General features: G+C 39.6%; 4 protein-coding genes and 1 long non-coding RNA gene across 6 annotated transcripts; 1 reads left to right on the plus strand and 4 right to left on the minus strand.

Moving 5' to 3' along the window:
• Positions 1-815: 815 nt before the first annotated feature.
• On the minus strand, positions 816-5,726 carry LOC129349937 (uncharacterized). Its single transcript, XR_008603102.1, has 2 exons — positions 4,944-5,726; positions 816-3,679 (listed from the first exon to the last, which is right to left on the minus strand). It is a non-coding gene; the product is annotated as an uncharacterized LOC129349937 (long non-coding RNA).
• Positions 5,727-9,538: 3,812 nt separating this feature from the next.
• LOC111587266 (leptin receptor gene-related protein) lies at positions 9,539-14,634 on the minus strand. Its single transcript, XM_023297181.3, has 4 exons — positions 14,503-14,634; positions 14,066-14,141; positions 12,112-12,298; positions 9,539-11,106 (listed from the first exon to the last, which is right to left on the minus strand). Exons 1-4 carry the CDS (start codon positions 14,516-14,518, stop codon positions 10,990-10,992), a joined length of 396 nt encoding a protein of 131 aa, XP_023152949.1. The 5' UTR covers positions 14,519-14,634; the 3' UTR covers positions 9,539-10,989.
• Positions 14,635-16,903: 2,269 nt separating this feature from the next.
• Positions 16,904-25,280, minus strand: LOC111587026 (phosphoglucomutase-1-like). The gene is made up of 11 exons (XM_023296850.3): positions 24,575-25,280; positions 22,732-22,894; positions 22,287-22,433; positions 21,923-22,048; positions 20,474-20,664; positions 20,197-20,351; positions 19,853-19,968; positions 19,586-19,721; positions 18,145-18,328; positions 17,853-17,981; positions 16,904-17,149 (listed from the first exon to the last, which is right to left on the minus strand). Exons 1-11 carry the CDS (start codon positions 24,830-24,832, stop codon positions 17,060-17,062), a joined length of 1,695 nt encoding a protein of 564 aa, XP_023152618.2. The 5' UTR covers positions 24,833-25,280; the 3' UTR covers positions 16,904-17,059.
• Positions 25,281-25,428: 148 nt separating this feature from the next.
• LOC111587044 (angiopoietin-related protein 3-like) lies at positions 25,429-30,691 on the minus strand. Its single transcript, XM_035942656.2, has 7 exons — positions 30,097-30,691; positions 29,606-29,716; positions 28,864-28,984; positions 28,389-28,502; positions 27,627-27,722; positions 27,143-27,415; positions 25,429-27,032 (listed from the first exon to the last, which is right to left on the minus strand). The coding sequence occupies exons 1-7, from the start codon at positions 30,601-30,603 to the stop codon at positions 26,812-26,814; spliced, it is 1,443 nt and encodes a 480-aa protein (XP_035798549.2). The 5' UTR covers positions 30,604-30,691; the 3' UTR covers positions 25,429-26,811.
• A 6,384-nt stretch (positions 30,692-37,075) lies between these two features.
• LOC111587015 (KN motif and ankyrin repeat domain-containing protein 4-like) lies at positions 37,076-51,609 on the plus strand. 2 transcript variants are annotated; one of them, XM_035942310.2, is made up of 10 exons: positions 37,076-37,328; positions 42,776-42,854; positions 42,968-44,410; positions 46,323-46,398; positions 47,025-47,357; positions 47,498-47,582; positions 48,230-48,449; positions 48,530-48,672; positions 49,871-50,071; positions 51,145-51,609. In XM_035942310.2, the coding sequence occupies exons 2-10, from the start codon at positions 42,839-42,841 to the stop codon at positions 51,235-51,237; spliced, it is 2,610 nt and encodes an 869-aa protein (XP_035798203.2). In that variant the 5' UTR covers positions 37,076-37,328; positions 42,776-42,838; the 3' UTR covers positions 51,238-51,609. The 2 variants fall into 2 exon arrangements, with proteins under 2 accessions (XP_035798203.2, XP_023152609.2); XM_023296841.3 differs by having other exon boundaries at positions 37,077-37,328; positions 42,944-44,410.
• The last annotated feature ends 263 nt before the right edge of the window (positions 51,610-51,872 follow it).

Raw genomic sequence — 51,872 nt, forward strand, 5'->3', positions numbered from 1 at the left:
AAGAGACAATAAAATGATGAAAAAGAGCAAAAACAGATAAAAGTCTTAAGGTGTTTTCTAGTCTGAAATGAAAACATCAAGTTGTTTCTTCAAACATTTCCTCTTTTTATGTTCTTGGTTTGATTGTGGACAGATTTACTAAGAACTCATTTAAGAAAACTGCTTTCCAGATAAAGTCTACTAGTAGTTGAAGGCATTGATCAAACTAATGTTACCTTCTGATCTCCACAAACTTTATTGTTCAGTGAAAAGAATCAAAGTTTGTTAAGGATTTCTAAAAAACCCACAGGTGAAGGTCTGAGAAGAACTCAGATGGATGGTCTAAATGTGAAATCAAGACTCATGGTCACAAGTTTTAAGGCTTCTGTTAACCAGAAAGTTCAAACTAACAGAGAAGTAGTGAGAAACTTTTAAAACTTCAGTCCTCAGAGTGTCTGAAGGTTCAAACTAACAGGGAAGTACTGAGAAACTTTTAAAATTTCAGTCCTCAGACTGTCTGAAGGTTCAAACTAACAGAGAACTACTCAGGAACTTAGAGGATTTCAGTCCTTGGGCTGTCTGAAGGTTCAAACTAACAAGAACTACTGTGGGACTTAGAAAATGTCAGTCCTCAGACTGTCTGAAGGTTTAAACTAACAGAGAACTACTGTGGGACTTAGAAAATTTCAGCCCTCAGACTGTGTGAAAGCTCAGGTCCTGAGGACTCGGGAGGTGTGGAGGCTTTGGAAAGTCTTGGAACTGAGGGTTCCACCCTCCAGCACAAAGGCTGAAGTCCAACCTCCTGAGAAAAACGGTCGAGTCGAGACTTGAGTTAAAAAAAAAACTCGAAAATGACAAAAAATAGATGATAAATGCGCAAAAAAAAGAAGAATTAGTATCTGAGCGAATAGCTCAGGGAGTAAGAAGACAGACTACCAACTGGAAGGTCGCAGGTTCAAGACCCACCACCGGCAATTTTCTTTCTTTGTCTTTGTCAGGATTTCAATAAAAATTTAAGAAGGGTCTGGTCTTGAACCAGCGACCTGCAGCTCCATAGGCAAATCCTTAACTCACTGAGCTACAGATCAGATAAAAAGAAATAAATTCGTCGTCCCTTTGGCATCGTAGTTCCTGAAGTGACCACATGGGCAGAGCCAAGGCGGAGTCTGGGTGGAGCCAGGGCGGAGAGTAGGCGGGGAGGTGGGTGGCGACCTCCCCCCTCTACTCCCCCACCTCCTCCCACCACCCACCACACCTTCCTCCGCCCGACGAGTTTTTCGAGTCTCCACGAGTTCCTCGAGTCTCGACAGGTTTTCCCGAGTTTCTGGAGTTTCCACCAGGTCGGAGGCAGAACAAGTTCTCATGAAGAGGTGTTGAAGTCGGCCAGGACGGACTGACTTTTTACAGCGACTAGAAGGAAGACCACTAGAAGAGCAGGTCTTTAACCACCATCCATAAAATCCATGGAGTCGCTCCAGAGAAATGAAGGGAGGTCAACTTTTATCAACCTTCATCCACATGCTCAACTTCATATCTTTACTTGGACATTTTTAGCATCACAAACCTTTAGTATCATACTTTATTATCATTTATTAGGACTTTAATGGAATCCACCAGCAGATTTACTTTTTGTTGACAAACTTTATTCTTGTCGTCGTGGGACTGCAGTATTTAAAACGGTTCCTTCTATTTGACCTCATGTTTATTAGTTTTAGTGGAGAAAGTTATTTTAATTGTCAATTAATCTCTTAAAAACCAAATAATAAATTGGGTTAGTCAAGAGCTTTAAATTTCTTACTTTGTCATATTTTAAGTATGACAAAAAAATATAAAAATAAAGCGTCTTGAGACAATTTGACCTGTAACTGGCGTTATATAAATAAAATAGAATTTAAATTGTATGTATCTTGTAATGTTGGAGTAATTCAGCCATATATGTTGGAAAACACATTTTCTTTGTCCATTAATCTGTCGTTTTCTCCAGTAATTCATTTCTTGTTTTGGTTTATAAAATGTCAAACCCAAATATATTCAGTTTACTGTCATAAAAACCAAAAAGATTTACATTCATGATGCAGGAATCAGGCAGTTTTTCACTTTTTATCTTAGTTTAGTCAGAAAGATAGTCAATGTGTGAATTGTTGCAGCTTGTGAGCCGTAGAAGGTTTTAATCTTTGGGGCCGAGTGTCAGAAAACATTTAGAAACCAACATCAACAAAACACAACAAAGATTTGAACATCATTAAAGGGAAATCCAACTTTTGCATGACAATGTCTAATTAAAGGACATTAATTTCCAATGTAAATGTGTGATATTCATCCTCTGGAGCTTTCTCTTCACATCGTCTTCCACCTGGACTGGTTTGGTCGGGAGCATGTGCAACAAACATTTGAAAAACTGCACTTTAACATCAATGAATGACACTGAAGTTTAATCTCTACATAAATGAGACTGAGTCTGGATGTGCTGCTCTGTCATTAACTCCTAAGTTTAGGGAAAGTTCAAACAAAAGAGGACAGTTCAGATAAGACTTGAGAATGAGCTTATTTTGAACAAACATCTCAGACTTTCTGAGCTTCAGCACCTACAGCAAGATATTTTAACAACAAGCAACTCAAGAGATCCAGAAGTTGGAGAGAGTTAGCTTTAGCTGAGCCAAAGAACATGTGGGACGCTAACCTAGCAAACATTTCAGACTTTTCTCTGTGAATTCTGAGAAATAATTTACTATTTAATGACAGAGCTACACATCTTAACTCAGTCTCATTAAAACAGACTCTAATTCAGTGTCATCCATCCATATTAAAGTGCAGTTACCCAAAATGTTTGTTGCATGAGCTCCAACAAAACCTGTCCAGGTAGAAGGCCACTTTGACAAACAGGAAGTGGACGATTCCAAGCAGATTTATAGAAGGGGAAACCGGACTGTACTAAGTGTGGTCGAGTATAGAGGGGTGTTTTATGGGTTTTTAAGGCTGATAATGATTATTAGTGAGACATTTGGAGTAGATATTCATTTGCAGTAAATGAAAGTATTTAAAATCTTGAGTTAAACTTAGAAGAACACAAACTCTAACAGAAAACTTTGTTGATACGTTTTTGTTTTGTTTACAGATGTTAAGTTAAAGGAGTTTTATTCATTACGTATAACCAATCAAATCACTCCAGAAGACAGAGCGACCACAGGTAGATAAAGGTTCAGAGCCAAAGTACCACCATTTTTAAATGTATTTATTACTGTAAATCAGTAAAAAATAAAATACTGATAATTAGTAAATCAGTCAGCCCACAATTACTACAATTCTACAATGTATGTCTCTTTCCTTTGACTTGTTATTTGTACAATATATGATGTATATGATGGCGTTTTTTCATACCAAAGGCTATACTATGATGTTTTCTAAGAGACATACGATGCTACTACCGCTGCACTCCTCCTCTGTTGTTTTCTGGATTGTACTCAGCTGCATGCATTCGTCCACCCGGCCTCCGTTGACTCGTCCTGCCTGCCGTCTCTGGAGCTGAAGCTGGATTGGAACAGACCAAAGTACAGTCCAATCACGATGCCAGCTGCCTCTCAAAAGGCTCCTTCATCTGGCAGGTGGCGGCACTTCTTCTGAGGGGAAGCTGAGCTGGCCTTGCAGAACTTTGGAGATGTGTTCCAGTGGTTGGTGGATGTGTGGGGAGATAGAGAGGCACCTTTGAATTGTTCAGAAAGGAAAACAGGGAACCCATTGGTAGTTTTAGTTTAGGGTGCTACTGCGGTGTGTTTTGGGGTTTTAAGAGGTGAACAGGAAGAGGTTTTTTTCATACTGATTATCTTTTACTTTGTTCCTGGTTGGAATGCCCATCAATGTCAACATGAAGTTCACTTTTAGTTCTGTTTATTTATTTTTATTTTACTAACACCCATTTGTTTTTAACCCCCTCACATGTTGTGTTGTTGTAAACTTACTCTTTCAAATAAATACTCGTCTAACCCTCTGGAAACCAGCGTTTGGACTGTTTTTGTGTTGCTCCTCACCTACTGACAGCTGTGGACTAAAGGCTATACTGTGATGTTTTTAGAGCGACATGCTATACTATGATGTTTGTTGGGCGACACGCTATACTATAGGCTTTTTTAATTGACATATTACTGTGACTTCTTTTTGTTTTATTTTATTTTTTTTTTTTTAAGCAACATATAAGAATTTGAACAGTTTTAAAAGTTACTATACTTTTACTTGTGCAATGAAATTATTATTCTATGGCATTTTTTAGATGACATATTATACTCTGGTGTTTTCTTGAATTACATACTATTTTGACAATATACTGCACTATGACATTTTTTGAACCACATATCATACATGACAATTTTAGGCAACATCCTATCATTTTGCGCTTTTTTTTTTTTTTTTTTTTTTTTTGTCTGCATTTGTTCTCATTGTTTAACTCCACAAAAGGGGAGTCAACATTATATGAGATTGATGCATATTTTAGTCTTGCAGCCAAATATTTTAATATTTAGTGCATGTGTGTGACCATCACCGGCCCTCCCTGAAAGCTAAGCAGATATTCTTTATTAGAATTCCCTATTATGAGCCAGGGAGGGGAGTGCTACACCTCAGTGATGTGTGGGGGAAACAAAGACTGGACAGGACGAACAGGATGAACAGGATGAACAGGGATAGAAAATAACAGGCATTGCTATTGCAATTATTTTGCGCTTTTTGAACCACATAATAATCTGTTTTGTTTTTTTTTTCTTGCCAACATGCTGTACTATCAACTACAGGCCATACTATGTTATTCTTGAGTAAAGCATACTATACTTTGACATTTTCTGAACTACATCCTATACTATGGCGTTATACCCAGATTGCTTTGGTTACATGTTGATTTATAATCTAGATTTTTTTCTGTTTTGTTTTTTGATGGGATTACCACAGACCTGACCGTGAACACCGTTGACACCCACCTCGGGGAGACGCTGCCTAAGATCTCAAGGATGCTTGGTCGTGGTCTTTCTGGCACGTACTCTTCCAAGATGAGCCGGGAAGTTAAACACTGATGGAATGACACCAGGTCTAAGCCGACAAACTTCCAATTCCTCCTCAACCCATAGTCTCTGGGAAACCTACATGGAGTAAGAAAAGTAGACAGAGAAATAATTAAGTCTGTACACAACATATTAAAAAGAAATCATGCTAATAAATTAAGTACAAAGAACCGAATTCGCCAATATACTGGAGACCAGAGCTATTTAATTTGATAAGTATAACCTTGTTTAGTAACATTTCAATTATTTGAGAGCAGTCCTAAAGAACTGCCTGTATTCCCAATCATAAAATGGGTTTGGAGGAAGAACATAGATGGTAATCTGGATATACATGAGTTAGGCTTTGTAACTACTATTGGTAGTATTGGTGGTAGTAATAGCAATGTGACTACTACTAGTAGTAGTGGTGGTGGTGGTACACTACCGCTGCTGATACTGGCACTGCTACTACAAATTGTAATATTATTACAAATGCTGATACTACTTCTATGACTCTAATAGCTATTTTATACTACTACTGCTTGTACTTTTAGTATTACTACTACTGCTTGTACAACTATACTACAGCTACTATTAATCGTCTGGTATTTGGTTGTCAAGCTGCTAGCTCGCATTAGCGTTTTGCTAGTGGCTAACTAGTTAGCTCTCATAGACTGGAAGCTCTCAACAAGATTTCATCATGAAAAAAGAGCCAAAAACTATTCTTACCTATGAAAAGTCATTCCAAGTTTCCTTGTCTCAATCGTACGACGTAGTGTGTAATTGTATGCAGCACAGTGAGACGGCATACTTGTTGTTTCCGTTTTCACGCCGTCTACAACAGAAAGCACTGAAACTTTGCCCCCACTAGCTTAGCCTCGCTGTAGCACGTAGCTCAAAGGGGCGTGTCCTATCTACTCATTCATATCTATGAGAACGGTGGCTACACATAAGGACGCCTGACGTTGATTAGCTGCGTCAATACCATAATATACAGTCTATGGTAAATACATATGTGAATCGCATCATTCGCTGCAGCAGCCAGTCACCGGTCACTCACTGACTCACATTGAAAAATAGCACAGAATGAATTGTTACGTGTTTATTTTATTTACAATTTAGGTTGGATTTTTTTTTGTGTGCGCAGCGCAGATTTTCTGTGCGAGGAGACCGTGTCAGCAGTGCGCAATTGCGCACGCGCGCATCTTAGAGGGAACAGTGGTCAGGAGTACTGAGTCATCAGTGACTGGACGCTCCAGTTACGGGTGTCTTTATAGTACAATCACTGAGACACATTTGCTCCTCTCGGATGATCTCTAACTGGCTGCACACGTGCTGAATTAGGTGAGCCATGCAAAAGGGGTGAACGCTAACGCAATCACTTGTTTTACATTTTTAATTGACATCACAGAAATCTGTTTTCACTTTGACACAACATACTCTTGTTTTTTTTCTAAATTCTTGACAAAAACATCAAATTAAATTGACCATGATTCAATGTTGAAAAGAAATAAAAGAAGAAAACTTCTCACGGGGGTCAATACTTATTAGAGGGGCTCTAAATATGGAATTAAAATTAAGGCCTACAAAACTCAGAATGACTGGTCAGTTAGTGGTGCCCAGAGTTCTGACCAGACAAAGTGAAATGGCCGTCAGTCATTATGCTGCCCACTAATGAAATCAGCTCCCTTTGGAACCCAAATAAAGCCACTTTTCAGGGTAAACTAGAGACAGTTATTTTTTTCCACTGCTTTTAAGCAATCACTGTTATTATGAAGGCTGGTCTAAACTTCCTGTACTTTTATTAAACTTGTCTGCCCTATTATTCACTTAATTTGAATTCATTTCTTCTCTGTTTCATTGCATACATTACCTTGTGTATGCTTTTTTTCCCCTCATGTCTTTTCTTTATTAGTTGGGGGAGCCTGGGGTACAACTCAATCTTTTCTTACTATCTAATTACTAACTATGAGTTCATACAACCTTGACTCTGTTGTGGAGAAAAGAATTAGGTCCATATTCATTCCATTATATTTTGAGCAGCTGGAGCTGGAATATTGTGTTTTCCTTTCCACAAATAAAAGCTTCTGCACCACATGTGATGCAGAGAAGCCACAAATCGGTGCATAAAAATTCATCAGAGCATATTCTATGAAACCAGTGCTCATGATTTGAGTTTACATAGCTGTCAATGATGTTGATAATTCAAGAAGTGTTTAGTAAAGATTCTGATAAATAATAATAAAAAAATTCTATTTATCTATCTAGTCTAAAAACAAAAACAAAGCAGTAGTGACAGGTTTAAGAGGGATAAAATACACAGGAACAGAGAAAGCAAAGAAAACAGAAGAGTAAACAAAACAACACACACACAAACACGACAAATTAAAACAAAGATAGAATAGTCATAAGGATTGTAATTATGATCAAGAAATCTGTTATAACAGGCATGCTAGAGTATGTAGTAGCAAATCTAATTTAATAAATAAATTAATATTGTTATTATCACTTATAATAATAATAATACCTAATAAAAACAAATTATGTAATAATTAGGGATGAAAAAACAAAATAAGTAAATACATAAATGAATGATTTGTAAGTGATAATTCTGAATGTTAGTTGTATCCTTCTAACCTGTTAGACTTGTCTTTGTGTTCCCCTATGCTGCATTGTGATGTGTTATACTGCTGCTTTATTCATTTCTTTTTCAGTTTGCTTACCTGTATTGTGCTGCTTTGGCTGCACTTGACTGCATGTTGCCCATTATTCTGCAATTTACCACGGCTGCAGTGCACTGTATCTACAGTAGAACACATCCGCAGCATATGCTGTGTTGCACTGTGTTATGTTGCTGTAAGCTATGTTGTATTGTGCTGTGTTCAAGGCCAGACTCAGGAGTGTTTTAGAATAATTTTGATGCCTTGGTTGTTGCCAAGCAACAGCTGTCCTGGAACAGAGATGAATGGGTGTCCCTGGGCCCTTTTTTTTCTTCATCTTCATCTTCCCTTTCATCGTTATTTTCTCCTCAACGTCTCTCTTTCACAGATTGAAATCCAGCCCGACTCCATCACTTTCAAGCACTTTCTCTCCCTGCTGCAGATACTTGTAGACCATCAAGGTGTCATCTTGTGGGTTTGAAGACACGATTCAAAATCACTGATGTAATCTTGGGGTTAGTGGGTTCTTCTTTTAAATTCAGTCTTAACAAAACGAAAGCGAAGGTCAATCAATCCCCAGCTTTTCTTCATGAAATATGTAGGCAACAGACAGCTTGTCATGATCCAGAGCCTCTTTCCACTTCTGCTGATATCGTTTGGCATATACAAGCCCATGAGCCAAATTCCGTTTGGAAATCCAATGCAAACTACCTCAGTGGGCTAAAATGCACCCCTCTGGCACCGTTGTTCTTGGCTGTGTTCATCGTGTACATGTCCCTCAACACCAGAATCAGAATGTCAAGCCTAACAGCACAAAAGCTCCCAGTCACTCTCCACCTCTTACCCATCTTGGCGATTCTTTTACAGCAGCATGTCTCGTCTTTGTGCAGATATTTCAACCTCCAGAAACAAACTTTTGGGTGGCAGTCTTCTTTTGATCTTTGATGTGCCCACTCATTTCTTAAACTCGACACAACCAAGCATTTTCAGGCATTATACATTGTGCATGCAGAACTTTGTGGATGTTTTTCCACACAGCTACACTAATATTAACCTGCCTGTGGGATATTATTCCACATATGTGTCCTTCCCCCCTGTGAAATGCAATCACTGCAGGCTGGTAGCATATTTGTTTTTCATACAAATAATAATTCATATGTAGAGTGTGGGTTCTTTTTGTTTGTGGAGGGAACACATGAGGCTTAAACTGATGAGGCAGCTTCAGTGCATTCCAGACACACATGAACAGAGAATGAAATTAAACCCGCTGAAGTTGTCTACAGCTGTGCGTTTTGATTTCTGTCGCATCTCATTTAACCCTGAATAAATAATGTGTTGGCTGTTATCATTCGTTATGCGGTTTGCTCACAACTGCAATACTGTCAAGCTGTATTCAGCATTGATGTTTGTGTGTTTATAAATGGTGAACCAGACAGAAAAGCTGCTTTTTCAGTGTAAATTATGGGCTTGTAGGCAAAACGCAGAGGGGTTTTACATACTGCTTGTTAAATATTGCAAACATGCAAAAATTATTTAGCAGCTGTTCGCACCTGAACTTCTGTCAGTCAGGTGTTGAGTTCGCTCGCAAAGTCTCGCCAGGCAGAAGTATATCTAACCCCAAAACACCCTCACCCACACACCAATTCTCCTTTTTTCCCCCCAGTCTGCGTCTCGTGGGAGGCCATTACTTAATTTTGCTACCGTCACTACTTCTGCTGTACCATATAAATAATGTGCAGGTGTCTGATGGAATGCATCGTCTATCTGCACTGGCAAGAGACAAGCTTTACACAAGTCAAATCAAGCTTTCCATCCATTTTGCACATATTGTTTTCATCACACCACCAGCTACAAACAGCACACAGAGCCATGTGATTCACTACACAGAGAGTTTTAATCAATGTTAGAAAACAGAATGCAGTCAGGAGCTTCTGAAGTAACCTCAGAGAGCTCTTAAGCACTCCTTAGTGTTTTCAAAGTGTCGGTATGGGAGTCAATAGAAATAACAAACTTTCTTCCTGGAGATGATATTGAACATGTCAGTTACATACACACATTGAAATTATTTCACTCGGTAAAACAGTTGTGTATCAGACATTAAGGAGAAATCAGAAATTATACAAGACACAAATAGAATTTTCTGTGATAGTCTCACTTCAGAATCTCAATAGTTTGTTACTGACAATGGCGAAATAGAATATGAGGATGTAGTTGTAATTTATAGGTACTGAGGCCCCCTCAACGGCCCCTGATAATGAAAGACAAAACCACTCAAAACCCAAACACAGTGATTTCTCTGTAGATTAAAAGATACATTGTTAAACGCAGGCATTTATCAATGAGAAGGCCTCCATTAGGACAAAGTGCTCTTGATTTACAAACATACATGTACAGTATTTACCAGTCAACATGTAAAAATAGAATTTATGATATTAGATCTTATGCTGAACTTTCTTTGTTGTGGACAGGAATATAAAATGAGCTACTGTCTCTGGACTGTTCACACAAAACAGCGCTTTGTTAAATGCCTCGGCTGGCTTTTGAGGATCATGTTACTGCATAGCACAAATCCAAAACTCACACTTCAGTGGGGATTATGCTCCATTTTTGCAGTCTAAAATGATCTTTGGTGAAAAATGTAAACAAATTGCATTGAAATAGAAAGTAAGGCTTTAAAGTCTTAAGGCAAAATGAAAAAAAAACCCAAACCAAAAAACGACACACATCATACAAACATGATAATCTTTACCTGATTAGGAGTCCTGTAACTAACTGTCAAATAGCATTGATTAAGGTAACTTGCCCTGTCTTAACACTATAAACAGCAAACAGTGCTCATAGTAAGCAAGGTATAAATCAGTATAGCCACTTACTCCTTGAACACTGAGGACAGATAATGCGGTAAGCTTTGCAGTGCACATTACAACAGAGTTACTACTTAGGATCCCTTTATGATATTGATTAACTGAGGCATAATGAAATAGCAGACAGCTGCAGTGAGCAGGGTGAAATCAGGGTTTAAACAAAGGCACGACAAGCTAAAATACACGGGTAAAGATGGATAGTGATGGTGCATAAGAGAGGTTGAGGCTACAGCGTCTCCCTGGTCCCAGACATAAGGCACATTAATAGAGTACATTGTATTGTCTCCAACCACCCCTAATATAAAAATCAGCCTGGTAACATGCTGGTCTGGTTTGACATTTTGCGGCCTACACATCATCCCCCACTGAGGGCAGGACTCATGTGCCCCTCAGTCTGCAGTCCGTTCGCTCAACTATCCACCTACCCACCCACCCATCTGTCCATCTCTCTCCAAAGGCACTCTACCACTGCTCCCAGCTGAAGTCATCCCCACCTCCAAACACAACAAAAAAGCCAAGAATGGTGAGGAAAATGACAGCGTTTCCGGTCATCACCAGCCCACAGGCACCCCACTGGATCTGCAGGAGAAAAATTTTATTCAATAAAGTGGTCAAAAGATTTTAAAAGTCATGTTTTTTTTCACAATAAAAGAGATAAATATATGAACTACTATGATGCAGACAGCATTGATACATCTACACAAGCACATGATTCCTACACAGTTTTCATTTCAAAATGCCACAATTTTCCACACTTCTTGTGGATTTTGCAAAACATATTTCACAACTGAGTACAAATAACATGTAACTATGTGGTGTTGAAATCCGACTGTTAACATGTATGTTACATTCTGGCTATGTAGGCTTTTATGGTACCAAATAACTGTCAGAAGATTGTAGCTGTAGGCACTGTAGTTCATACAAGTCCACAAACCCCCAAATCAGACTACTTATATGCATTGTTTTATTCAAGCTGCAATGCTGAGGCAATGAGCATCAAGGAAGGGCAAAACCTCTGCCCAAAGAGGACTGCTGATACCTAAACTCGTTCTATTTTCTCTTACTATATTAAATAATATTTTAATATTGTGAATCCCATATTTTTAGTCTCTTTTATAAATAACGACTAAAAATGAGTTGAGAAAAGTGAAATGATTCATATTTTATAGTGTCTGTGCAACTGTGTCAACAAACAATGATAATGATGCAGAGTCATAAAGGTTTCCTTATGCAGAAAATATAGTCTGTTTGCTTTTCTGATAACTACACGACTGCACAACTCATCAACTTTATATATAACAATTATTATATATAATAATTGTCTTATATGTGATGCTATGTGTATCAGCATTTCAAAGTTTCTTTCAAACTAATCAGATGTCCAGATTTGGTACATTTTGTAGCTCTTCTTGTACGATCAATTCATTTTAGAGACTAAGAATTTTATATTCCAAAAATGCGCAGTACTTTTAAAACTCTCTTTTTCATACTTATTCACAGAATAGTAAATTACTAAATTCTAACTCCATTTTTAGTGAATGAAAAATAACCTATAATATGTCAGCATTGGTAAAGAAAACTCACCGTGTTAACGCGGGCTAGGACAATAGGAAGCCCAAAAGCTGACACTACGATGCCAGTTGTTAAGAAGTAGGCCAGCTCTCTGCACGCATTGCTGGAGGACTCAGTGTCGTCACTGAGGCGTCTGGATATGAAGGTCGGGATGGGGCTTAATACGTAGAAAATCAGGACAAACAGCGGCCAGTATACCCTAGAAAATCAGGTGTAGGTGTCTCACAATCCAACAGACACAGCAAAACTTGGAGCTTGGCATTTAACAACAGGTCCAAATGGAGCCATTCAACAATCAATTAAACAAAATGATCAATAATTGTATCCTTCCTCAACAGAATTAAACACTTTTAAAAGGCAGCATTTTAATGAAAATGATAATAAGAAGACAAAAAGCTGCTTAACTTAAATGACCATTTATTTTACACTGTTGTTGTTGGTATCTTCTCTTTTTGTTTTGTTTAAGTAGATTCACAATCTGTCTGCAATAAACCTATTCTAAATAAATGTCCTCAAGTATATGTAATGTTCATGCCATGTCTGTAATTTTATTCAATTTGATCAGACTGAAACTTTCAGCAGTTGTTTATGCTTGTCCATTGATCAATGTAAACAATGTGGTTAAGGTATGAACATTGTGGTTAGACTGCCAAATGCCCAGTCTTATTGTTTAATAGCAACACCTTGTATATTTTGGAGCACATTTCATCACACATCGAGGGGTTTAAACTGCCGTGCCAGTGCTTTTACAAACTGATGTCTTTCTCTTCGTGTGACAGTCACGTTTTTAATCGTTTCTCGTGCATTTACTCATTGTGCACCTGCAAGTGGGAATAACATGCAGAACAATATAAAGCCTGACTCATTTTCATCACCTGAGCAATTTAGGTTTTAATTTAGTCTTTATTTTACCTCCAGCTGTTCTTGTTTTAGTTGAAACACTTTTTTTCCTACAAGTTTCTTATTTGTGTCTCTAGATTTATTGTTTTCCTCACTGACTTTGAAGATGTGCATGCATCTCAAATCCAATTGCAATATCTGTGAGAAAAATTGTAATTAGATATATATCATTAAGTCTTAAGTTAAGAATAAAGACAGTGTCTAAGGTGCAGCAGGGCTCTAATGAGTTGCACTAGTGCTGCTCGATGATGGAAAAAAAACTTGCGATATTTTGTTTTTCTGCAAATAAACTGCAATGTGAGAAACTTCAGCACTTGAATAACCCTGTGAATTAATGACTTGGGTGATTTTGTAGGGAAGTGCATCAGCAGCAATAACGTTCTTTTTTAAAAGTTTCCAAAAAAAGCATCTTTCTCATATGGTGCACCTCTGGCAAAGGCATTTAAAATACTGTTTGCTTTAAATGGCCTTCAAATCTGGCTTTGTATTTATTATACCGCACTCTGTGGTGCAGATTTAAACTATTTAGTTGTACTGCCTCCCGTCGTGCAACACATTGTCAAGAGCGCCTGTTTTTGGTCACTGAAATCCTTTCTGTAGCCGAAATATTTACATACAGCGGTTTCTTTTTGCAACCAAACCCTCCTTTGCAGAGTTTCTCTCTCGTTTTAGCACAATGTGTGTGGGTTAATTTGCACATGCTCACATTGCAAGGTCGATGACAAAGCGCTATGTAGTCCAGCCCAAAGTTGCAATATTGATTTGCATTAAGGTTAATTACAGAGTTCAGACAGTCTGGAGTTTGACTAATGCAAGTGACAATTTAAAGGCCTCTCCTGCACTTATTTTTACAATTCTGTTTCAGTCTTCCGATTAAAAGTCCCCCAATTTTATGACAGGGCTTTATCAAATTGCTTAAGGAGGCATTCAAGGGCAATTTTAAACAACTCCACCTCACTGTAAAATACCTTAACTAATCCTTGAAACCTCTTTTCAAAATAAGGTCAAGTCTGTATCATAAAATACCATAAAACATGTATTACATAAGTTTGAACAGAGAACCTACCCGTACTGTTCCAGTGCACATCCCAGCAGAAGAAATGTCAGTCCAATGGCACCACTAAAGGACAAACCAACCAGTGCTGTGGGGGAAAAGACACATTATATTAATTACATAACACTGGCAGAGACGTTTAAGACCAAAGCTATAAAAGGAAACAGAACTGAAACACGCTAGAGTCGCTATAAAGTTGTTTATATGCCAAATTAACTGTCAAGAAACGAAAAATAGCGAAGAATTTTAACTTTAAACAGACAAATAACTTCACAATTGACATTGGTGGCTTGTCACGAATCTAGGCCATGTAATGACAACTTTCGAAATGCTTCATCAAAGCCTTTCGAAGATGTTGAAAAGTGGGTTAAAGTTCCTGACGCACAACGACTCCGTGACTAAACCAAAACTAAACTCTTAACCGAAACACTAAAGCTGAAATAAAATACCTTTAATGCCGGCCATTGCGGTAAACGGGAGAAAAAACTTTGGGTTTTGTTCTGTTCTTTGTGTATTGTTTACGTGCTCAGGCTCTCCTCCTTCTTGTAGACGAACTTCCTGCTTCCTCCATCGGCTTTTCCTTCTTTTTCATCACGTGACTCTTAAAGCTGCAGTAGCTCCTTTTCTGCCTGGATCCAACATCACCAACAGCAGTGTAATAAAACCCTGACTGTACCAGTGGTGGAAAGGAACTGAGTACATTTACTCAAGTATTGGATATAAGTGTAATTTTGCGGTATTTTGTGCTACTTTAATGTTCCACTCAGCTACTTCTCAGAGGGAAAACACTGTGTTTTCTACTCCAATGCATGTATTTGAAAGCTTTATTTACCTTCTAAGTTGTGAAATCTATGTAAATGATTATTATCAAATGCTTTACAATTAAAGTTGTCATATTATTATAATTATTAATAAACGTCTCATATTGTGCCCTATTCACAGCAAATTAGTGCACATCTTGCATGTTCACACAGTGTTTTTAATTTTTTCCTACTCAAAATACTGCAAAGATGATTAGTTTCACTATGACTGTATAAGCCTTTGTTTTAGGGCTCTTTCTTGCACTGCTGCATCGTTGCACTTTTTAAAATTTATTCTAAGCCACTTTATATTGTGTTGTATACAGTGTGTCAATACTGTATTTATTCATTTTTCATTTCTCATCCTTGTACATATTATTAATATTATTACTATTTTATCATTATTATTATTATGTCTATTTGCTAAATATGCTTGCTGTAACAATGTGAATTTCCCCTGGCATGAGGAGCAATAAAGGATTATCTTATCTTATCTTCTAAATAGGCTGCTTTGTTCTGAAAGCAAGGGGGAGAATGGGAAGAATTGAGGACTGGGAGAAGTGAAAGTCTACATATCTTAGTAGCTTTTACATTACACTGCCAACTTTACACCACAAAACACAATAAAAGTGGATTTTCACCATAAGTGACCATGAAGATGAAGATTTTACACGATGGATAAAATAACAAGCTTTTGAAACACTACACATTATCAAAGATTCAAAAATAAATGATGGTTTAGAATCTTTTTGGTTTCTTACAAAAAGCGGTGTGTAGTTCACTCACATTACAGATGTTGACTTGTTAACGATGAGGTTTCTCTGTTAAAGACTATGGACATTTGTGTCAACAAAGTCTGTTTTTCACAAAGTGTTGTTTAATCATCTATTAACTTCCTCACTCATTTGCTGTCTCAGACGTTACATCTTTTTATACTCTTAAAAACTAACTGCAGGTGTGGGAAAACTATGCTGACTGAGCAATGTCTGTGATTATTTTTGTCGTAAAGTCCTGCAATCTGTGAAAACTTTAGCGGAACTAAAACCCACATAAAGATGACCTGAGATGAACCAGAGCTGTGTGCTAGTTGGGCTTCGGTTTCAGTGTAATATGGAGATGAAACCAGGAGAGAGGTGTTGGACTTCAAAGGGCATGAGTGATCACAGAGCTGGACCAGATGTTTGTGGACTCATGCTGTTGTTGTCCAGGTGGAAATCACGCAGAGCTGGATAAGCTCTTTTCAAAATGTTTCCTTTTACAGCTTAAATGTTTTCTGCTTTGCTCTTGTCTGATGCAGAAGATGTATTAAACACAGCGCACTCAAAAAAACGAGGTTCCTTATCATGATGAAACTAAAAGGTGATCTTATTTTCTGGTGAACAATATTCTAATGCTGCCTTGTTGTTGCTCTTTGTAATTTTCAGGGCTGCTGATTTGGGAGGGAGTATTTGTGTCTGTGCGCACGCTGAAACGAGCTGGCATGTTGTTACTCATCTTCAGCACCCACACACTCAACTTCAATTTCAGGGTATTATTCGCTGATGAGTTTTAATTTCCCTAAATTAAGGAGTATGGCTGATCTAAATAATAATTTGAGGCTTAATGGCAGGAAACACCCTGTTCTTTTCTTTGAAAATGAGCAATGGGTGCATCAGGAAATACTATATCATGTGAGAAACTGTATGTTATTTTCTAATTTTCTTCAAATCCAGCTGTCAGTAGCCTTCAGACATACTTACTACAGATCTATAGTGCAGACATCCTGGGCGGGCCGTTTCTTAAAACAATATTAGAGCTGGTGCTGTTTTGAAAGAGTTTCACAGAGGATATGAAACTTCTGTTTTCCAACCACATGCAGCGTTTAATCTGGCGTTATGTCATGATGAGTTGTTTTGATCACTGGGAGCGCTGATGATGGTGAAGTCCCACTGCTTTATGCTGCAGTGACTCATTGGTGCAACATACAATTACAGATAATACAAGGAAAAATTGACGTTAACTAAAACATATGGTCTGTTTGCTGCCGCATGATGTAAAAAGACACATGAACCAAAAATATAAAGCTGTTTAATGTGTTACATATTGGTTTAAATGCACACTGTGGCGTATTAAATCTACACATGGAATCAAGGCGGTGTTTATACAAAAATCAAGGCAGAAAAACAAGAAAAAACTTAAGCAGAGATGCAGTAAAGTATAGGAGGAATCATGTAATGAGTGATGGGCCACTTCGGCCTGTTCTGTGATGAAGCTGAGAAATCTTTAGCGCTATAGTTGCAAGGGGTGCCAGCATCACCTGTCCCAAACAAAGATGATAAGGTTAGGAATTCAAGCACCTGGCTGCCATATGCTACAATGATAGCCTCATGAATATTCAAAGGACATGGTATGCCAGGTTATGTCTGCTCTTTGTCTTCTTTCTCTCAACCAAGCAGCAATACCAACACTTAGTAAATCATTAGATATGTTTACTGTAGAGCTTTTTTTTGGTCATTGATTCAAAGATTATGTTCCACTATGTGTCATATCCTGCATGTATCTTCTAAACAGATACCTGTTCACTTCCTCCCAGCTAGAATTTTTTTAATGTTTTAAAAATGTAGAAAGAAAGCTCTGCAAAGTTCAAAGTTTCGAAGGGTTCCCGTAATGTTCTCCTTAAAGTCGGAGTAAAGTTCTCAAAAGACGCTCTAAAAGATGTTCTTGAGAATATTGTCAACAGCAACATCCCCAAAACATTCTCAGAATATTATTGGTAAAATGTGCCTTTGTTCATATATCAAATTCTAAGAACATTTTATTAAAGAAAAAAACAACATTCAGTCTTTTGAGACATACATAGATAACATCTTGAAATGAAAACATTTTTGAATGTTAGTTGGAGAACCTAACATAATCTGACAACAACCTCCAAACAAAAATATAAGACATGTTTCGTGGAAAACAAATTCTATTTATAATTCAAAGATTAGTTTCGAAATTGTCATTATTCGATACTCTACCTGTGTGTCCTCAAAAATCTGCTCCTTCTCATAGCTGTCAATGTAAATTCGAACCGTTGCCCCGTCACTTCCTGTCCCACTGAGTCTGTAGATGATCCGAGAGCCATCCGAGAAGATTATCCGCAGCCCCTGCAGTGAAAAAACAGACTATATAAATCTTTCAGGGTTTGCCGGCTCAGCTGTGAGGCTTTGATGCTGAGAAAGTTCAAATATTCAGTGACCACTGGATATGTTCTGTATCTGGACACAAAACAGCCTCATCATTATAGAACTGCAGCACAGAAAGTGTCACCTGGTTCCTGGAGATGGTGCTGTCTACTGGGTCTGTGTACTCAAAGTTGTCGGCTTTTTCCACTTGGTAGATTTTGTCTTCTACAGCAAACCTCTGCTTCACGAAGGACTTGTCGGAGATCATAATCTCCAAATCCTCCATCATCTCACAGGCTGCATCTATGTCTACATTCTCATAGTCATATCTGGGCAAAGTAAATAAACTGTTAATAACAGAATGAATACTTTATTGATTTTATATATTATATGGTGTTGTATATGATGTAGAAGTTCTGAATGGTTGATATTTTTTGTAGTTATTAACACTTGTTCACTTGAGAGTTGCTTGTTCAAGGGTTATATTGCACATGTTGCTCTACAAAAGGAAATAAAACCAGTCCAAAACTTTAAAGAAGATACAATTTCTTAGTAACCCCTTTTAGAGATCAGTAGCAGTACCCAGCATTTCTTTATTAACTCAGTGTTTATAACATTTTTTTTTATAACACTAAAAGCAAGTAATTGGAAAAAATTTGCAGGTAAATTATATGGGTGCCATTTTTTAAAATAAAAACTTCAATATGATGAACAGTTCTAGGTATTGTCATTTTAACTGTGGTGTAAAATGTGTAATGACGTATGTGTTCCACTAAGTGTCAGGCATGTCCTGCATGTATCTTAATGTATTTTCTAAACAGGTACCTGTATGACTTTCACCCAGCTAGATTTTTCTTTTGTTCGAAAACGTTCTCAGAAAGTTCTTCGTAGTTCTAGTACTGTTTTCAGATGGAAATCTTCTTTTCATGTTCTTTAAGGTCAAACAAGGTTCTCTAAAGATGTTCAGAAAAAGTGTCTAAAGCATTTTTCAAACGTTGCATTGAGAATTTCATTCCTTGGTTAACATGGAACATTATGGGCATGTTTTATTGTTCTCAACAGCAACATCTCCAAACATCTTCAGAATACTGCAGGAAAAATGTTCCAAATTTGTCAGTATATGAAATATATATCAAACAGGAACATTTTCTGAAAATACATTCTTTCTTCTGAGGCCTCGATAACTCTTTGAAAATATTTTTGAATGTTGTTTTAAGAACCTCTGTCTTTTGTTATCATGTGACACCATCTGACAACATCCTTTAAACATCTTCTGGATGTCAGAATGTTCTTGCTTAGTTCAATTTTAATCTCATTATTTCAAATGATAACTACCGTTTAAACGTTCTTTGAATACTGAATTAAAATGTTGTCTTTCAGACGTTATTAGAATTTGCAGGTAACATCAGCCAATGTTGTGGGCATCTATATCAACTAACTAATGTACACTATTTCTATTTCTCCTAATAAATAATTCAGCGACTTTTTCTCAGTAGTTCTTTGGCTGTTTTGATAGTTGAGTCCAACTCTGAGAATGAATTATCTCCAAAACAACACTGCTGTTTCCTTGTGTGTTCACGTCTCACCTGGTGAAGTAGTTTCTTCCATATTTCAGCCAGTGGTCCTTCAGAATATCCTCCACACTCTGCTTTCTGGTGGCGAGGATGGACAGCCATGCCAGCACAGCCCAAAGTCCATCCTTCTCACGAATGTGGTCTCCACCTGAGAAAGGACATAAAATTACCAAGCAAAGAGAGCATAAAAGAACTGCATGAGCATTATAATCTTTCATTGCATTTCATTTAAGATGAAGCATTATTTTGCTCTAATAACTTGCTGAAGAGATAAAGTACCTGTACCAAAGCTCTCCTCGCCACACAAAGACAACATGCCTGCATCCATTAGGTTCCCAAAGAACTTCCATCCAGTAGGAGTTTCATAAAGCTCTATTTTTGTTGCTTTGGCTACTCTGCAGGAAATATGATGAAAGAGTTTTCTAAGAAATCACACAGAACTTTTAAAACAGCACAAATAAAACCAACATAACATAACTGAGTGTTGGGAGTGTATATCTCCACAGTGAATCCACAAAAACTTAATGGTTAAATATTTTTTGCTTGTTTAACTCCGTCTGAACACAGAAAACTACTTTTTGCACATTTGCTTTTGATTTATGAAAGCCAGGCCCAAGTTTTACCTGTCTAAAGCTGCGCTTGTGGGCATGCTGCGAGCGAAACCTCTCACCCCTGTGTGCTGAAAGTACGGGATGCAGAAGATGTTGTCAGCAATCACAGCCACAGAGTCAGATGGGGTGACGAAGAACCCACGTTTACCAAGGATCATGTTACGGTCCTAGAAAGCAAGACAGACGAAGGTCAGAGATCAAGAATCCTGGCTCCTTTCAATCTGCATTTTTATTTGAGTTAGTTTTACAAACTCTTAGAATTTAGAAAACAGTAAATCAGTGCACACACCCCATCACCATCAAATGCTGCACCAAAATCATACTGTCCGTCTTTCATGCTGTCAACCAGATCTGTAGCGTACATGGGGTTTGGATCTGGGTGTTGACCCCCGAAGTCCTCCAGAGGGACACAGTTAATGGCAGAGTTGACCGGACAGCCGAGCTCTTCGCACATTATCCTCCTCACATATGGTCCTGCCACTGGATAGCAGACAGACAAGACAGGCATAAGAATAGGCAAAGATGAGCATGAAGACATTAGATAGGTCAGATCTGGTGTTGTACTAAGTAGCAATGTTGGCATTCAGAAACAACAACAAAAAATAACTTCAGCTCAGCATCATGGTGGTTCAACTATGAGTTTCTGTTTCAGTATCTGGGGACACTCACAATAGATTCAACCCAATTCTAAAAACCTAATCCTACCTCTCCAATTCTTTTGTTTTTGTTTCTTTTTCATATTCATAAACTCTAATTTCTATCACTGATCTGAACATAGAAGATGTGAGAAATGGGGAAAGATCGTGGCTCTGGTTAGCATCATGACTGATCAGTGGAATCAGCACAACATCGTCGTCATATGTGACTCAGAGGTTAAACAAATTCTTGTGTACTGACCGGAGATTTGACGTTATACAAATAACAGAGGAACATGAACATCACAAACATGTTGTTTTTCGCTGAATACTTGATGGATCCTGGACTCTAACAAGAATCTGTTTACACTGGTCTACACTGATCAGCATTATGACCACTGACAGGTGAAGTGAATAACATTGATCATACTGGTACTATGTGGTGTTCTGCTGGAAAACCTTGGATTTTGGCATCCATGTTGATGAGACCTAGACACCCAAATAAATGTTGTCCCAGAACAAGCACACTCCCTCATGCAAATGTCAATCCTAAATGTCAGTGGCCTACCCCTGCAGGAAAAAGCACCCCATCACATTGGAAAAACATCAAATAATCAGGAACATCTTGGGGAACATGACAATCACCCAAGTTGTTGATTTGACCTCAAATTTCCAAGACTCCATCCTGATCAAGCATTGACAGGATGCAGTGGAACCAGAGAACCCAAAGGATCCACTGCCAACATCCTAGTGCCAGACCCCAGAGGACACCCTGAAAGGTCCTCTGGTCCAGGCCCAATCATTCAGAGCATTTTGACCACAGAAGGAGGACCAACACAATGTCAGGCTGGTGGTCATAATATTATGCCTGATCGGTGTATGTGCTGCTGGTATTGTGTTGAAAATATATTTGTGATTTTATTAGACATTGAGAGCACAACTGAACATGCTGAAAAAAGATGATTGGATGCTGACATGAACCAAACTCCAATTTCACATGCAGCATAGTTGTATTATTTACTCTTATTTAAAACCAACGCAACCTCAAAAACCTTTAGTTTCGTTCACAGTGCAGAGACGTGCTCTTGCTGAGCTACTCTCACCTCCGTGCATGGCATCTATTCTGATCTTGATGTGGTTCTTCCCAGACAGAAGCTCCTTCAGAGCAGCAAAGTCAAAGATGTTCCTCAACAAGTTTGCATAGGACTCCACAGAATCCACAATTTCCACTGAAAACAAGCACAAATGAGAGAAAATGTAATACTTATCAATCTTGTTATTTTAAGTCCTCTTAAGTTGACTAACACATTAACAAATACTTAAAAAGCAGGGGTTAAATTGTTTATTTTTTGCTTTGAAAGATGCTTAGTCACTCTCATACACATCCACACAATTGCCCCCATTTTTCTGCATTTCCTTCTTCCTTTAATTTGAAGTGACTGGTGACAGACTGGTGCTGCACTTCACCTGTGAAGGGTTTGAACTTGTTTTCCAGATCAAACATCTGTTTTCCCAGGGTTGTCAGATCCACTCGCAGTCCAGGGCAGATGGCAAATTCCTCGATGGTTCTGCTGATCTGAAAGATCTTGCTTGTGACAGCTTCCTTGGCTGGGCCTTGATGCAGGAGGAAAAGTTATTCACATGTAGCTTATGGTAAAACTACAAACAGTATACTGAAGACCATACTCTGCTTGATCTCTTATTAATAAAAGTGTGCTGATCATTTTGTTGTGGCTGAACTCTTCTCCAGATTTAAGTCCGCACAAGAGTCTCCAACTATTTCTGTGTCCAAACCCCACAGTGTGTCTGAATGAGGCCTTGTGCAGTCTTGTTAAATGTCTGACTTCTCCCATAACACTATTTTGCACTTGGCCCCAGCCTCTGCATGCTTCCTCCTATCAGGTTACCATACCTCCATTTGCAGTATTAAACTTGATGCCAAAGTCTCCATCAGGTCCACCGGGGTTGTGGCTGGCTGTGGGGACGATGCCACCGATGGCTTTGTATTTCCTGATCAGGCAGGAGATGGCCGGCGTGGACAGGATCCCATGGTGTCCGATGATCATGCGACCCACCTGAGGAAATGTCACGCAGGTGTGTTTGAGTTGGCCGAGATGAGAATGTATCTTAATATATCCGAGTGAGGGGAGGGGTGGGAATGCCACTGAATATCAGGCTTGCTTCTTCCTGAAAGTGAGTGGGACTAGAATTTCATTTAATGAACGACAGTGACGGCACATCAGGAGCAAGTTCCGTCATGTGTAGGTGTTTTTTTTTAATTCCTCTGAGCATATCTTTCAACCCAGAAAGCATCAGAAGCTCAGAGTTTATGTAATTTGAACCTGGGAACCATAGAGAGCTCATTACTGGTGCCAGCAAGAGGCTTGAAAACAGAGTACGCTTAATGTGTTTCTATTTGAAGACAGCAGAGCCAGGAGCTACGGCTATTCTGCTGTCTCAGTTTTTTTTTTTTTTTACCGTTGACAAGCAGCTCCCACCTTCATTTCTTCATGTTGCGTTGTTCTGCTGCTGAATTGCATTATATGTTATTCCTCTTAGCATTTGAATTGCTTGTTAACCCTTAGATGCATAAGTGGGTCAAAAATGATCTGGTGAGGTCGTTTCCTTGCAATATCTTTGTAATGAAAAGTTTTTCATCATTTTGTATTCTAGTTATTACTCAAAAAACATGTGTTTAATATCATTCCATTTAAATTTTTAAGCTGCCTTTAATACTTTTACAGAAATTGTAATATTTGTGTGACTACCCCAAGCCCTTTATCACTAATAATATGATACAAGAGGTGATGAAGTGTACAAACTTGGAGGGATGGAGAGCAGCAACAGCTGGAGGAAAAGAGTGGATAAATGTCAACATAATGGATGTTGACATTCTTCTATTGGTGTTCTGTGTAATATTCTTCTTTTCAATTATCAAAATGTTCAAAAATCCATTATAAAGTGAAAAATAAACCTATTTCAAACATGAAATCATTCTTGTGTGGACAAAAATATAATAAATAAATATCACAGTTATTGTCAATAACAGTATACTGAAACAGTATTCTTAAATAGCATTATTTAGTAAACAAATGCATGTGCATAAAGTGCACACATGCCATCATCGCAACTATGCGACAGTTTTCAATCTTCTACCTAATATAAATAATAAATTACCCAAACAATCCCAACTCAAGGCCTCACTGGCTTTTCAAGAGTTCAAAGATTCACTTGTCACATATATTGTAAAAAAATATAAATATAAAATATATATGAAATACAATATCAAAAAAATACTATTTATTAAAATTATATTTTATTCAACCTCTTAATTTTTTACACAATTTTTTATTTAGTTTCTTAAAGTTAAAATAGAAAATGGATTGACATTCTTGTTTTCTTGTCGGCCTATTATGAGTTCAAAGTGCTCCAGTTTAGTTTTTTTTTAATGGTAGAATTGTTCTGTTGTCTCTAAACTAAAAATACTTTTGGATAATTCTAAATTGTGAGTTGTTGTTTTAGCTTCAAAAAGGCAGGAAATCACAACAAGTTAAATTGAAAGATACTTTTCCCCCTCGGTTCTCGGGAGGATAAGAAGCATAAATGCAGATGGCACTGACATACATGCCGTCATCTGCACATCAGGCCACATCTGGTCACGTGGACACCCACCCACTTCCACTTACACATTGACCAGCCCGCACACACAAACAAACACAACGTAAGCAAGTCCACACACGCATGGTGACACCAACCCCGTTGGCAGCTGCCATCTGCACAATGACCTCAATAGCCGCTGGGTTGAAGAAGCGTCCGTCTCCCCCCACCACCATGGTTGAACCCTGGCGGTCACGCAGGTCAATGGAGGAGAAGATACTCTGGATGAAGTTGTGCAAATAGTTCCTCCTGGACTGAAACACGTAAACCTTCTTCCTGAGGCCGCTGGTGCCGGGTCTCTGGTCGGGGTAGGGGGCTGTTGGGACAGTCAGCACCTGCAGAGGACTGTTCTCCATTGTTTCAAAATGAGGATCTGACCTAAAGCTGCAGCCTGGAGAGCAGAGCTGTGATTTAGAGGGAAATCCCCCCGTCGGTTGACATGGGGGGAACGTTTCAGGGGAGCAGAATGGAAAGGCAAGAGCTTGACTCCTCCTATTATTTCACTGGGAGCACAGGGCCCTTCTGCAGCCCAAAATAACCTTTCAGACTAATGTGTGTGCAGAGGCAGGGGGAGTAACTGAAGACGCTCCTTCACACATGTGCAGGGAGATCACTGTCAAGGCTGCAGTCACAAAGAAGTGTGTGTTTGGGTGTGTCTCGGTGGAAGTATTGAGGTGTTATGGGAGCAATTCATCCATCTGTGAAGGGCTGCAGCTGTGCTCAGATTAATGATATGCAAAAAGAAGGATGACTTCTCTCATTAAAGCTGTTAAACACTATTTCAAGGGAGGATATTTACCCTTTCCTAATGCTGATAGTGAAAACAGACAGTTAGAGGAGCAATTAGACAGTAATTAGAGATGCATGCTAAACATAGATATGTTGTTTTAAGGTAGTAATTTATCAAATCTAATTATACACAGAGCACAATCAAGTCACAGAGGAGGGGATCTGCATGAGATGGAGCAACGCTGCCCTCTAGAGTTTATTAAGCGCTCCTAACAACACAGTACAAAAGACTTGGGCATTAACCTCACAGTGCAACAGTCAGAAAGTTTTAGTATGTAGTAATAGCATGAACACGCATCAGTCATCCATTTACTTTGGCATCACAAGGATGAAACAAGCCAAATCTGTCGACGCATACTTGATGTTATTGCTGTGTCTGATCAGAGCCAGAACCACAAGCAATGAAGAACCCAAAATAAGAAAGTACAAAAGAACTTTACAATAAGTTTTACCTTGTTCAGTGTGGACTTGATTGTGAAAAAGGTTTAAGTTAAGGATATTTACAGCTAAATGAATACTTGAATTATCTGTGGTCACAATCATTCTTGTGGTTATTTAAGTTTTTAAAAAAAATGTAGCAATTATATAAAAACTGAAAATGCTAAGTATAGATAGATGAGTATTGATACAAGTGGTTCCCAACTTTTGTTACCTTTTGAACACACAAAATGAAGAAATGTCTGTTTGGGACTGATTACCACATTTCAGATTATTTGATTTAAACAAACTCAAATGAACAAACAGAAAATGAATCAGTAACTTTTTTGATATTTGACTAATTTAGATAGGTAACTTTTTAAGCAATAATGAAAAAAAATCCTGTTTCCAGCCTGTAAGCCTTTGATTTCCTCATTCTTCTATGATAATAAATGGATTGTGGGATAAAAGATAAAAAAAAAAAACAATGTCGCATTTGTTATTAATGTCTCCAAAACCCCAATTTTTTTTTTTTTGCTTGTTTGTCAAGTGTTGTATGTGAGTTCACATTCTTAATGAATTTTAAACCTGTGTTCTTTGCACATACACCCTGATGAAGACTATCTGAGTGAAAACGTTCTACTGCCTTTAATATCCTGTTATTTCCTTCTTAAATCCATAGATGTGTATCACAACCCTTTCAAGGGGTCCAGGCCCAAATGTTGGGAACCATCACACTGAGAGTCAATGTGACTCAATATGAGTTGACGTTCTTCTCTTTAATCTCTAACCAGCAAGTGAAGATGTGGTTTTTGCCATGTAGTGAGGATGGTGAGCTAAGTGAATTTTAGTGTATATTAGGCTTTGATGTTACTTTTTGCATGTACAATATCCTGGCTAAAAGAAGTTTAGCACACAGCAGCCCTCAGACTTATAAAGCTTTGTTAGTGTCCTGTGTGACTGACTTCAATCTACTGAGACACTTGGAGGTAAACGTCCTCCTCTCTGCCCAAGCCTATAGTGAAACCCTGGCTGCCATATAAAGCACAGCCAAGGCTTTCCTGATGAGGCTGCTGTTTATTGCAGGTTTTTGTATTGAGAACTTTTACTGGATGCTGCTGCTGCTGGATCAGAGAAAGCCGCCTGACTCAAAGGAAGCTGATGCAGGGGAGGTGATGCTGGGGGAAGCCATCGGACGGAGGGAGATCTGGGTGAACTTTAGGGAGTAAGAGCCCTTTCGGCCCAACTTCCAATGAATCCCTCTCCTACGATCGGAACGCCACTTTGGTCTCATGTGAAAGTACCTCCCATTCAGGCTGGCATCTCCACGGGTGTTGAACCACCATCCACCTGTAAGACAGCAGAAATAAAATGTTTTGCAGCCCATTCTAGGTGATAAATACCTGCTATTTGCAGCCCACTGGGGGAAAACATGGCTACCACTTGTACGTCTGCTGCACCTGCTTGCTGGTGGGCACAGTTTGAGTCTTGATGGTTGTCGTTGTCTCTGTCCTTGGTGGAAAACATCATTCCGGTGTGGTTGCTCATGGGGTCGGCCAGATTTCCAGACAGATACGTGAGGTGAATGGTGTAGTTGTTCTGCGGACCGTCAAGGTAAAATCTGTATTCGATGAAGCGTTTGTCCTGTTTCCAGTCTTCCACCTGGATCTGAAGGACAGAGTTGCCCTGACAGGCCAGAGAGTGAATCTTCTTGAGACCCAGCCAAAAATCTCCTGTGAGAGACAGACACCAGCAGACGAGGTTCAACAGGCAACTATGAGGAGGCGATGCACACAAAGATACAGACAAGAGCAGACATACTACACATTATGAAGTTACAAACCTTATTATCTTCTTATGAGACAAATATAGGTGAAAATTTGGCTTCGAAGAGCTAATTTTCCAACTTTAGATGGTAACTGCATAAAGAATATTGTCTCTTACCATGAAAATCTCCAAAACCATTTTCATACGTCTCCCAGGTTTGATCGAAATTCACTGAACCATCTTTTCTTCGCTGGATAACTGTCACTCCGTGGTCTAAAAAGGAAAAAAATAACAAAAGCAGACTTAATTTAAAGATACTGTTAAGCAAAAACATGCTAATGTATATAGGTTCTGTTTTCATCCTTTTGTAAGCACTTCAACACAGAGTTAGATAATTTAGTAGCAGATAATAGATAAATTATTTGAATTTGTCAAGCATAGATGCCATATATTTAATGTTCCCTTTTTTTCTCTTAGAAGTGAAGTTTCTTTGTCTTATTTAACAGTAAATTAATTATCTTTGGCTTGTTGGTTCAACAAATCAACCAATATGAAGGTGTCACTTTTAAAACAGTTTCTCTGAACATTTTTCAGACTAACCGATAATGGATTAATCAAGGATAAAAACAGGCCAATTTATCAGTAAAGTAAATAACCATTGTTGCAGTCCTATTCTCTCTGTACATACTAAATTCAACCTGTCTTTATACATCTGAGCTATTCAGGGGAAATGATGCAACATGTAATCTAGAGGTAATGTTTGCAGATCTATCTGACTGCCCACACTGTTTACTTTTCTTTCATCTCCCACTGTATCACAGATGTAATGGGTTGCCACAAATGCAAACATAACATTTGGTACTGTTTTTACATTTGAGATAGATGATGGACTTGGAGATTAAACTTAAATTTGCCTCTGAAGTGCAGAAGTGAGGTTACCTTTGTTCATGTCACAGAAGGCCATGAAAGGGTCTGATCCGTTGGGTTTGATGGCGTAGACACCACTCACCCGCTCTCCTCTGTTGAACAGCTCGCTGCAGTCTGATGGCAGAGCTATTAAAAAAAATTACCACATATTCAATGCTACATTTGAAACCATCTTGAAAGAATCTAATGTAGACATGCAGATGAAACTCAACAGTCTATACAAGCTCCATTAAGAAGAAAAATGTGTGACTGCACAGGATGTTCTGAGACTGAAAAATGTCCATCAGCTGAATGCTCTGACTGTATGAAACTTTATGAATGCGAAGCAAGAAAATTGCAGCAAATCTCCTGGACACATTCATAAATAATGAGCACTGACACAGTAAGATTGAAAAGGTAACCTTTGTGCTTGCTGATGCTATGGCTGACAGACACTAAATCCTAAAGTCGCAGGCAACATCTCCCTGTGTTTTATTTTCCATCTTACTCATCATTCTGGCGCTGCTGGTGGAGCTCGAGGTCAGGTAGGGGGTGAGCGTCGGTGCTTCGGTGTTGAAGATTTCCGGGATCCTCTCGATGGTCTCCTGGGCTAACGTGTTGGCTGTAAGCTGTGGAAAATTGTTGGGGAAACACTTTAGCTCGCAAACATAATCCTCAGACTGTGTGTTGAAAAGCAGTTCCACACAAAATAAAGTGTGGGTTGTTATGCTGCAGAAGTTCTCCAAAGTTTTTGAGGTTTTTTTTTTTTTTTTAAATTAAATGTAACAATATAGATTTCATTTCAGCTTTCAACACTAAGTAAAATGCAAATGAATTCGGCGCTGACTGAGATTATTAAAAACACGAACAGTTCCTTCAGCCTCAAAAAGATTTAGAACTTCAATTATATTGTTCAGTGCCATGACTCCGTGAAAGCTTTCTTCCACCAGCACAGCAATCATGAAAGCTCATAACCTAAAAAGTAGGCAAAATAATCTCAGTAAATCTAAGAAAAGATTCATACTTTTGCACAGCAGCACACTAAAAGCCCATTTGAGTGGAACTTCTCATTCACTCCGACTGACTAAAGGACTGTAAGAAAATTACAGGGGGTGATATAGAGGCACTGAATGTTATATTTCACTACCTAAATAAGCAAAACCCTTCCCTGCTTTATTAAAATTTAATGCATATCAAGTTTCTCCAACAATCACATCGATTCTCATAATTATGCAGTCGTAATTATTTACTTTTTCCTCCAGAAGCTTGATCTTAGTTCTCTGGTGGTTGAGTTGGTCACTTTGTTCGCTCACAGCCTTCAGCAGCTTGGTGATGCTCTGCTCCTGGCTGTGGATCACCTCCTGATCAGGGAAGAGAATGAAAGAAAGCTCATGTTTAATAAAATACACAGTGCTTTGAGTGTGTATAACAGCAGTATGAAGCAATGCATATGTAAGGATAAAAATCTATATTCAAAAAGCATATTTTGGCACCTTGGAAAAGGTTGCCTCTATTTATTTTTAACAATGGACAATATGGCATTAAAAAGTGAGGAGAAAATGATAAAATGTCTGTTTTAATTATATCCTGTGCACTAAAGAACAAGCAGCCCACAGAAAAATTGTCATCTGACCTGCAGGGAATTCATGAGTCAAGGTTTTGTTATTTGGTGCTGCATGATCTAAATGATATTTCTGGGGCTTCACTATGAAGAATCCAAGTGAAGGTTCAGGTCACTCACCCGAAGGCTGTTGATCTCTGCAGCCTGCTCGCGCGTCGCCATTCCATCCGACAGACTCCTCAGCTTCTCCTCCAGCCCTTCCACCTTCTCCTGCAGCTGGCTCTTCTCCTGCAAGAGGTTGTCCATCTTGGAGCTGATCTCCTCCGACAGGCCCCTGATCTCCTCGTTGTTGGCCTTCAGCACCACCGTGGTCTTCTTCAGCTCCTCCTCCTCCTCCTTGATCTCGCTGGCCAGCACCGACAGCTGGTAGAAAGAGCGGTCGAAGATGTTGAGCTTCTGGAAGATGTCGTTGATCTGTCCCTTCGTCTTTTGCACAAACTCCCGCAGGCTCTGACCCAGCTGGAGGAGGCCGTTCGCCAGGAGACGAACATCATCCAGAGCAGCAAAGCGGGACCGAGTTTCAACAGGAGCTTCGAGGTGGAGGGCCGGGGGCTCCTCTCTGGCACAGAGGGCGGGGATGCAGGTGGCAGCCAGGACAAACACAAAAGGAATTAGTGCTGTTCTCATGTTGCCCTATCGCTTCTCCAGCTGTGTGTCGAAGATGTCAAGGTGGCAGCTGGCAGCCCTCGCCTCTGTTTGTGACTGGACGAAGAGCTGCTGGGGGAAGATCCAGGCCTTTATACGTTGTCTGGAATCAGGTCAATGATTAACCTGAAGGTCCGATCAATATCTGTGTGCAGAATGTTTCCTACTGTTGGTTGAACTTTAGCTTTTTTAAAAATTCCTGTGGTTAGTTTCGATAATCTCACTAGTTGTAATAGTAACCAAATTTCAACAGCAGAATGCATCATCACAAAATACTTGTTAAAAATGTCAAGCATCGTTGTAGTGGAAGGGTTTTTTTTTTAGCTTTAAATGTGATTATTCAAATTCAAAACGCTTGCAGTTGTGCCACCTCAGAGAATCTTTTTTGAGTCACATGCTGGGAAAATTTCCAGCATCACGAGGCTAGAATTAGGAAATCCAATAAGTCAAAAGTAAGATATTACAGGTAAATATTGAACACACTAATGGCTGGAGTTCACATTGTTGCACATCAGATTGGTAATAGTTGATGACAGTTTATATACACCGGTTCAGGTGTGAATTTGTCAGCTTTAATGTGTAATATTCACTGAGCGCAGCATGGATTGTAAAGTGTGACAGCAGCAGGAAGGTATCTTTCCTTCACACACAACAGGTGAAACATCCTGTCACTGCAGGAGCTGCCAAGTGCTGTCAGAGTCTCCTGCATGGGCTGATGGTACATCTTCTCCGTCAGGGATGACAACTGAGACATCCTCCATGCTGTCAAGGGGGAATGCCAGGACAGAGCTGGCCTTCTTAACAAGCTTGTTCACTCTCCTCCTGTTAGCAGTTGAGATGCTGCTGCCTCAGCAGACCACACAACAGAAGAAGGCTGTAGAAGGTGAATACCTGCGTACTTGGAAGATTTCGCCATTTTGATGTCCACTATTTGGATGTTCACTGGTATAAGAGGAGTGTTTGCACCTCCCTAAATTGACGTGGAGTTGGTTCGGCTATTATCAATCCACAAAAACTGCTTTCACTCAATTCAGTTTATTAAAAGGAAAGTCATTTTGACATCAACAGTGATTGTCGTTACAGCAAGTTTAGTCCTTTAGCTGTGTTTAATCAGTGTAAGGATGTTTTCCTCTGAATCAGGACGGTGTGACACTGTTTTTATTGACCTGCAGTTACCTGTGCTGAGGACACGGCCCCTCTCCTGTTTTTGTTGTGTGGCCGGTTTATTTTTAAACAGAAGGATGACCCAGTTTACTTAAAAGATCGATCGAGACATATGGCTTTGCAATGTATGGATGGATGCAACAGAGCACTTGTTGCTCAAAGCGAAAGGGGGACAGCATGAGATCAGCTAAAAAATGCTACCTCATTTAACGTGGTATGATTGATGGGAGGAATAATTGTCTCACCCCCTGCAGTGAAATATTATGTATTATGTATATTAAATGGCCTGTAAGGATTGACCTGTGTGTCCACAACATCACTGCCTTTACACACACACACACACACACACACACACACACACACACATTTGTGGCACACTGTTTGACTTTTAGTGGGCGTATGAATGGAGACATAAGCACTTGTCTGTTAAATGTTAACCATGATGGCTGTATGAGCCCCACACTGTTTACACAGTAAACATAGTCCACAACCCAGACTTCAGACTGAAGCTCTCTGAATGGTAAAATGCACAGATGCATAGTGGCCCACAACCACTAAACATCTAACAGAACAGTCAATAGGGACCATGGAGAGTGCAAGGGGGCGTATGAGATAAACCGAAGAAAGAGGGGTGACCCAGTGACCATCATTCTCACACAGAACTGGAGGTAGAACATTAAGTTCACAAATGCTTGTTTGCATCATTTGCTATTGTACAGGCTACTATCTTGTTCTACAGCACCTCAACATATTGGATCGTGTTTATTCATGTTTATTTGCCAAGTTAGTGGATTTAAAGGATGGTAATCAGTGAGAAAGTTGGTCAACAAACTCTAGACTCAAATGAATATGTCAGCAATTATTAAATGGTTTATGATGAAGTTTAGTTTTGGATGTTGACATGCATGTTATGCAGCAGATGTGTGAATCCTTCTGACTTTGTGGACACTCCAACATTTCCTCCAGCACCACTGATACCTGCAACAATAGCAAGAAAAGCACTCAGAGACCTCAGTACTTCGCCAGGGCTGCTCAGTCATTGTATCATTTATCATTTATTTACAAGACAACAAATGATGGAAATGTGGACCATCAAGTGGCTGGCTACTGTCTCTTGAGATGCTAGCCTAGGACTATTTGTATACTGGTCGCTATATCTGATCATTATCATTTAAAGCCACACCTGATGTGGATGTAGATTAACTCAGTGGTCAAGAATTTGTCATCATATGAACAGAAAAAAAGAGAAAAATTGTAATGAACCATTTCCCCACCAAAACAACACAAATGAAACTTTTTCTCTAAATCAGAAAATTTGCAAGCTCTGTTATATTTTTGTTGAGTGTAATTAACAAATATTACCATGCAAGCATTGGACATTACAGGATGCTAGCTCCCAGCAGTGCTGTCCCTAAGTACAAGCAGACAGAAAGTCATTGTCACGCAAGTGGTCAATGCCCTGTTTTTTTTTTTTTTGTTTTTTTTTACATTTTATTTTTAGATTATCTAATTCAAAACCAACACTGATGTTTTTTTTTTTGAGCTTCAAAGAGTAAAATATCAAAGCACAGCACAGAGGTGACCAGCAAAGTGAACTCTCAAACTTTCTGTCACTCTCCCAAGTGAGCGTAAAAGCATGACGGTGCTGCTGATCTAAGTCTGAAACACACATTCAATTTTGGAAAAGTCTATCCTTAAATAAATACTTCTATTACCATGGTAGTAGCATATTTAACACATCATTAAATTGTATTATATCAGTATATTATGATGCTGTATTACTACTATATTATACTACTACAATGTATATTTACATATATACACATATTTGTCTATGCAATACTACATATATTATAACATGTCTTACCTTACTATATCTTACCTTCTGTATTCAGTTCCAAAAAGGAAGTCCAGATGAGTTTTATCTAAATAAAGCAGTATATTTCAAAATCTAAAACAGTGTAATGATATTGTTATAGGATTTCTTCACCTCAAGTGCTATTGCATAACCATATTTAGCTGTAAGAATAAATATTACTGCTTTCTCTGTTTTACATTTGGCTGCTTTATTATGTCATCATATTGTGTATCTACCAGACATCACACTGGGCCTGCACACTTCTGACAAATCGATTGGTCTCAATTCATCGGTCACTGTTACACGAATACATTGTTTTCAGTTAACTAGTTCAGCCTCAGCCAACCTGCAGCTCCCCTCTCCAGCAGCTGCACTTATATAACACACATCAAACAGAGGAAGATGCCAAGTGGACCAAGGTGATTTAAACCACCTTGAACTCTTCCACCTGTTTTGTGTTGTTTCGGTTGTTTTTTTAAATGTCCAACTCCTTTTCATGTTAAAAATGTACATATTTGAACTGATATGATAGGAAAGTGTTCAGGAAAAATCATCAGCGTAAAACTTCAGCGAACACTTCACAGCCTGCAAAAACACCACGAGTCTTGCTAGAAGGAGGACCTGCCTCTTGGCAACTTACCTCCGGCTATACTTTCCACCAGTAGGCAGCTTCCACTACCAATAATAGTCAAATGGGAGGAAAATTAATAGCTTGCAGCCAAGCCCTATGTGTCTTACACATTTCACTCCGTAAGCCTAAAACATCTATTTGTGTAAGTTAATGATTAACAGCTCATTTTTCAGCTAATATTTTGAGTAAATTACACACTAAATTGATACCCCTCATTTCTCCTCACATATGATGCAACTCTAAATCTTTCTCTGAAACTGCCTTTCAGAACATTTTTGCCTCTTGGCCAAGTTTGCTGCAGTAGCCTATGTGGTCAGTCCGTCAGCAGTCATTTGGTCCAATAAAGACCTATTTTTTTTCTCTCGCTCTCCCTCCAGTCAAACCACAATCCCTCTCGGAGTCAGTTGTCTGCTTGGGTAATGGAAAAGGAGTATTTCTTGCTAATTCTTGCTAATTCCTTTTCCATCCATGAAGGGGCACAAAGCGGTGGTGGCAGCTACTTGAGCGGCATCATGTTGTAGACTTTTCATGAACATAGCCCACTTTGCTTTGCTTTCAACTAATGCTACAAGTACAATAAGTGATGAGAAATACACTTCTGCTGGCCTGAAAAACTAAAGTCAGCCAGTTGCACCCTAAGACAAAAATAGACAAAACAAAAAGTTGAAGAGAAAAAAAGAAGAAACATAAAATATAAAAAGTTCCTAGAGAACAGCCATGCTTGCAACTCTGTGAGGCTTTGAATTTATGGAATGGTGTTTTAAAGCTAGATTAAGCAGGGTCATAGAAAAAAGAAAAGAGAGCTAGATTTTGAAAGCATGCAATTGAAAAAAAAAACACCCTCCTCACTCACCCCTGCAAAACTCATGAACATACACTGCCTGATTAGACTTAGAGGGCTAATCAATGACGTATTTAAACTACAACATGTTTCATTCACCACAACTCAGAAGCTTGACCCCACAAAATAAAACAAAACTGCATAAGAGAACAGAACAACCATGGAATAATTTTCAGTAGTTGCTACCAGAGAAGAATAGCTAATGTTGACTTAGGTTTCCAAACTTTTGTAGTTGTAGTTTTTCTGCTTCTCTCTTTCTCTTCCTTGCTTTGTGTTGCAGTGTAATGTGGTGCAGTTTTATGTGGAACTGTAAAACATGGCTGCTCTTTGTCTGCTATTCTTGTGTTATCTGCTCCTGATTTCAAGCTTCTCTTCTCCACTGCAGGAACTTGTGGGCCTTTTTAGGACAGCTCAAAGATTTGTGCATTCTCTGACTGCAAGAATAGCAATTACTTATGTGTGGGCCTTTTAAAAAACTGCTCTTCAGGGCTTGACACTGTTTGGCTAAACTCAAGGAGAAGCATTTGTTCGACTCTGCTGGGGTCTTAGTCGAGTTGTAATCTTCTCCTGTCTCGCACCACATAGACTAACATAGCATAGCATCTATTTCCTAAGCACAAATAGAACTGTACTTACATTCAGCAACCCCTAAATACTGAGTTCCTGCAGTGCAAAGCTGCCTAATGCATCCAGCTACCTTTGAAGACTGCGGTTGTGCACTGAATGCATGGGCATAGTGCATGCTGGTAGGCAGGTATCTAGTTAGACAGGTGGACAGGCCATCGAATCATTGCATTCAGAAACAATGCAGTGTTTTTACAGGCCTGTGAGTGACACAAATAACACATTTCATTTGCAGAATGCTGTCTTGATATGAAAACTTTCAGCAAATATAACAAAAAATGTGTTTGAGTTGAAATAGCACTAAAAAAAAAGAGGAAGAGCTGTAAATGCTATACATATTTTGACTGAATTCCAAAGCAATCCATGTATCACCTGTTGAGATATTTTACCCTCAAGGTGTCACAGGTGGAAAAGTCAAGTCAAAGTTATCTCAAATAGTCAGAAAGCAAAAGGATTATGAAAGTCATTATCCTCTGGGCACCGTAAATTTCTGTACCAAATTTCTTTGCAATCTGTCCAATAACTATTGAGACATTTCACTGAAAAACAAAAATACTGACCTCTTGATGCTAGAGGAAAAGTAAAGGCATCACTAAAATCTGTATGCTGTATCCTGTCTGTTATGTTAATGTACATCTGGGTATTCCCCTGGAGAAATGAAGACTTTATTCATCTGGTAGTGTTGGAGGAAAACTAGGCCATCAGAAAGTTTGATCCTCTGGGGACCATGAATCACAAAGTTTTATGACGATCCATCTTGTTGAGATATTCCACGCTCATCCAACCTGACCAGTTTCCACTTTTCAAAGGAAATTTGGCAGTAAAAAACAAGTAGCAGAGAATAAACTGCCCTTATAAAGAGCAGAGGGAAAACTTTTATGGATTGACGGCCATTTCTCAGAGGAAGATGCTGGTAACAGGCTGAAAGAGGATCCACAAAGAACGAGAGGTATGCGGTGAGAGAATTAACCCTCATGGATGCCACCAACCCCCTGCACCACTTCCCTGTTTGCTTGATTGTAAAGGACACAGACCACATAACACTGGGTAGAGTTTCACATTCTGAAAGAGGCACTGCATGGTCACTGATGCTGTCTGAGATGATTATGGACGGCACATGGTAAGGCGACTCTGGTACTTTCTGTTTTTCCTTCCCAGATGCTCCATACTTTAACATCTTGTCACCAGCGTCCCAGAAGAGCTGCTGTCCTTTCCAGCCGGCTGCACCTCTGGACTCCCATTGGCTGCAGTCTGAAGGAGTGGGTGTGGTTCTGCATGTCTAGCCTCCCACTTGTCAGTCTCGTTGGACAGGAGGCACCGTAAGAAGGCATGTTCACAAGCTCCTCCTCACTCACTGCTCTCTTTTACGCACAGGCAAACCCAGCTTCTGTTATGGCAGGGGCTGCTCACTGGCATTTACCAAACAGCCGCGGCATGCCACTCTCCCTGACGCCACCTCCCTGCCTTCTCAGGAGACAGACAGTCAGGCTGAACTAGCTGAGAGCAGACTGACTGAGGGGGACTGTCTGGCAAACACACCCTCAAATCAGCAAAGACAAAGTGGGGGAAACTGCTGAACATGTCACAAGGTAAGTTCTGATACAATATTCATCTCATATCTTTCCAGCCAGTGCAAGACTGTTGGATTGGATAGTTAATCAAAGCTGAGATGCTGAGCATTGACCTTGAATGTCTTCGATCAGGGGCGGGCTGCTCTAAATTCAGGGTCAGGAAAGCTTTTGACTCAGAAGTGATTTAACAAATTGTATGTGGTGGACCCCAGGGCCTTGGCAGAATACTAAACAGACTTTCAGGACAACAACTTTGCCTTTTAAAGATTAAATGTTCAAATGTACTCGCATTTTATTACATAGGTATTTACACATTCTGTAAAGAAATGCACTTAAACTGACACAAACACACATGTGCATGTAAACACACCCGTAGGCAGCACACTTTCTATTTTAACTTTGCTGTGTTAACATACCGTGGCTTTCTTCCTTGCGTGAAGCCCCCACTGGCAGCTGTTTTATCCTGAGAGCTTTGGCTCCACATACCATGCAATGAGGCTTTGGATGCCACATTGCAACTCTGACCTTGTTGCTGTTGGAGCAGGGCTAAGGCAACTCCAGTGGACAAAAAAACCCCCAAAAAACTAACAAAGTGAAAAAAGATCACAGAAATCGCAGAATCTGAGGGATTTCTAGGAAGTCTTTATGGAGACAGTGAGTAAAAAACGGTAGGGCTTGGAGGAGAGGGGGGCCTTGAGGTTCCTAAATCAACTCTGAACAGAAGACGAGGTTTAGAGTTATGCGCTGGAAAAACCACAGACTGTACAGCCAAAAAGTGGAGGAGAGGAATGAATTTTCCGGGAACTGAACATAGACAGTGAAACATGTGGACATACGTAAACTGTACATGGAGGTGGACTGTGAGAAAGGAGAAAAGAGGGACATGTAAGTGCATGCAAAAAGCTATGTTCCATAGTTTTTGAAATTCACTGTAAGTACATATTTCAAATTAGGCATCTACACAGTATAATACTTTCAAAAAGTGTTTTTTTTCAGCGTGGCAATGTGACTAAAAGTTCATACTCATGCAAAACCAAGAAAAACACAGGCGTTAAAGAATGTTTTCTGATTCCTTAAGCTGCAAGAAGACTGTGCTGCAGCAGCTTTGAGAATCTGCACACTACAAATCTGTCAACTGCTTACAGGTCATCATTAAAGTCACTTGGGCAACATCTCACGGCAATTAACCAGAAAGCTGTTGCAGTATTTCAGTCTAGACCAAAGCAATGGTGCAACCAACCACCACACTGACTGATACTGTACTGCCTGGAGCCAATAACACCAACAACATGGATAAAGTTGGGCAGCAGATCTGTGCTGGTGCCACCGATAACTTAACCAAATCTTAGCTTCTGTTCATTTAAATGTCAAATATAACACCTTTCTCCTCATGTGATATTCAAGCCTTATCGTTGCTACATAGAGTGACTGATCGCCCCGGTGTGTCATGAGTGCGTATTTAATTTGTGGCTTTTTAAAGAATGCTGTGGATAGACATGTTGTGATTATGAGGTTTACACTGATGCAGGGAGCCTAAAGGTCTGAGTGAGGAGGAGAGCAGCTGTTGTGGGAACAGAGAGACGAAAAGAACTCAAAGGAAAAGGGTTGTAAGAAAAACTGAAAATTAAAAGTCACATTTCCTCTGACTAAAACACGCCGAGCTTTAGCTGGATCCAAAGGAAACCTTGACTTTCAAAACTCAAGAACAAACACTGAGCTCCCTCTGATGCTTGACTTTGGATGTGTGCGCTGCTGTTTTGCTGGGGCCTGTTTGGGGAAAGGCGAATATTTTACGTTTCATTTCTTGGGTTTCCTGTGAGGTGGGCCCCGACTGCTCTGAGCACAGACAATTAAAACTCGTGCCATGGAAATGTGGGGGGAGTTAGGCAATGACTCCTGGGAATTGCCTAACCCCAGCTCGGCTATATTGTTTCCTCTGTGGTAACCTGGGCAGGATGAAATGTACAAGTCTATATTTATGTGTGAGAAAAGGAGGGTTTGTGGGCAACAATGAGCAGCTTGCATCTCACTTTGTTTGTCAGGAAGCTGGAAATAAATTTTCTAACAATTAGCATTTCTGTTTCTGAGTGCTGCACGTTGGGTTTTTGACATTTTGATTAGCGGTCATCCATCATCTGACATTTTGACGAATTTAAAGGAATGGTTTGACATTTTGGGAAATACTAACTTCGACAAAAGCACTACCACTCTCGTCTGCGCCTGTGTAGCTGATTTAGGCTGTATATTAATCTAAATTGACATTCTCACATCTGTAGCTTCATCAGCATACTGATATCAGCTGGTATCTGTCTTATCTTAACTTGCTTTTTGTTAAAGTGAATAAAGTGAATTTCATCTCCCAGAATCTTGTGCAGTCACTAACTTTTTTATATTTTTCCACGTGGTAGACATCTCTTACTGTGCATAAACTATTCATTTTTTCTTTTGCTTGTGAAAGAATTTCCTGAAAGTGTTTCCGTTCTATTGAAGTGGAGCCAGCAGCCTGCATTCTGAGCCATCAGAGACTGATTGAGCTGTCTGCAGTAACAGGTGCTCGGTGCTATGGCGCTGACTGACAGAGTCAATGGTGAATACAGTCTGCGCTTGTAGTCAACATGAGGCTCTTTTCCTAATATTACACCCTCTCCGGCTCTATTGAAACATTTCTGCTTCCCCTCCTGGTTTGTCTGTCGGACCGAGGGCACATTCACCCCACTGATCTGCTGTTAGCTGGTAATGAAGACATATCTACGGCTCCTTGCCTGTGTGTGCTTTACTTTACGCCCACATATATAAGCTAAACTTAGATTTGTCAGACTGAGGGCTGAAAGATTCCACATCATAAAAGCCCCCTGGCATAACAACATACATACTGTATCAGTTACAGTGTTTAACATGTGAGAATGACAGAACTGAACCTACAGTAAATATCATGATCATAGTCACATTGTAAAAGACATATTTAGTCAAATCATTTTCATTGTTACTTTATTTTAACTAATTGCTGATGCTTCTCAATAGAAACTGTGTATTCTAACTAGAGCTGGGGTTCAAACTGGGACATTTTGATTAACTGGGAAGGGAACTGTGTTTCATGTTGTTTGTAATCTCTCTCAGTCATTTGTTCAATAAAGGCATGAGATTCCCAATGAGAAACAGTGGTGGTTCAAGTATTGAACTGAAGCACATTTATAACTTGAATATTTCCATTTATTGCTACTTCCATTCCATTAAATCTCAAAGTAAATGCTGCCCTTCCAAATCCACAACATTTATTTGACAGCTTTAGTTACTTTAAAGATGAAGATTTTACACAAAGGGTAATATAACAACCTTAGAATAAATAACATATTGTTAAAGAGTAAAGCTTTGGTTTCCAACTTTTTTTGGTTTCTGATGTCTTACAAAAAACAATGTCTGGATCACATTGGAGATGTCTATGAGTTGTTAACAGCTCCACTATTTCGTGATTTTTCCCTCCAAACTTCTCACATGGTTTCATTTCAGTTGATGTTCAATTGCTCCAATATCTCACCAAAAATCAAAGATCAGAGAAAACATCCAAAAACTGAAAACAGATTTAAATGTCAGAATGTGTATTTTCTTATTTTCTCTCCCATAATCATCGCATAGCTCCTAAGATCTGTTATCCCTGTATATAAACTGTATAAGATTATGCAATCTGTGGCTGTATTAGTTGAAACCAGCCTCACCTTCAGCAGCTAAAACAGTAACATGCTGCTGATATACTGATGCTTCACTAATAATAATCTAATGATGTTATATACAATAATATAGCAGTCAGAGGGACCAATCCAGTACTTTCACTTTAACTTTCTTATTATATTTAGATGCTAATACTTTTGTACTTTTACTTAAGTAGGATTTTTCATGCAGGGCTTTTAATGTAGAATTTTTACATAGCTACATTCATACTTTTACTTAAGTAAGGGATCTGAATACTTCTAACTCAGATCAGATCAGATCTTCCTCTGATGTAAACTCTTGTTTATCCATTACTATACATTTTTTCATTTATATAATAATTCTGCTAATTGTAGATTTTATTCTATTTCAGCCATTTTTTGTATGACTGCTTAGAATGCTTGAATAAAAAATAGGTACCGTAAAATCATTTCCAACCTAATTCAGCGACAAAAAATGTCAAAATTCTGATTTCATATCACCACTAGTATTAAAAAAGCAACATAAAATCCTATTCATGACATACTGTATGTATAATTCTTGGAATTACTTACCTTTCCTTGCAGTGTTTATGCATCTTAAATGACAGACTCTGCTTATCATTCATGTCATTCTTATAGGTATGCATGTACTTTTACAAGATGTGACTTTAACTCCAAGAATACATGCACACATTTAAGTGTTTACATCTTATGTTGTGAAGATGAGCTCATCCCTATCTGTAACTGACAGATTTGTTGTTGTTTATCGCTGGCCATGACGGTGTATGTGAATGGCGGTGGAGGTCAAAATTCCCAGCAGGGCCACTTGGTGGGATTTGTCTGTTTACTGCATAGCTGACGTTGTTTGGGGTTGTGGTTTGGTGACTGCGGTGCCTCAAGAGGACAGCGAGCTGCTGCAGAGGCTGGTGGTCGGGAGAGAGGAGGGGAGGACTGAAGGGAGAGTAGGGAGGTAGAGGAAGCAGTGACATGGGGTGTATGCTCCATCATGCAGAGTATGAAAAGAAGGGAGAATCAGTAGATGAAAAAGGCAGTAGAACCATGTACTGCAAAAATAATGCATTCAGATGATTCAAGTGACACATAAGCAAGGAAAAGCAAGTCACACTCCGCTCAGAAAATGTAAAATAAGGATCTGAAGGGAGACTGCAGAGCTAGTAGGAGGCAGGAAGGGAGGAAAGTAGTGAGTCAGAACAATGGCTGTCTGTATTTATGTCTGTAGGAGTATATTTTGCACCGCTGGCCATAGCTGCTGGGCTGAACAGTTTCAAGCTATTTTCAGCTCTCCTCCTGGATGGCAGGGCTGTAATCAAGTGAAGATCAGGCCTGCCACTACTGAATAATAGCTGCCTGGTGCATGGAAGAAATGAAGAGTGTGAGAATAACAGAAATCTTTGGGAAAAGAGGAGAATGAGAGGAAAGAATGGAGAGAAAGCGTAATTGAATGTTTGTGTTTTGTGCACTGTGCTACATGTGGGTGAATGAATAGGATTGTGAATGGAGCACAAAAAAGAATTACTGCAGTTCCATCTGGTCATAAAATTAAGACTGAGCCTCCCACCACAAGCACCACAGCTAAACCTCAAGTGAATGTCAGCGCCAAAATTCATCTGTTTTCGCCTCTAGAAATCAAGCTTCATTAAATTATAATGTAATCACACAATACCCACTTCTGCCACTTGTAAAAATACCCTAACAGCTTTTTTGTGTGTGTTGTTGGCTTAATTAAGTCCCCTTTGTTTATTTTGTTTGCTTTGTTAGATACCGAGGGTCCAATCGGATAATGTGACAACAAATAAACTGGGGAACAGAAGAGAACAAAAGATGGAAGGACAAAACGGTAAAAAAAAACTTCATTATGTCAGAATTTTGCAAAATCAGGCATATATCTGCAATATTTCTACAAAGTTATTGCTTTAATATCTACAGGAAATATTCCAACTTTCAAAACAGCAGAGAATGGAATCAAAGGGAAGCCCCCATACTCAGTTGAAACCCCTTATGGCTTCCGACTTGACCTGGACTTCCTGAAATATGTAGACGACATAGAAAAAGGCAACACCATCAAAAGAGTTCCCATCCAGCGCCGAAGCAAGGGACCCCGTGCAAGCACTCTACCCAGACAACTCAACCCTTCTGGAGGTGGCTACCGCCCAAGTCCCTGGGGGTCCACTGGAGCTCTTGGTCCCAGGTCCCGGGTGTCAGAAGGTCATCATCATGGCTACACTTCCTGGGCGTACGATCACAGACCACCCCTCTCTCCGACAGGGCTCCAATCCCTGGCAGAAATGGAGGCCAGAATCAAGGAGTTTGATGAGCAGCCTCTCGGAGAGCACATCAGACCTCACCTCCTCCGTGCCTCCAGCCTGCCACTCACAGTTTTACTAAGACAGGGGTCAGAGTCCACAGATGACCCCAGTAGCCTCCGGAGTTCAAGGGATCACCTCGGAGGAAGAAACACCTCATGCGAAGACGTCTTCCACTCTCTAGACAGCCTTCGCCCTCAGGAGAGCTCAGGGCTGTTGAGGCGCCTGACTGAGGCTCTAGAACGTGTCGGGGAGCTGGAGATGGAGGTGAGGGTCGTTCCTGAGCTCAGGGCACAGATCTGCATCCTTCAGGAGGAAAGAGAAAGGCTCCGTCTGGGCCTGAATCCACATATCCATCCCTCCTCGATGAATGGAACCACAGACCCTCGTACCTCCTCTCACTATGGCAAAGTGGATGTCAAACGGCCTCGACATGAAGGTCACATCATGTTTCTTAGAAATCACAGTGATGTCCTTAATCCTACACACGAGTGGAGGACTAGCACAGATCTGGATGAGCTGCTGACGGTGACGTCCCTGCAGGCCAAAGTAGCTGTACTGGAGCAGAAGCTACATGAGACCGGCCAGGAGCTCCAGAGGGTGTTGGGGGTGCTGAGGGAGCAGCAGGAGGAGAGCAGGAGGAAAGACGAGAAGATAGAATACCTTATGAAGAATCCTGGGGCGTGGGTTCGTGCTGAGAGGGTGGTGGTCGACCATGATGGAGATGAGACAGTTGTGAGATCCATTGAACCAGATGACCATAAATCCTTTGTCAGTACAAGAACTGTTGTCACAAATGGTCAAAGAGGTCGCCAACAAGACTCTGTAGTCAGTTCGGCTGAAAGGAGTTCACCAGTGTCTGTGGATGCTACAGACACAGCAGTGGTCGTCCACCACATAAAGAAGATCAAGAGTCTCCTGGATCAGCAATGGGAGTGTTTGTGTGCAGAGAGTGAAGAGGATAAACCTCTAAAGCACCCAGATCCCAAAGTCAACTCTCTGCAGCAGGAGATGTTGGAACTTGTTGACATCCTTACATCCCACTACAAACAGCATGAACACAGCAATGGAGAAAAGATTCATCTTGAAGGTATTGTTGATGTAATGATGAAATCACAGGCAGATAGATAGGTATGGAAGATACAGAAAGATTTTTAATAATAATTAAAGCCCCACCTTACAAGTTGACAGCTGACATTAGTTCCTCAGGATTGTTATGTATTAAATTCCGGAAGTTTGAATCTGTGTTTTTGACATGCTCATCTGTACTGCAGTTTTAAGATAAATGTAAAATGTGCATTACCACTCAGAGAGGGAGTATCTTCTTCTAGACAAAGAGAGAACTCACTGTAAACTGCTGTTGTGGTGGGCAGTGATGACCTTCTGTAACAATCCTTATTGCAGCAGAGCTGGATCCTCCTGCTGAAGACACTGTTGTTGAGCGGCTTGTGTCACATCCTTCTCTTCACCACCAACTCTAGGGGCTCTAGAGCAGACAGTCTCCACCACAGCCTTAGTTTCTATCAGTTGCTCAGTTTCTAAGGGCTGTGATACTGCTGCCCCTGGTATAAAGAAAATTGCCCTTTTTGTAACAATCTGGTCAAAGATATGCAACATTTTGCTATGCATATTGAAAGACCTCAGCTTTGCAAGAAGTACAGTCTGTTGTCTCTTTTGGTAGACACCCTTAGTGTGACATTTCCTGCCCAGTCAAGGTATCTGTCATCCTTCACCACCTCCAACTCCAAAATGGAAACAGTGTTTAGCTAGCCCTGGTCTTCCCAAAGTCCACAACCATGTCCTTCGTCTTTTTCAATTTTACGAGAGTATGGTTGTTTTCATACAGTACCACAAAGTTCTCTGCCTGAATTGGGTCTACATAGGTCAATTAAAAGCAAATTATGTTACTAAAAAATACTAACCAAGCCCTCTCACCAGTTATTTTGACCACAGTTGTTACAGGGAAGCACAGTCTGACTTCATGCTGTAGGAGCTCCATGTTTAGAGGAGACCTCATCTTGGTTACACTAATAACTGTAATATAAATCCTACATCCTACAAATACAATTTCTGAAGAATTTGTAGGGGAAGAAGAGTGAGGTAGTAAGTGTTGCTAAATAATGAGTCATTTAATTATGAAGTTGACCACAGTGCTGACAACAGTGAGCATATTTTAACATGTTTTGATGTTGGACATCATTTCTTGGCTTTCTGTTGTTTTTTAAAGGTGAACCTCTGTCTTGATTTACTTCCCACCTGAGTGATGAAACACTTTGTGTTTAGTTACAAATCTGTTGTAGGTAATTGGTGCACACAACTGGTTGACCCCATTTGGTTCCCAACGAGCATGCTTTGAGTTGCTGTAATTTTCCTTATTAAAAGTGACAGAAAAACCAGCACTCAAGATGAAATAATGGATGTAGCTCTCTAAGATGAGAGTGCAAAATCTCTAAAAGATTACAGACATTCAAATCAGACTGAAAAGTTTAAAATCCAACTATTAAAGTTAAACTTTTCAAACCTCATATTCAACCTTTAAATCGTCTTAGTCGGGAATGTGATTTTACCTCATGCAGAAGTCACTGAAGGAAAAGTGAATGAGGAGCATTGTTAAATAGGGTTAAACAGGGTTATTCAAATTTAAGCATTGTGAGATGAGTCAGTGCAGCTCTTTAAAATAGTCCTGGAGCTATAAGCTATAGTGACACAGAATAAGAATCATTTCCAAAGATTCAGTCCTCGGAGTGGAAGCATTTTACCAGCTGCATAAACACGAGTAAAAGCTGATGAGAAAGTGAAGGGTTTTTAGTTGATCCAGATCCAAATAAGTTCTGAAAATCTTCAGCAATTGAAGTTGCAGTTTTCCTTCATTTTGTCACCGTCTATAGATAGATTTATATATAAACTGATGCCTGTTGTTGGTTTGCGTGTTTGTTTACATGACACAATATTGCTGTGCATCTGATATTTCAAACCATTTTTTGCCTTTGTCCTCCATGTAGCCTCTAAATCCATCCCGAAGACAGATGGATGCACCAGGATGTCAAAAGACCTACATTCTGGGGGCGTTAATGAAGGGTTAGTAAATAACTCCCACTGATTTTAGAATCCCTAAAAGCTATGATTGTTGGTTACTTGACTTGAGGTTCTGTAAGCTACTGTTGTTTGTAGAAAAACATAATGATTTAAGACTGAAAGATGAATACCACTCCCTGCAAAGTGGTCACTGTCAGTGAACATTAGCCATATTCCAAAGTTTACGCCATCCTTCTAAGCCACAAAAGTCAGACAATAATATAGTTTCTGACTCAGTATTGCAATGATATACAATATAAAATGTATTTGGTTGTGACAAAGAAGAAACGCAGGCATCACGATTCATTTGTTTCCAATTTGTTCTTTAATTTCTAGCCATTGAAGCTTTAAAATGATTGGACTGGAAGTATCCTTGACCATATACCATGAATAATGCATTTGAACTCTCTTCTAAACCTCTTGTCTCTAAGTGAATCAGGTCAGACACTGCAGAGAAAGTGCTTGATTGGCTTTAATGTTAATTCCTGATGCTGTCAATCCGAACAATATCAAAGAGATGTTGTTTGGCAGATCCTCAGAGTTTACTGACCTCATTGGACAAACACATCCGGATAATCAATGATGCTTTCAATGTCCTGTCTTAATTGATTTCTTTTCTTTTTCTTAAGACGCAAAATGGCCGAGAGTGGACATCTGGTTGGCCAGGACTGTGTGACCAAGAGTGTTCGTGGTGATTTGGAGCAGAGGAAAAGCAGCAGTAGCCCCCAGGAAATGGCTGCTGCCCAGGTGAATGTAGACCCAGAGAGGAGAGTGATGGAGAAGGAGAGGCAAACATGCCCAGACAGACAGATGACATCGGCAGGAACAGGATCAGGGCGGACAGATGGAGGCGAAGTGTCTGTGGAAGCTGAGGTTCCAGAGAAAACGGCCAAGTTGAAAGCCCAGCCCCCAGGAGAACAGATGGAGGGCAACTCTGGCTCAGATTCAACCACCAGGGGCAGGTACTTATCAGTATCCGTTTGCAAAATCTAATTGTAGCAGTCAGGGAATAGCTCCTGTTTTTAATTTCATCTCATGGGAATATAAATTCCTTTTGCTTGCTATTCTCGCCTTCCTTATGCACATATGCTTTTTCTTCTAGTGAGACAGTGAGTGCAGACTTCATGGTTGCTTGTCACTTCCTCAGAGATCACATGGACAACATGGATAACCCCAATGATGACATGGTAAGCGGTCTTTATTATTTACAGAAATTTTTAGTCAAATTTAAAGAAACAGGTTAATTTAATACTGAATCAGCTCAAAGCTCACAAATCCTAAAGCTGAACCAGTCACTATGTTTATATTGACAATGAACGTCATCTGTTTCTGCATTCAGCACTGCTTATTTTAGCATCTTTAAGCTCATTGTTTTGGTTTTACAGCACAAAACTTTATTGTTCTGGTTGACTTTCTTTACTCTCGTCAACCCTCTTCATACTGGAAGTAAAAAAAAAACCTGTAATAAACTGACCAAATACAGGCAAAGTCAAAGACTGGTAGAAACATTTAGTACAAATTTGAATTCAATTAGCCAGATAATTGAGGGTGGAGACCAAAACAGAGCTTCAAAGAAAGTAAACTGATTTTTTTTTTTTTTTAAACATTCAGTGAATGAAGAGAAACACAATTCCAAATAAAAGATTATTTTAGCAATTGGAATATAAAAAACTAATGTCATGGATCAACTCCAACACATCATTAGCACTGCTATAAAGAGTGACATTTAAATTAAAGAGAACCGTCCCCACATATCTGATATATGTTGACTAGATCCATGTCAGTAAGCTTCATCTAGTCAAAAATCCTACCAGCGTTCCCATTTGTTTTCCAGAGAAAGGCCCTGGTTGTATTGTTTCAGCACTGGTTCAGTGCAGCAGCAGAGGAGACTTCTGTAGCCACCAGGGTGTCTGTTTACCTAAAGGAAGTAAAGAAGGCGACTCCTTCTCTGCTGACCTTCCTGGTCAACCTGGCAGATGACAACGGCAACACGGTGCTGCATTACAGCGTATCTCACTGCAACTACAGCATCGTCAGCCTGCTACTGGAAACAGGTAAACATAATGTATTATCAGAGCTGTTATATGTAGGAATAGAAGGTTTCTAAGTATTGACATCTTCTCTGTTGCCATAGGTGCGAGTGACATGAACCTCCAGAACAACGCCGGCTACACAGCAGTGATGTTGGCCTCGCTGACAGCCCCTGATGGACCTGCTGGGATGGAAGTGGTCCGCAAGCTAATGGAGCTGGGCAACATTAACATTCGCTCCAACCAGGTACCACAACCAATGCGAATGAATGCAACACAAGTAAATAATAGCTATTTTTGGTCTACAGGGAGGGTAACTGAGGTGTCACTGAGAATGAGAATAAGTCTCAGATCATCCTGATGGCAGAGTGGGTTAAATGTGCCAAACATTTATCTTCACCTTGATTTATGTTAAAAATCATGTACAAAATGTGTTTTAAATGTTAGAAATAATAAATGTATATGGAAACTGACAAAAAAGTTTCTGCTTAAAATATTATTCAGTGCCAAGCGACGTGGTGAAAATTTTGGGATGCTATTGAGCGTGTTTGTTTTTTGAGATAGCAGACAGGCAAATTCTCTCAGTTAAAGTTGTATATTCTGCAATGCCAAGTAGCTTGATATCAACTGTTCAGAGGACTATAGTTGACAAAGGTGTTAATCTGAAAGTGTCTTCCCAGTAATGGATGAAATTCACAGTATACAGAGTGTATTTATGAAAATGTGCAACAATCTAAACTGATCAAAAACTATTGGAGAAGGGCCGTGGCTCTCTCTCGTTGGTGGATAGGTTTGTCCATAGCCTCTTGCCATACGATCCTCCAATCCATCAATTCAAAGTACAGAAAGAGAAACCCTCTCTATTATGGATTTTGGGTATGTTTGTGTCTTTAGGTCTTCATTATTAACCATGGTCTATTATCACGGCCATATGCATTAACTATAGTCTACCTATAGTGGTATCATTACTTTAATTTAGGTGACTTTAAGTCTCCGTTCTCATGTACTTTTATCAGTTTTATGTTCTTCCCATGATGCTGTTATGTCTTAGAGTGGCCTTGAGTATTGAGTAAGTGTGTGTGAGCGTATACATAAATTAAGTGTTGGTGTAAATGAAAAAGTTTGGTGCATCAGTACAACCAATGCAGAAAGTTACTTTGGAGACCTGACTAAGAACATGGAGGTTTGTTTGAAAGACACTCAGCTGGCAGAAAGGGTCTAAGAAAAGGTACAATTAAGATACAATATGGTAAACTAAATCTCAATTCATAATGTCTTGTTTTTATATTCACCTTTTATCAATCAGGCTTTTGAATGTGCAACGTTAAGTTGCTGGAGAGTCTCTTTAAAGCTCCTGTTAGAAAGACGTTAAATCTCAAAAGGGAACGTGTAGTAGAAATCGTAGTTCTTAACAGTACTCTGTCGTGGTCTCTCCTTCTCTACAGACGGGTCAGACAGCTCTGCATCTGGCAGTGAGACACGGCCGGGTCGTGATGGTTCGCCTGCTGCTGAGCTACGGGGCCGACACTAACATCCAGGACAGCCAGGGAACCACGGCCCTCATGTTCGCCTCTGAGAGGGGCCACACACACATCGCAAGGCTGCTGCTGGAAAGAGGCCAGTGTGACCTGTCACTGACTGACAAGGTAACACTGCTGCTAACAAGTCCCAGACACAATTTATTACCGATATCATCCTCTTAGCAGGGGGAAAAAAAAATCCTTTCAGAGATTGCAGAAGAATATCTGTCTCCATTTTATCTACTTAAGTGAGAAGCAGCTTGCGTCACAACAGTTTATAGCCGTTACACCAAAGGAATCACAGTTAATCGGACAATAATGTCTTGACACATACAATCCTTCCAGGCGGCGAATACATTAAATTGAATTCTGGGACACTGAGTTTATATGAGTCCTCCATTACTCTTGTGAGCCCCTGTTAAATATGTGAACAAAATGGCACATTTTACCTTTGTATTCACATAACTGAGCACCCAAAGCAGCTTAGATGCATGAAAGCTTGAATGTGTTGACTCACACTGTGCGGACGTGGGTGGACTGACAGTCTGGATGCGGCAGAATAGAGCTTTCCCAGGATTAATCAAGGCTACAGTAAGACAAATCTCCCTGGGCTGAGATGAGCTAATCCGCTAACAGTACCTTATCTGCCAGTCTGGAGCGAGTGGAGGCAGGAACCAGAGCAGAGGAGGGGATGCAAAATGCGGCTTCTACTTTTGACAGTCTGCCTTTTAAGTTGAGTGAAAATAAAAGGCCTCCAACTGTTCTACCTTGACTGTGAACCCTGTTTCACCTTGACATAAACCCAGAATAATTAGACCAATTAGACTGATGAAATTAATGCCTTACCCATTTATCTTATGAACTGGAAACACATCTTTGCGTGCTTGAAAATCCATTCTCTCAGTTCTGCAAGCCACAAAGACAAAATCAACATGGTGAAGTGAAGCAAATGCAATGTTTACTGTATTCTGCACCTTAGTTTAGCATATTAGCATTTGCATGAAAGCATGTTGCAAAAACCATAAATGAGAATCTCATATGGCTGCAAGAGGAAAAAGCAACAGGATCACCAAAGTCATTGGGATTCACCATCTGGAGACCATGAATCCATCTAGCGATTGTTGAAATATGCCAGTAAACTAACGTGGTGGATAAGTATGTCGATTCTAATACCTTGTTTTTCTATCTTTTCTCTCCAGCGGGGTCAAACAGCGCTCTCCATCGCCATGCAAGGTTCCCACACTGACACAGCCGCCCTGCTGCAGGCCCACGCTAAAGCTCGAGCTCTGTAGACCTGGAAAGCCAAAAAAGCTTTGCAGACATATGACCTTATTTCTCATATGTGGTCTGCGTGAACATTAGCTTGAGGTTTAGTCAATCATTATATTGAGACGCTACACCATCAGTGAGGGAGGTAAAGCTTATATGAGTGCCATGATTGCTGGTGCAGTATACAGTGAATGTGCTGTTTTCTATTGTCTTTACTGTTGATGTTCATAGTTATTTCTGATCTTTGCACATCCAAGCGGCAGCTTAGCTCTGCAACCTATGCAATTAAAAATATGTATTTATTATGTTTATTGTTTCGGTCACATGAATATGTTCACGTTTATCTAAAGGTTTGAGCTTATAATAAAATTGTATGTATCTGTTTTTAAGAGGAATTTACAGTTTATGGTACTTTTTTCGCCAGCAGTTAAGCACCTTTTAAGTACAATGCTTGCAAAATACATCCTGCATGAAATACAAACCTCTGGTGCCTATAATCTGCTGATTTCACACAATTGCTATACCGATGTATGCACTGTCTGTTTTTAATAAAATGGCAGAAAAACAATGTTTTAAACAAGCAAACATGCTCTGGGGCTTGGTGAGTTCTCAGGCTGCATTGAAAACTCATTCATCTCCTTTGTTGCTGTAGTGGAAA

The sequence above is a fragment of the Amphiprion ocellaris genome, chromosome 10, assembly GCF_022539595.1.
Source record: "Amphiprion ocellaris isolate individual 3 ecotype Okinawa chromosome 10, ASM2253959v1, whole genome shotgun sequence".
NCBI lineage: Eukaryota > Metazoa > Chordata > Actinopteri > Pomacentridae > Amphiprion > Amphiprion ocellaris.

Coding starts and splice junctions, on each gene's coding strand:
- LOC111587266 (XM_023297181.3), bottom strand. Junction 12,299..14,065: donor TGTGCACTGGAACAGTACGG/GTAGGTTCTCTG, acceptor CTGATTTTCTAG/GGTATACTGGCCGCTGTTTG. Junction 11,107..12,111: donor TCCTAGCCCGCGTTAACACG/GTGAGTTTTCTT, acceptor TTTCTCCTGCAG/ATCCAGTGGGGTGCCTGTGG.
- LOC111587044 (XM_035942656.2), bottom strand. CDS start 30,603: ATGAGAACAGCACTAATTCCTTTTGTGTTTGTCCTGGCTGCCACCTGC. Junction 29,717..30,096: donor CAGAGATCAACAGCCTTCGG/GTGAGTGACCTG, acceptor TTCCCTGATCAG/GAGGTGATCCACAGCCAGGA. Junction 27,723..28,388: donor CTTCTGTGACATGAACAAAG/GTAACCTCACTT, acceptor TTTCCTTTTTAG/ACCACGGAGTGACAGTTATC.
- LOC111587026 (XM_023296850.3), bottom strand. CDS start 24,832: ATGGAGAACAGTCCTCTGCAGGTGCTGACTGTCCCAACAGCCCCCTAC. Junction 20,665..21,922: donor AATAGATGCCATGCACGGAG/GTGAGAGTAGCT, acceptor TCTGCTATCCAG/TGGCAGGACCATATGTGAGG. Junction 17,150..17,852: donor AGATTTTTGAGGACACACAG/GTAGAGTATCGA, acceptor TGTTTGGGACAG/GTGATGCTGGCACCCCTTGC.
- LOC111587015 (XM_023296841.3), top strand. Junction 46,399..47,024: donor TCTGGGGGCGTTAATGAAGG/GTTAGTAAATAA, acceptor CTTTTTCTTAAG/ACGCAAAATGGCCGAGAGTG. Junction 47,583..48,229: donor ATAACCCCAATGATGACATG/GTAAGCGGTCTT, acceptor TTTGTTTTCCAG/AGAAAGGCCCTGGTTGTATT.